This window comes from Musa acuminata, chromosome BXJ1-3 (assembly GCF_036884655.1).
Source record: "Musa acuminata AAA Group cultivar baxijiao chromosome BXJ1-3, Cavendish_Baxijiao_AAA, whole genome shotgun sequence".
Taxonomy (NCBI): Eukaryota; Viridiplantae; Streptophyta; class Magnoliopsida; order Zingiberales; family Musaceae; genus Musa; species Musa acuminata.
The window spans coordinates 33792734-33864822 of NC_088329.1; the positions used below are offsets into that span (position 1 = coordinate 33792734).

A 72089-nucleotide genomic window follows, 5' to 3' on the forward strand; every position below is an offset into this window, starting at 1 on the left:
TGCAAATTTTGACTTGTGAATCATTACAATAAGGAGTTCAAAACTTTTTATAGGAGCATCGAGAAATAACTAAAGTTAAGTGAAGTATCAATATGACGTGCTATCGAATTATCTACGTGTCACGTCCCTTAGGCAGAGCAACTGATGGCAGCTATGATGATGTCACTGCAATGGTGCGCAATGCAGCTTTGGTACACTTTGGTAGCAGAGAGCCAATGTAAGACTGTGTATCGTACAGCAGCAATGGTGATGGAGGACGGCAACGAGCGTATCATACACAGACCTCGAACGCAGACGAAGAAGCTTAAGCTAAAAGCCAGAAGTCCTTGTGCCGCTTGGTGGTGATCAAGTAGCCGCCGCCTCTGCTGCTCTTCCTCCTCACGGCGGCAGCCATGCAAGCGGCGTTCCGAACGCAGTAGTCGACGGTGTCGCCTCCGCCGGCCTTGTTGCCTGCCCACGCCGTGATCAATCGCCACGCCATGGAGCTGTGCTTCTGCCCCATGACGAGCAGGGAGGCGCCCTGCTTCCTCGCCTCTTCCAGGATCGCCGGCCCTCGTTCTTCCCCTTCCACCACCGCCATCTCAACCTGCACCTGAGAGAACATGTGGTTCCATGCATCATGCCGGAGATGATGTTATGATTCCTTCTCGTCTTCGCATCTTACCTCAGGTTTGTTCGCTCGGCAAATGCTCTTCATGGCATGCAGGAGCTCCAAGCCTTTTGGATCTCTCTCCCTCTGCAATCTCTCACCTGCCCAAGAAACAACAAGACTCAATTGCGTCCGCCTCTGGAACGCATTCGTTGCTGAAGCAAGCAAGAACCGCCATTTCCGAACCTTTACCGTGCTTACAGGAAGGCCTCACGGTCTGAACCAGGACGACGGTGTCGTCGCTACGGACCGAGTGCGACAGCGCCCATTGCAGAGCAGCCTTGGCCTCGGGGCTCCGGTCGACGACGACCATGATCCTCCGACCGCCCTCCGTCGCTTCCTTAGCTCCACCCACCATCAGCTTCTCACGGTAGAGAGGCCTCGGTTTGATCGGCGGCGGGGACGGGAGCTTGACGCGAGTGGCGACACTGCTCAAGCAGAATCCCGTTAGTCTCGTGCTGGTCCTCCCCATTGATCCGAGATGATCCTTTGCTGCAAGGCTGAGGAGGAGGATTCTCACTCTACTTTCCTCCTCATGTCCTACATATACTTCGGCATGGATGTCATCAAAGTGTTGGGTAAATGCACGCTTAAGCCTGACATGAATCATGAGCATCCTGGTTTAGAGTTCAGCAGCAGAACAGAGTAGAGACAGAGGCGTCGGATTAAGGAACGAGGATCTAAGAGGAGGAACCGACAGAGTTACTGGGAGAGGGAGAAACTTCAATGCAGGATCCTGCACGAATCCATCCCATTCAAATCTTTCACATGTCCGAAAGATGCGAGCATTCAACCTCATGATTATGGACACTGATGTACTACAACATTTTTATGTTCGATGTTGTCGTCTGGTGGCATGTGATCTGACAACATTTTGGTGTTGACAAGAGAAGGTCTACTGCTGCATTTTTTTTTTTTATAGCTGAGAAACTCGAAGAGATAAATAAAAAAAAGACTGCTTGTGAGATGAAGAACTTCCAAGAATAATTGTCCATTATATTCACATTTAACTAAGTTAAGATTTGTGAGAATGGGAATACACAGCCAAAAAATTGACATGACACAGTGAACAATATCAAGATGCTCGGTAGAAACCACAAATGTGATCTCTTATTCAGTCATAATATGGAGAATCCTCTATTTTTCCTTTATTTTCTGTTCTAGTAAATATTAATAGTTTTTAGAACTCTGTTTTGATCAAGTTCTCAGTGTGATGCAGCATATATTACTAAACTAGCTATTGATGGTATCTTATTAGTGTTAAACTGACAAATCATATATACGTTGTTGCACTGATACAGAAATATTAGAGGATGAAAGCTATACAGCTGTTTCAATTTATGTTAACTTACAATCTCTACTGATAAAGAGATTTGGTGGGTAAGAGATTCAAACTTGGACAGCATCAGACTTTGCAATGATTAGGATTAAAATGACAACTTAATTTAAACTTTATAATAACTGTTTTCCACATAAATTGATAGAGCAAAACCTAATCCAACTTGCATCAAAGTAATCTTTGCAAGTAAGGGAGATATGACAGACAACAACACAATTGCAGAGTTGCATCAAAGTTTGATGTCAAAAAGTGGAAACCCTTAAAAGCTGAAGAAAGCATGCTAAGATCATGGACTTGTTGTCACAGTGTTGAATCACATCTTGTTTTTCTGCTTAAGCTTCTGCTAATGCATCCATCACGAAATGCAGAAGCAAAAATTATATAAAAACATTAGTAGCCTTCATGCTACAATTATTCAATTGTATATGCCAATAAGCTAGTGATACAAATTGTTGTTTCAGCATAACACACTCACAGAAGGATAATTTTGTTGTCCTCTTAGTTCTTTGAGATCAGAGCAGAAGATTGGAGAAGACAGGTAATTAGGACTGATAAACCATGACAAAGAATGTATCTGCACATAAAACAGTCCATGAAGTAGCATTGAAGATATGGGTTTTCAGATCCATGCTGCATCGAAACCATTGACATTCAACGACATGGTTCCTCCACCAGATGGATCAGTAGAAGCTTGACTTAATCTGCAATGCAAGATCACAAGGGAAGCTTTGAAACCACAATCTTGTTTAATAGACTGTGCAGATTCACCAAGTTATTTCAAGAGTGAGCATTACCCAATTTGCAGTGAAGGGTGGCACACCAGAGGCTCAAAGAACTTTTCTGGCTGAGGAGGCTCATCGATACAGTTACTGGCACGAATCTGCGACGGAAGTCGGATCGAATTATCTGCATCAACTTCTTGCAACTATGATTAAGAAACCAAAAAAAAAAGAAAGGATCAGTACAGTAACCATGGTTGTCATTTCTGATAAAAGATGATTATTGTGCTAAAAATATAAAGAGGGATCCTTTGATTGAAATTTGGAGAAATGACAGAACAATAAAAAAGTAATAAGTGTCATCCATTAGAGCATGTTTTAGATGACATTAAACAGAAGTGGAGGATTGGATGATGAATATATTGTTACATCAAAGATTTCAATATTAAATATTGGCCAAAATCATTAATTTTGACTAAAAACAAAAAGGGTCCATTATCAGGAACCTTTTGCCTTACCTTCCTTCTTAAGGTTTTATTAGATTCCAGCAACATTTGTTCCTGCACAAAGATAAATTGGTTAAACCAAAAACATACATAACTGATCATGCAAATCTATATCAATCCATCCATAATACTGTCCGGAGAAAATTACCTCACGTTTAAGACCCGTTAATTGGTCGATAATTACTTGGGTCTGAAAGTATAGACAGAAGCATTAATAAGCATATGTTAATGATATCCTCTTAACTTTTAAGCTGCATAATATTTCTTTTACATTATTTGAAGACCATTTTATATCACAAGCATGAAAACTCGTGATAGAAGAAAAAAATGACATTTAAAACTCTATTACAAGTGTTAGATTCTGAACAATGACAGATGACCTTCTATTATTTCTCGGATATTGCTAACTCTTACAACATCATCATGTGGTGTACTTGTCATGATAATGAACTCATAATGCAATCTTTTTTGCAACACCCCAATACATAAGTGATTTTGGATTGATTGCTTCATATTTACTTGTTGAGTACCTTTGTTGATCTGATGAGCCTTAGAGACATCTCTATTTGATCGTCAAGTTGATCAAGCTCCTTAATGTTTAGGGTATCTAAATCTTCACCAAGGAGGTTCCTTCAGTGACATGGTTAGCATATCATTAATGAACATTTGCTCCATGTTGATATGACAATAATGAACTTATAATTCAGCAAAGCATATATATATATACATAAATCTTCATCAAGATGGAGAGTTTCGAAGACTACTTCTGAGAATGTTGCAGATACCCGACATGCGTTTTCAGCTTCAAGTATTCCTGATAACAAGTCTGCTTTAGAACAGAAAACCAATAACATTGTTAGGATTGCATGGTTAAGCGTAATTGCAGTTCTTCAAATGCATACTTTAGCTAAACTAAACAATTAGAATTAGAAATGCATATAGTGTTGATCGAGAGAACAATTTCATCTTTTTGCATCTCAGATTATATGAAGCTTTATGCAGCAAAAACCAGAATAATCATTAATATCGATCTAGTGTAATATCGATTTAGCTGAAAAATCAACTCTAAATATGACACAGATCCATTGTGCACGAGCATTAAAAAGGTGGAATAATCATTTATCGCATGAAGGCATTAATGATCTTAAAGATTAACACAACAATTAGTGGTAAAGAGCTTAATCAGCAAATACTGACTTTTGAATAGAGTTTTTGGCTTCTAAGAGAGCTTTCAAATCAGGTTAAGAATTTGGAATAATCCTATGATACCATAAGGAACCGAATAACTGATTCTTTAAAAGATATCGAAACGTTAGAATAAAATAATTTAAGATTGAAAATGCTTCATTAAATAAAAATAAATAAATTATGTGGTTATATCTAACTAGATAAGATATATTATAGATATGATTGGATTCTAATTATGATTATCAATCAATAAAAAAAAGTTAATTATAGTATAATTATTTAGGAGATAATCTTGATGGGAGATAGTCTCCTACAGATAGAGATACACGAATACACAGATAAGTAGATAGAATACATGAATACCTCTATTCTCTAATCCATCAATCAAAAAGAGAAGACGAGTCTAGTTCCCCTTGCATATCGATATCACTATTGACTTCGGATTTGAGGATGATATCTCTACAGATCATATAAAGGTTTTTTTGGATGACATCTAAAGATACCCATCGTAAATCTGATGGCATCTAAAGATAAATATCTTCATAAAAAAATTCAAAGTGATAGCTATTTTATAACATATAAAAAAATGACCATCAATAAAAATGTGATGGCTATTTTATAACATATAAAAATATTTGATATATTGTTATTTGATTTTAATGATTTTGATATTAAAATTTTTTATATAACAGAAATACACTATAGTATTTATACTTACAGATATTACATATGACCATCAACTACACATTAAAATTTTGAAGATATATCCTTCCTATCATAGAAAGTTAAAAAAGAGAAGCAAACTTTCCAGCATTCGTCATGCAGAATTGTACATCTAATTTTCTTCATTTCTATGCATGAATACCTAACCGAGTTTGTTGTGCGAGGAACGTCACTATGAGCCCCAAAGATCAGTTAGGGTATCAATAGTTTTACTTGGTTGGTTGTAGCTTCAGCTAAAGCAGTTCTTTTGGGGGTCAAGTGATACCAGTGTGATGCACAATGTGTTGGGGGGGGGGGGTATAAAATAGAATAGATTTTGAAAGAAAACTAATGATACAATTTTTCAGATAGAAAATGTACAAACTCACGATAATACTTCAATAAGATCAAAAAATAACTCACCACTAAGTTTAAAATCACAAAAAGATATAGAAAGTTCACCACCCCAAGGAAATTAAACAGGGATATAGAACTGAAAATAAAAGACTCACCACTCAATGAAGCATCTAAGAGATATAGAGTTTAAGAAAGAACTCCAAGAGAGCTTATGCTAAAATATCATCAATTTCTAAAGTTTTTTCTAAGCCCTAAACAACCATATAAGTACTAGTGCATGAAACAACTCTTCATGCATAGGGAATTTCGAAATTAAGTGTTTTATAACTGGTAACCAACTTCTTTAATGTATTCTTTAGTTATGAAGAAAAGTACCTTGAAACAACTATAACTTTATCCAAAGAATGTGCTAATGAGCTATCATATTTGAGTGGGGCTGAGTTAAAACCTATGAGTCAATATTATGCGCTGAAAATAATATCATAGTATCAACAAGGTCTATATGAGCAGATTATAGCAAATTAGGCACTCCTGTGTCAATCTCTCTTGGTTGAAAAAGATTTATCCTTAAGTCCTTGTTTGTTTCGTAAACATGATTATGAAAAGGACTTAAATCAACCACATTAAATGTTGGGGACACTCCGTAATCTTTAGGTAACTCGATCTCATAAGCATTTTTACCAATTCTCTTAAGCACCCTGAATGGACCATCTGTCTTTTGTTTTAATTTTTCAAATTTGCCCGATGGAAACCTCTCATTCCTTAGATGAATCTAGACTAAATCACCTGCATTAAACTTCACATGTTTCATGTGTTTGTTGGCAGCTTGTATGTACCTCTCAATTTGTTTCTCAATGATTGCTTTAACACCCTCATGTAGCTTCTTTATCTACTTAGCTCTTTCATCAGTATCTTCACTAAATTGCTTAGTTATAGAATGAGGGATTAAGTCCAAAGGACTAGTAGGATTAGTACCATAAACAACCTCAAAATAACTCTTACCAATACTATGATGCATGGAACGATTGTAGGCAAACTCAATTTGTGGAAGAATGAGATCCCATTGCTTAATGTTCTTGTCAACATAGCTTCTAAGTTTCCCAAGCTTCTGTTTGTTACCTCAATTTGCCCATCGGTTTATGGATGATGAGAGCTGCTGAAATTCAAAAAAGTACCCAACTTCCTCTAAAGAGTTCTCCAAAAATGACTAAGGAATTTTGAATCTCGATCAAACACCATAGTGTTTGGAATATCATACAATTTAATAATCTTCTTAAAATATAAATTAGTAATATGAGATGCATCATTCGATTTATTGTAAGGAACAAAGTGAGACATTTTTGAAAATCTGTCAACAACAACCATGGAATCCTTATGCATTTGAGCTCTTGGCAGTCCCAAAATGAAATCAAGACTCACTTCCTCCTAGAGAGCATTTGGCACTGGCAAAAGAGTGTATAAACCAGAATTTTGACTTCTTATTTTTGCCAAATAACACACTCGACATTGCTTTACATGTATCTTTATATCTCTCAACATCTTAGGCCAATAAAAAATTGATTGAATAAGAGCTAGAGTCTTGTCCTTACTGAAATGTCCTCCCAAAACACCACCATAAGCTTCAACTAGAATTACTTATCTCAAAGAATAAGATGGAATACACAATGCATTAGCTCAAAAAAGAAAATCATCAAATATAGAAAATTATTGAAAGGAACCTAATTTATAACTCTGCTATATTGAGCCAAAATCTAAATCATTCTCATAGAGATATTTGAATATCTCAAATCCAACCACTTTGACTTTTATCGCTGAAAATAAAGAATATTTTTTGCTTAATATGTCAGTAACTATATTTTGAACATAAGATTTGTGCTTGATTGTAAAGTTATAAGATTGTAAGAACTCCATCCAAGCTACATGCCTCTTGTTTAGCTTGTGTTGGTGATTAATGAACTTTAATACCTCATGATCAGAATATAGAACAAATGGCTTAGCAAGACGATACTGACTCCAATGAGATAAAACTAGTTAAATGACATAAAACTCCTTATCATAGATAGAACATTTCCTTCTCGTATCATTTAGCTTCTTACTAAAAAAGGTAATAGGCTTTCCATCTCGACTGAAAACAACACCAATTCCCATATTAAAGACATCACATTCAACCTCGAACATATTGTCAAAATTTGGTAGAAGTAAGATATGAGCTTCGGTCACATTTCTTTTTAAAAGCTCAAAAGCATCATTAGCCTCACTAATCCATTTAAATTTATTATATTTCAGACATTTGGTGATTGGAGTGACAATAGAGCTGAAACCCTTTATGAATCTTCTGTAAAAGGAAGTTAAGCAATGGAAACTCCTCACTTCATGCAATGAAGCAGGTGCTGGCCAATTGAGAATAGCTTCAACCTTGCTTTGATCCATCATGATTCTATTTTTCGAAACAACATACTCCAAAAACACCATACTATACTATGAGTAAAAATTCACACTTCTTTATATTATCATAAAGCTTTTGCTGTCTCAAAATAAAAAAGATCTCTTTAAGATAAGTTATATGTTCTTCTTCAGTCTTACTATATACCAATATATCATCAAAGTAAACTACAACAAATATTTCAGTGTATGGCTTAAGTATGTGATTCATAAATCTCAAGAAAGTACTAGGAGCATTAGATAGCCCAAATGATATAACCAACTATTCATATAAGCCTTCTCTAGTTTTAAATATTATTTTCCACTCATCTCCAAGCCTCATTCTTATTTGGTAATAGCCACTCCTCAAATCAATTTTAGAGAAAATAGAAGTACCACATAATTGATCAAGTAAATCATCTAATCTTGGAATGGGAAAATGATAGTCTACTATGATTTTGTTGATGGTGCGACTGTCCATGCACATTCTCCAAGAACCATCCTTCTTAGGCACCAACAAGACTAGAACCGTACAAGGACTTATGCTCTCCCGAATTAACCCATTTTTCACTAATTTATCAACTTGTCTTTAAAGTTCTTCATGCTCCTTAGGACTCATTTTATATACTGTCTTATTAGGTAAAATAGCCCCCGGAATAAAATTAATGTGATGTTAGATGTCTCTTAAAGATGAAAGGCCATGTGGAATCTCTTTCGGTATAACATCTTGAAATTCCTCTAGGATTGGTTTCATAATTGCCGGTGTCTCCTTATGTTGTTCATTCTCCTCTACTATCACTAGGGCCAAAACATGACCACCCTTGTCTAATTCACCTTTGCATTCACCACAGGACATAAAAGCACTAACTTCTTTCTTTGGTGCACTGATTTCGGAAGGTTATAATGAAGCTGAGATAATCTTCTTTTCATTCACCTTAAAAGAATAAGTATGTTTGCAGTCATCATACAATACCCTTCTATCATAATGCCAAGGTCTTCCCAACAGCAAATGATAAGCGTCCATTGGAGCAACATCACACTATACTTTGTCTTTATAATACTTGTCGATCGAAAATGAAACTAAACTTCTTTTAGTTACCTTGATGTCATTTTCCTTTTGCAACCAACATAATTGGTACGAATGTGGATGAGGGATTGTATCAAACTTTAGCTTCTGCACCATCTTCAAAGATACCACATTCTCAAAGCTATCGCTGTCGATGATCACCAAGCACACCTTGCCAAGAGAAGTACATTTAGTGTGAACACGTTTTTTCTCACCCAACTTTCATCCTTATCTTCTATATTGCAATACAATAGACAAACCATGATCTACATAAGTAACCTCTTCCTCATCTTCATCATATTTTAGTTCATCATCGACTTCATCTTCTCCTCCATCATTATGATCTTCAACCAAAGTTACAATCCTCCTATTTGGACAATCTGAAGCAATATGCCCAAAACCATAACATTTGAAGCATTTTCGACCACTTGGGGTAGAATAATTATGTGTTTTTTTTTTTTTCCTGCCAACAGATTCTTCACCCTTTTCATACACCTTTGATATCACATTGCTTTGGACAATAGGCTTGGAACTTCCTCCTTTTGTATAGCCTTCTTTTGAACTGTACCGAGAACTCTTTTCAAATTTCTATTGCTTTTTAACTTTTAATGCCAGCTTACTCACATCATTTAAAGACCAATATGACTGCAGTTGAACAACTTTAACAATCTCATACTTTAGACCTCTTAAGAATCTTGCAATGGTTTGTTCTTCTGGTTCCACAAGCTCTCATTTTAACATTAGATTATCGAATTTTGCTATGTACTCTTCCACACTAAGATCTTTTTGCTTAAAATTATATATTTTGAGAAAGATCTCTTATCGATAATTATCAAGTAAATATTTTCTCTTCAACTCCCTTTTTAATTTTTCCCATGTCACGATCATACTCTTCCCCTCACATTCTCTTTGTTTCTTCATATTTTCCCACCAAAAAGATACATTCTGTCTAAGTTTAAGTACCACAAGTTTTACTTTCTTTTATTCAGGTGGTTTCATGAAAATAAAAAAAATTCTTTCCACTATATTAAGCCAATCAATAAAGTTATCAATATTAATTTTACCTTCAAACTCCGAAATATTCAATATTGGGTTGTATTTGTTCTGCCACTAATCTTAGACTATGTCTTGCCCGAAATCTTCTCGACTCCCTTGAATAAGGAGGTGTATCGTCATCAAAAATAAATTCTTAGACACCATTTTCATGCTGGTTGTGTCTATTTCAAAGTTCTTCAATTATTTTATTATTTTTTTGTAGACTACGTAACAATCTTCGTAACAGTAACCTCAACGACTCAGCATCATCTTCATGGTCGCTACCTTCACCAACTATATATTTTCCATTCTGCTTTGCCTCTAGCCTTTAGATCTGATACCAAACTGATACCGATGTGATGCAAAATGGGGGGTAAAGTAGAATAGATTTTAAAAGAAAACTGATGGTATAGTTTTTCAAACAGAAAATATATGAACTCACGATAATACTTCAATAAGATCAAAACATAACTCACCACTAAGTTTAAAATCATAAAAGGATATAGAAAGTTCGTCACCCTGAAGGAAATTAAACAATGATACATAACTGAAAATAAAAGACTCACCACTCAAGGAAGCATCCAAGAGATACAGAGTTTAAGAGAGAACTCCAAGAGAGCTTCTGCTAAAATATCATTAGTTTCTAAAGTTCTTTCTAAGCCCTAAACAACCAAATAAGTATTAGTGCATGAAACAACCCTTCATGCATAGAGAATTTTGAAATTAAGTGTTTTACAACTAGTAACTAACTTCTTTAATGCATTCATTAGTCATGAAGAAAAGCACATTGAAACAACTGTAACTTCATCCAAGGAAAGTGCTAATGAGCTATCATATTTTAGTGGGACTGAGTTGAAAACTGAGTCAACATTATGGGTTGAAAACAATACCATAACATTAGGAAGGTCCTGTTGAATCTCGTATTTTGATGATAAAATCAATTGATAAATATTTATAATTTAATTTATATTTTTAGTGATGTAGGATGCTTCAATTAAGATAAGACAATTAAAGCAAGAAGAATCATGTTTGGTCGGTGGAATATGTCCAAAGATTGGACGTTGAGCCGGAAGATCGTTCGACGTATCGATAGAAGGCTTCGGGCCATAGATTCGAGCATCGGGCCAAGAAGAGTGGATATTACACCAAGGATATCGGAGTTGCAGAGTCAACTGATCAATTGGGCAATAGGTTGCAAGAGAGAACACCGCGCCAAAGAATCGGACAAAGCGTCGATGGGCCAATGACATTCCGAACAATATGATTCAAGCTTAGTAATAATTTTCTAGATCGAAGTGTGTTTATACATGTGCAGGATTAATTACGATAGCAAGGCATAAAGTAAAATGAAGTTCCGAAGTCAAGGACACGATTTCGTTGGGAGTTCGAGAGTTCGTCGGAAGTCTAGACGTTCGTTGGAAGTTCTACAGGAACCAACCGATAAGTCCAGGAGCTTACCCAAAGAAGCTTATCGAAACTTGCTAAGAAGATTATCGTGAAGTCCAGGAGCTTACCTGAAGTCCGTTGGAACATTGTCAGGAGATCGTCAAAAGTTTGTCGGAAGATCGCCGGAAGAAACCAAGACCTAGGGACTTGTTTAGCTTAAGTATGCCTTAGATTTCATCGTTAGTACGTAATTGAGATTGGATTTGGGCCAACATAATTAGGGGCCAGTTGGGCCTATGTAAGAACTATGTTGGGCCCAATGAAAAAGCCCAAACAATGACCCAAGAGGTGGTACCATCGTGGCACAATCTCCAAGACTGTGTCAAGCGGTGGTACCGTTGGTCTGGGTGGTGGTACTGCCCAAACATAACCTACAAGAGGTTGTAGGCGATGGTACCGCCCAGCACAGCCTCCTAGGTGGTGGTACCACTAGACTGGGCCGTGGTACCACCCAATGCAGTGTAAGTGTCAGACTAACACTAGCGGTAGTATCGCTCGGACCTAGGAAACCTAGGATGAGATGTTTTTAGGCTCCAAGTTTAAATCAACTTGAAGCCTATAATTACCCCTCCAATCCCTGGTTAAAAGACACAAGCACAGAGAATTTAAAAAGGAAAAAATGCTGTTGTAATATCTTGTGAGAATCCTCCTCTTCAAAGTTCTAAGTATTAGAATAGTTTGAGAGAGGAGTGAGTGCTTATAAGGGTTATCTCCTAAACCCAGTAAAAAAAGAAGAGGGGTGTAAGAAGGAGGTTGATCTTTGCCTATTAAAGGAAGATCGATAGTAGATGCCGATGGCTTCGACGAAAGAGGAATCGACGGAGTGGATGTAGGTCACGACGACCGAACCACTATAAAATTGGTGAGTTCTCTGGTTTGCATTTTTATTTATGAAATTTATCTTTACTGTAAACCTCCTTACTTGTTTTACTACACCTACTCTCTTCCATATGCTTTCAAAGTTATTACCTTTATGAAACGATTTTTCATCGGAAATGAATTTAATCGAAACGAAGTTTTTGAACCGATGTAATATTTTCGCTATACTAATTCACCCACACCCACCCCCCTCTCTTAATGCTGACTCTTTTACTAACAATTGGTATCAGAGCATCGTATTTCTCATTTGATTTAACACCTAAGAGAAATGACTCTTTTCGGCTTTTAAGAGGAACTTTCTCTCATTCGTCCTCCATTTTTCAATGGGACAGACTACATTTATTGAAAAACTCAAATGAGAGTTTTCTTGCTTTCTATTGATTTAAATTTGTGGAATATGGTTGAAAATAGATTTCAAAGGTCTTCTCTTACAATAAACCATTGGAATGATTTGGAGAAGAAGACTTTTTTCTCTAAATGCAAAGGCTATGAATGCCTTATTTTGTGCTTTAGATAAAACTAAGTTTAATCGAGTTTTTACTTACGAAATGGCATTTGATATATAGCACACTCTTAAAATCAGGCACAAGTAGTGTTAAGGATTCTAAAATTAATTTTTTGATGCATGATTTTGAACTGTTTCATATGAAACCAAGCAAAACCATTGGAGACATGTACAACCATTTTATGGATATCGTCAATGATTTAAAAGCACTTGGTAGAAGTTTTTTGGATTTTGAACTTGTAAACAAAATTTTACGTTCTTTTAATAAGAATTGGGATTCAAAACTAACTGCAATTCAAGAATCAAAAAATTTAAATACCTTTCCGATTGAAGAACTAATAGGGTCTTTAATGACCTATGAAATGATGTGCAATACACGTGAAAAACTTGAGAACCATCTTCCAAAGGACAGGAAGGATTTTAGACTAAGAACAATCGAAGACCACTTGAGCATAAGCTTAAGTGATGATGAACTTGAACTCCTCACTATGAAATTTAAAAAGTTCATTAAACAAAAATTAAAGAACAAAAAGAACGCAACTACTTGCTATGAACGCAAAAAGAAGAAGGTGACTTTGGATGAATCAAGCTCCTCCGAAGACGAAGAAAAAATCAACAAAGGCGATATAGCAAACTACGCCTTAATGGCTTTCGACGATGAGGTAATCAAAATGCCTTTAGTTTATTTTAAAATTACTTGATGTTTTTTTATGAATTATTCTTAATTTAGTTTAGAAAAATTATATAATTTTTGTAATTAAATGTTTAACGATGGAATGAAAATGTTAAATGGGATCATGCTTGCCTTTCTAGTGATTTCAAAAATAACCATGAAAATTATATGTTTTATAACAAAATGATTTTGAATGCCTTATGAAATCATGTTTGATTTGATGTAATAATGTAAGTATCATGCTTGATGATTTTATATTTAATTAAGCATGATAATTTGAAGAAATAGTGTAAGTGTTGACGATTGTATATTTAATGATGCATAATGTTGTAATGAAAATATTAAATATTGTAATACCATGATTGACGATTTTATGCATGAGATTTAATAGTTATACATGATGATTTTTGTGAATTATTGATCTTGATGATTTTTATTATGATAAATCTTACACTTTTATTTTAAACGATGATATATATATTTTGATTTGGCATAAAAAAGATAAAGGCATGCTTGTATGAAACAAACTAAAAAGAGAAAACCTTTCTCCTTGAAATTTTTTTCTATTTTATCGATTTAAAAAAAAAGAGATTAATGAATCTATTTATATCACTTTTGTGAATCTCTTGAAAATAATTTTAATTTGACGGTTTGAATTTGAATGAGTTTTATTCAAATCATAATCTTGAATTCTTCGAATTAATTGAGATATTTTTCTTAATTAAGATCTCTTCTTTTTACCCCTATAATTTTTCTTGGTATTTTATTTAAGAGGAGATCTAATATATGAATCATGTCTTTTGGTATTTAAGTGGTCTTATCTTTCATGACATGATCTCTTTGTATTTATGACTTATATGCCTTGAAATGATTAAAATATTTTGCACCATTATGTTCTTCCACTCTACTTCTTCCTTGATTATAATAAAGTGAATGTTAAATTTAGCTAAATTACAAAAAATGCATAAACTCTCCTTATACATTCTTTTTCGGATCATGATCTTGATTTCTCAAATTTTAGACTTGAATCTTCTTTTTGAATCAAGATTATTTTTCCTATCATGCTTTCTTGTCAAAAATGATATATGATTGTTTGACATTCATTTTTGTTGTTTACCTTTGTCATGCCTTGAAAATTATTGTAAAGGGAAAAAATTACAACATTATATTCTTCCATTCTTTTTGACATTGACAAAAGGGGAGAAATATTGCTAGCTCATCTTACAAAATTTAGAAACTTGCACTTTGCAAAGGAAGTAAAATTACCAACTCAAACATTGTAAAAGAAGAAAAAATTTGCTAGCTTGCAAATTGCATGGAGAAAGAAGTGCTATCTTGCTTATCTCAAGAAGCAAAACATGCTAACTTGCATATCTAGCAAAATCTACAAACTTGTATATTTCAAGAAGTAAGAGATGCTTTCCTGAACATCTCAAAATTGCTAGCTTGCATGATCTAAAATTTTGTAAAATTTTTACTAGCTTGCATAATGATAAAACTAGAGATTTATGATGCAATGTATTGAACTTGTATCTCAAACAAATGAAAGTTACACTTCTCCTTTTCGTTGATGACAAAGGGAGAGAAGTATGTTAATATTATGTATGATTTTAATCATGATATGTTTGCTTGGATTTTTGAATCCAAGAGTCTCTATCAATACAATATATTGATAAGGGGAGTTTATTTTAACTTTGTCATTAATTGGTTGTCACCATCAAAAAGGGGGAGATTGTTGTATCTCATATTTTGATGATGAAACCAATTGATAAGTGTTTATAATTTGATCTGTGTTTTAAGTGATGCAGAATACTTCAATCAGGATAAGACAATTAAAATAGGAAGAATCATGTTGGGCCAGTGGAACATGTCAAAAAATTGGACGTCAAGCCGGAGGATTGGTCGACGTATTGATAGAAGGCTTCGGGCCATAGATTCGGGCATCGGGCCAAGAAGAGCAGATATTGTGCTAAGGATATCGGAGTTGCAGAGTCAACTGACCAATTGGTCAATAGGTCGCAAGAGAGAACGATGTGCCGAAGAATCAAACGAAGCGTCGATGGGCCAATAACATACCGGACAACATGATTCAAGCTTAGTAATAATTGTCTAGATTGAATTGTATTTTTACATGTGCAAGATTAACTTTGATAGCAAGGCATAAAGCAAAATGAAGTCCCGGAGTCAAGGACGTGATTTCGTTGGGAGTTCGAGAGTTCGTTGGAAGTCCAGACGTTTATCAGAAGTTCTGCAGGAACCAACCGAGAAGTCCAGGAGCTTGCTGGAATAAGCTAATTGAAACTCACCAAGAAGATCGTTGTGAAGTCCAGGAATTTACCTGAAGTCCGTTGGAACATTGCTGGGAGATTGTCGGAAGATCGCCGGAAGAAACCAAGACCTAGGGACTTGTTTAGCTTAAGTATACCTTAGATTTCGTAGTTAGCACGTAATTAGGATTGGATTTGGGCCAACCCAATTAGGGGCCAGTTGGGCCCATATAAGAACTATGTTGGGCCAATGAAAAGGTCCAAACAGTGACCCAAGAGGTGGCACCATCGTGGCACAGTCTCCGAGCCTATGTCAGGTGGTGGTACCATTGGTCTAGGCGGTGGTACCGCCCAGACACAGCCTCCGAGAGGCTACAAGCGGTGGTACTACCCAGCACAGCCTCCCAAGCGATGGTACCACCAGACTGGGTGGTGGTACCGCCTAGTGCAGTGTCAGTGTCAGATTGACACTATTAGTGGTATCACCCAGCACAGGCGGTGGTACCGCCCAAACCCAGGAAACCCAAGATAAGATATTTTTAGATTCTAAGTTTGAATCAACTTGAAGCCTATAAATACCCCTCTCAGGTTAAAAGACACAAGCATAGAGAATTTAAAAAGGGAAAAATGCTGTTGTAATCTCTTGTGAGAATCCTCCTCTTCAAAGTTCTAAGTGTTAGAATAGTTTGAGAGAGGAGTGAGTGCTTGTAAGGGTTATCTCCTAAACCCAATAAAAAAAGAAGAGGGATGTAAAAAGGAGGTTGATCTTTGCCTATTAAAGAAAGATCGATAGTGAATGCCGGTGGCCTCGACGGAAGAGAAATCGGCGGAGTGGATGTAGGTCACGACGACTGAACCACTATAAAATTGGCGAGTTCTCTGGTTTGCATTTCTATTTGTGCAATTTATTTTTATTGTACACCTCTTTACTTGTTTTACTATGCATAGTCTCTTCCATATGCTTTCAAAGTTACTATCTTTACGAAATGGTTTTTCGTTGAAAACGGATTTAATCGAAACGAAGTTTTTGAACCGACTTAATCTTTCCGCTGCACTAATTCATCCCCCCCTCTTAGTACCGACTCTTTTCCTAACAGATCCATATGAGCAAATTATAGTAAATTAGACACCCCGTATCATCTAAGTTACTAAACTAAAGGGAAAGCAGCAGCACAGATCTCTAGGACGTAACAGGATTATATCACAACATATTTTCCCCTTTGAGTTAAACGAAGCATTTCTCAGCAATGCAAAGAGTTCAAAGAATATCGAAACTGGTTCTCGTCGAGGATAGAACAAGAGGTTTCATTACATCCCAAGAACATCTAATTTGCAGAGCGAAAATTACAGGTTCATCAAACAAAGGAAGCAAATGCTACATCAAGAAAACAATACAAAAAGTACAGAAGCATGAAGAAGAATTCCAACAGTGAAGCTACTATGATCAAATTACCGGTGTATCATTTGTTGGAACCGTGGATTCTGATGCATGGTGGCTGCACCTCCGGTACCTTTCGATTATTTTGAGCATGCTGTATCAAGTAGAAAAGAAATGCCATGTGATCACTGATCATAAGACCCCATCAAGATAATTCTACAATACATATGTTAGCTATTTTATGACAAGTAAAAATCATCAAAACAAAAGATAAATATCTTTATCAAAAAAATTATAAGCCTATATTGTTCAACTGTCAGAATCCCATTTGATTCATTAATACTTTAGTGATAGTCGGATTGGCTAATTAGTCTATCAATTTTATTTGACGAAAATCACTAATCAAAATATTTAAACTAAAATTAATAATAATATACTCATCAAACCTATATAAGTCAATCTTAATCCTAACAGACAAATCAGGGGCATTACATGATATTTTAATAACAATGAACACAAAGAAATCTAGTGGTTGTTTCCGCCAAATTATGTACACAAATCCATTCTTTTATTCATTTACTTCACATAATCACCAATGTCCTGGAAAATCTTGATGAAAATTATCAGACATTTGGGATGAAAGAACCAAGAGACAGAAAGAATATGAAAGTCCGGAGAACTGAGGAGTGTTACATAAGAAAGACTCAAGCCAGTCAGTGTCCTATGAATCGAGAAGAACACTATGGAGAAAGCTTTATGAATGATCAGTGTGCATGTACACCTCCAGTAGAAAGCTTTATGATTGTTATAGTGTGCACTAAACCTGGCATTGTCATAAGCATTGGGAATGATCAGTGAGTAGAGGGTAAAGATCATTGGAATGCTGTGAAGTTGGATCCTTTCTTACACGAGGGAAAGAAACTTAGGAGTCCTCCAACATGTGAATGTAAGTTTTGCTGGATATGTAGGTTGCAGTCGGACCACATAATTCACCGGATTGCTGAGAGACAATACAAGGAACGATGGATAACATTTCATGCTAGAATGAATCATAAAGACATGTAATAGCATGATTTGTCGCGTCGCGGAAATAGAAAACAATCCCTTTGCATAAGATCCACACTAATAGCAGTCACTTGTGGTAGAGATTTTATTGGCTTGATCTCTTAATACCTGTGTCAACAAGAGATTGGTAGATATAAAGCGTTGCCTAAGTGGAAATCACATCCCCAGAAGATCTTAAACCCACCTATAAAAATACTAATCTCGAGAGACACGGTCAATCATAGAGATAAGTGAAATGCTTGGATATATCATATATAGCTTCAAGTTGATGCAGAACAGTGGTTTCTAGGAACAGAATTACGCATTTGAGGGTCTCTCTAGCTAATGTGAAGTATCTAATTCGATATTATTCTTCTTTGTTGCTTTGTTTCTCTAGGAGTTCCTTCAATCTTTTTATGGGTAGCTTTATGTTGCTGTTTGATGCTATTTAACTCAAATAGCACCAATATAAAGATATCCCTGTATTCTTTAGATGATCCAACATCTCGTGGTAGATGAAGAATCAAATCTTCGGCAATTGAAATGAGTGTCCCAATGTATGTGTATATACATATAAATAACTTGGATTCAACCAAAGGGAGTTCGTAGGAAAGAATGCAAATTAAAGATGAGACAGATTGAGGAGATCTAACTGAAAGAATGGGATAAGCTTCCATAATTAAGGCTTTCAGTTCAGGATCTCTTGTTGGCTAGCTGCAGGGAATTCAGATAGCCGAGAAAGATCTCTTCGGCAGTAAAGATGGGATACGTGATGAGCTCCACCAAAGCCACCATGATAAAAGACAATGTTTCCTGGAGGACCATAACATGGAGTCCTCGACGTAGAAAACTCAGATGAAACAGTACTAACCCTAAGATAATACCACCATGAGAAGGTACCCTACTCGTTTCCTACCCAAATCTCCGTTTTCCTCACCACCGAGCTGTCATTTCCTACTTCGGTTCCAAAGAACATGTCCAAAGCCAAGATCATCAAAGAGAGTGACATGAAATTTGTGTAAGATCTGATGATGACGAAGGGGGGAGAGAGAGAGAGAGAGAGAGAGTTGAGGTGAAGAGGAGGGTTCCTTCGATCCCTTGGTGTGATTTGACGAGTCGGTGGAACGGCTCTCATCATGCGTCATGCGTACCTGGAGCTGCTGCAGAACTCGAAAAGCCTGCCGCGGCTGGAGAAGACGATGGCCGCCACCTCGGCGTCGCAGAGGATGGACAGCTCGTAGGCCTTCTTGAGCAGGCCGTTCCTCCGCTTCGCGAACGTCACCTGCCTGTTGATCTTGTTCTCTATTCTCTTCAGCTCCACCTTCCCTCTCCCCATTAATCACGCAGATCTCTCTCTCTGCTCTTTGTTCTAGTTCAGTGTAGCTGACACTACTGCCTTCTTGCACCGATAGAAGAAGAAGAAGAAGAAGAAGAAGAAGAAAGAGTGCTCTCTTGCTCTCCGTCGTTGCCTGCAATAATTCTGATGGTACACGGGGAGACCAAGAACATCACCGGGTCTTTAACCTTCATGATGAACACGTGTCGAGATAACAAAGGCCGTGCATGCATGAGATTGCCACTGGGTTTGCAGCGTAATTACACGCCGATAAGTGTAGAATCCTTGCCGCACTTAATGTAGCGTAAGAACAATCTTATTATGACGCAAAAGAAATGTTTCGTAAGTCAACTTTCATAAGGAAAAAACCGCGTTGATGAATTCATAGGTACATTAGGTTGATATGATTATGCGTTTTGTTCTTAGACTTGTCACTCTTGATTGATTGACAAATTGATTGGAGTAACCTTCCTGCAAACAATCTGATGCCTGCAATCGTGAAGCTAACATCATCTTAAGAATCCAGATTAACCAAGAAAACCAAGTCCGCCTGTAAGTAACTTCCGAGCCAAGCATTTCGTGTGTCATGGAATGGATTGAGACGAGATGAAATATTACCTCTGTTCAGCCTTTCCGAGGAAGGAGGCTGCAGGGACAGGGCAGCAGGAGGAACAGTCGGGGGTGGCAGCTCCTGGGACACGTTACGGCCCTCGGCTGGCCGAAGGTCAGGGACTAGCGGCTGAGGTCCAATCGGAGGCGAAGCTCGAGGCGGACCCCGTGCACTGTTCCTCGGTCCACAGTCCGCAGGCCACGTCATGGCTTCGCCAGTCGTCTTTTTCACGCATTCATCGTTTCGGGTGCGGAAGCCGACGCTTCAGTCGTCGTCCAATTCGCCGGCACTCCCCACTCTTCGCCGAGACTTCAATCGCGACTCATCACACGACTTTATGATGGCCGTAGGCAAATAATATCTTATAAACTGACTCGGTAATTCTCATTCAGACAACTTCGACGTCACAACTTAGTCCGAAGAGAGAACTGAGTCGTTCGTGCCTTAGGTCGAAACACGTGATACATGGGTCTTCGTGCCTCGCACCGTCACCTCCGGCAGTCGGGTCTCATGATTGGACAGTGGGCATCGAATTACCACACCTCACCGACACTGATATCCATCGCTCTCTTGTGTTTAAATGCTCTCTCTCTCTCTCTCTCTCTCTCTCTCTCTCTCAACTGTTTCATTGTTGTGAGATTGAGATTGGATCATCGGAGCAAACGTGAGGTTCCCTTCTCGTGTACGCCGAGGAAGTGACAGAATCTATCTACTGCTAAGCCTCAACATCAAACATTAATGTGAGTGCTACAACATCCAGATGAAATTCCAGATTTATATGACTGCCCTCATAAACCATCTGTGATTTCACCAATTAGATACATATATTCTATTTTATTTTTTTAAAACAATATTTATTATTAAAAAACCCCTAAATTATACCTCAAAATTTTTTCATCTCTTACAGTGTTTTAGCCTATTATAATATTTTTTGAATGTTATAATATTTTGATCATCATAAAAAAAAAACTATAAAATCTACTTGAAAACAGTATAAATGAGTAAAATAAAATTGATTCAAATAGATATTTATAATAATTTAAAAATAACATCATTCAAGTAAAAAAAATTAAAAATAAACTTGTTAAAAGATTTTGGTAATCACAATAAAAATACTATACAATCTACTCGAAAATATTGTAAATACTCACTTATAACCCTAACCAAACTAACTAAAAATCTAAAAGCATAATATCTTCATAGCCTACTGACAACTAAAACGACATAATACGATATCATTTATAGTATTTTTTTGACAATATTTATAGTATTTTTAGTATTTCAATAAAAATATTATAAATATTATTAAAAAATATTAGAAACGAGCTCAATGAAAATATTATAATAATTCAAAATTGGTAAAAATATATGAAAAAAAATTTGATCAAAATTTTTTGAGGAATATTTTGAATATTTTATAAATTAAGGGCACTATTAGGAAAAAAAATAAAAGATGAGATACCAATAGAAAAATATCTCAAATATATATTTTTTTATGAAAATCGTTTTGTGTGTGTATATATATATATATATATATATATATATATATATATATATATATAGAGAGAGAGAGAGAGAGAGAGAGAGAGAGAGAGAGAGAAAAATTGAAAATTTGTAGCCGAAAACACCACATGATGATGACAGTGATAGACGAGGAAAAGTTCCAAATTACAAGGTGAGAACAGACAAGATGGCCTGTAAGGAAGGCGATGGTGACGAAGAATACATGTTTTTTTGTTTCTGTTTTCATTTCTTTTGCTTTAGGTGGTCGAAACTTCAAATATCCGACTGATGATTTTTCTTTCTTTATAGGTTGCCCTCATCACCGTTCAATTGGAGTGAATTGAATCAAGTTAGTATCGAAACTAAATCGATTTGACAGTTTATTGATTTCAAATCAAACTGGAATTTCAACTGATTTGATCAAATAAAAAACAATGTTTTCAGTTTCCATTCGAATTGACTATTATATATATATATATATATATATATATATATATATATATATATATATATATATATATATGTTTAAATTAAAATATTTATTGTAAAAATAATTTTAATTAGAAAAACGAACGATTTAAACCAAAACCAGCAGACTGAGGTATGTTTGCATGGAGACATTGTCATTTGGTCATTCCACTTCAATTCCTAAGTTCTTTAGGCTGCCTCGTCTTTTGATCCTTCAACTTCCCGGTGGCATAAAAAATGTGCTGGAAGAAACCATGCATCTCAGGTGACTGTCAGTCTGACTCAGCTGCAGCAAAATGATAGCAAAATAAAGTGAGATAAGGACGGCCAATCTGCGACTTTGTTGGCCACACATCGTCAAGATTATTGCTCGCTTATGCATCATACTGAGCAAATTCTACTGCTGAGGAAGATTGATACCACCTCAGCTACTCTTATCAGTCTGTATAACACCTTCAGTCAATCCCCATATTAGCTAATCCCTTCAAAAGTTTATAGATGTTAAAGATTAAAGACTAAGTCAAAAATAAATATCAATATCAATGATGGGACAATTGAGATGACAAACGATGCCTTCACTCCATATGGCTTCACATCATGATACCGATAAGGATGACAAAAGACGACAGGGTAAAGAAAGAATAGTGGAGATAGAAGTAGTGAGACGAATGACCGAAGACGAAGATAAAGATGATAATTATTTAAAAAATTTAAATTATATTTTCGGAAAGAAATGATGCTCTACAAAAATAAATAAAAATAAAAATTAGAAAAATTTCTTAAAACTAAAATTTTTTTTCGAGAATTTATCCCGCAGATGATGAGAATAATAATTTTTTCCTTTGCCATCCACCTGCATCTCTACCCAAGGGTCCCACATGTGGGCTCCACAAATTTGCCCGATAGAATGAAACCAAAGATAAGGCCAACCAGCGGCGAAGTGGGACCCGCCACAAACATATATCGTAGCGGGTCGGGTCAAGTTATGGTCCGGATCCATCCTCAGGACTCCGCGATATGTCACGGGCTTCGAGTTTCTGGGACGAGCCCATCTAGCGTCCGAATCGGATCCTCTCCAATTACTGCGCGGATTCATCACACCATTCGGATTCTGAAGCCGATGAGCATATCAATGGACATAAAAAATCTCGTTTATCCGATTCGACAAAATCGTGTAAGAATCCAAGACATGACCTCAATTTAGTTAACATGGTTGGCATCAATCAAGTAGCCAAAAATTAGGTGGTGGCTTTCAACTTAAATGCCATGACAAATGGTTGAATAGGTTTCGGATTCGAATCCGCATGAGAATATCTTATATATCGTTTAATGTGTGGAAAGTAAATTAATTTAAATTCTTTAGCTATTGATCATAGATCATCTAACCTTGTATATGTCATCCTAATGATCTTTATGTGTCGAATAGTGAATCCTAACAAATATGAAAATAAGATTATCATTGATGCTTTTCAAAAACTACTTATACTACTCTGTATCATCGAGAAGAACTTATTGTGATATATAGATTTACAGAGTCAATTTTGTCATTTGACATCATAGTGAATTTTTCTTATTAATACAAAAAACGAAACGGAAAATATAGCAATAGATAATTTTGTGGAGGTATATATAAAAATAAAATAATTTTATATTTGGGCCCATGATTTTGATATATAAAGAAAGCCTCATTTTTTTCATTAAATATGAAAAATATGGGCAAAGACAAATCTTAAAAAAGTGAAATACTTATCTAAATACAACATAAAACAATGTAGATTTACAAGTGATAAAGATGGTTTATTTGCTAAGCTAAACTAAACTAATTAGCACTTTCAAAATATGTATCAAACCTTTTATTTTTTATAAATAAATTTGATATATCATCCTCTATCAAAATTTAATATTTTATAATTGATCATGATTACTAGACAAACACTATAAATGGAGTCTCCAAGCTCCTAATGTAGTTTTGGAAGGATTATGGTAACAAATTTTCGATACATTAAATTCTCATCCAACATATTATAAGTTTACTATAATCAAATCACCCTACTTCAAATTGTTAGATTTTATGACCCTTTATAATTGGATAAGATGTATAATATAACTAATTAGATTCCATCTTATCGTAGACCTATGCTAAAACAGACCTCTAGGGATTGACGGCACGTACAGACGCACGCACCTCTCCGGGATTACCGGGATTACAATTTTTCTACTCTAGTATAGGAAGAGAGGAGTGCAGTAGGAAGAGAGGAGTGCAGCGATGTTGGATTAAAAACGGTGCTTGCAGATCAAACAGAAATCTCTAAATAGATTACATCAAAAGGTACGTATCATTAAACGAAATCTATATATTTCATTTTAATCTTGGTATAAAGTTATTTTCATATTTTAATACAGCATAATTATATATTTTTATGTTTATAATTGGTATCAGAGTCTAGGTTTTTGAGATCAAATACATTATATTAGATCTGTTAATTTGTTTACGATTGAATTAACTTTAGCCTCCAAGAATTACCAAGCAGCAATGGTACTATCAACCTTGCTGCGAATCTACGACAAATGTTACGCTGGGCAGCATGCGCACCACAGCGCAAGCAGCCACCGCACGCGGGTAGAACCCGTCCATGCGGCGGCCGTGCGCGGGTGGGCCACACCCATGCGGCGACCTCGCACGAGCAGTGGCAGCCCCGCGACGACAGCACCGTGGTGGTAGCGACCGCGTACAGGCGGCAGCCGCGCGCAGGCAGCAGCGGTAGCGCCGCACGTGCAGGCGGCGACGACACAAGCAGATTAGGGTTTTTACATATTTACGGTTTTGCCATCGAGGCTAGGTTTTGAAAAATTACAGTTCTGCCCCTTGTAAATTTTGTAATTCCAATTTATGTTTTGTCAATATATTTACAGTTTTACCCTCGGGTTTAATTTCTGCTAAATTATAGTTCTGCCCTTCATAAATCACATATTTTCGATTTCTATCCTATCAAATATTTTCAGTTTTTATCATTATGAAATTGAGAAATTTAGTTTATATTCTCAATTTAAAATTGATAAATATGATTTATTATAATTATGATTAAATTTAATCATGATTATATTTTTTTTATTATTTGATTGGATTTAATTTTGATTAAAAAAATTATAAATTATGGTTTACTTTATAGTTTTCTCATATGAATTATTGGTTAGAATTTTATTTACTTATTTACATGTATATATTTAAAATTATGAAATAATATTTACCTTTCACATGAAGGCATGATTTATATGTTATCATGATTATCATATAAGTTTTTTTTGTTGATTAAGGTTCAATAATTATTATGGTTGTTATTCTATTATTGAACTGCTTAGCAAAAATTAAAGAAATTTGATGAATATTATTTGTAATTCATCTTCCTAAGTTTTATTTGACTTGTCGCCAAAGTGGCCTAGGATGATAGACTTTTGTGATATGAATTATAATAGAAGTTTTATCATTTATAAGATATTTTAAATTTTATTTTATATTATTATATTGGTCTTGAAGCCATCAAAGTTACCTAGACTAATGACTTATAAAATAATATTAAAAAATTAATCCTAAATGATATTAAAAAAATTATATTCATAATGGCCACATATAATTAAGAGATTTAGATAATCCCAAAGGAGAATCTAATTCAAATAATTATGTGATTGGGTAGGATGATATTGTTTTGGATATCCTTGCAGTTTAGGGTTGTATACCCAAAGGTAACAATACTATTCCACAAGGATGGTATTAGTCCTCCATAAATATTCTTGAGTGAACACTAGATATGTCAATATTTCACCTAAATGTATAATATAAATGATATCAATAGTTCATCAATTTTTGACAAACTCAAAGCATTAATGTTATTCTATATTTTTACAATTGTACTTCCGCATATATATTCTTATGCTTCTAATGTCCCTGTACTTTTTGTATCAAATTATTCAGAATGGTTAGAGCATGTGCAATTCACACTAGGTGTATTAGATCTTAATTTAGCATTACTTGTTGAAAAGCCTGTAGACTTGACTGATGAAAGTACTGTAGAACAAGTTAATGAAATGAAAGCTTAGGAAAGATCTGATATACTTAGTTTGTTCATAAGAATAACAATTACAAATAACATAAAGACTTTATTACTGATTGCAACTAACGTAAAGGAATATTTAAAGGCTATTGAAGATATATTTAAATATGCTGATAAGTCATTGGCTGACACATTAATGAAAGAACTGACAATGGCTCAATATGATGACACTCAAGGAATTCAGGATCATATTCTAAATATGGTTGATAAAACTGCAAAACTTAAAACATTAGACATGAATATTGATGAGTCTTTCCTCGTGCAGTTTATTCCTAATTCTCTTCCTTCTCAGTTTGGCCTATTTAAGATTCACTACAATACATATAAGGATAAGTGAGACTTAAATGAGTTAACTAGCATGTGTGTTTAGAAAGAATTGAGATTAAGGCATGAAAGTTCATATCATGACTACTACTCAAGGAGCTAGTAATAAGAAAAGAAAATTGAAGCATTATCCATCAAAGAAATTTACCGGGGTTAGAAATGTTAAATAGACTAATGAAAAGAAAGCCTTTACTGTAAAGTACTTCTTTTGTGGCAAGAAAGGACATATGAAAAAGGATTGCATTAAACGCAAGACTCAGTTCGGAAAGAAAGGTATTAACTCGACCTTTATATGTTTTAAATCAAACATTACAGAAGTTTCTTCTAACACTTGGTGGATTGATTCTGGTACTTCAACTCATGTTCCTAATAACATGCAGGGATTTCTTTCAATTCGGAAACCAAAAAAATATGAAAGATTCAACATTATGGGAAATCATCTTAAAGCGAAAGTGATATCAGTGGGAACTTATCGTCTACGCTTAGAGACGGGTCACCTGATGAATCTTATTGATACATGTTATGTTTCTACAATTTAGTTTCTCTTTCTAGAATTAATGAGTTAGGATATTATCTTTCTTTTGGTAATGATAAACTCAACATATTTTATGATTCAATAAAAATTAGTTCTAGAATTCTGTATGATGGTTTGTACATAATTAATTTGGATCTTGAGTTTGCATAGACATTAATGACCCTACAATCAAGTGTTGAATTGAAACGTAATTTCAATAATGAAAGATCTTCTATATTGTGGCATAGACGATTGGGGCATATCTCAAATGAAAGAATTAAAAGATTAGTGAAGGATAATATTTTGGAACATTTAGACTTTACTGATTTTGATATTTGTATAGATTGCATTAAGGGAAAGCAAACTAAATATATAAAAAAAATACCACAAGAAGTAAAGAACTCCTTGAGATTATTCATATTGATATTTGCGGACCACTCCATATTCCTTATTTTAGTGGAGAAAGGTATTTCATTATATTTTTAGATGATCTGTTCAGATATGGCTATGTTTATCTAATACATGAAAAGTCTCAAGCTGTTGATACTCTTGAAGGATACATAAATAAGGTTGAGAGATAATTAGATAGAAAAGTTAAAATTGTCAAATCTGATATGGGTGGTGAATTTTATGGCAGATATGATGGATTTGGTCAAAATATTGGTTCTTTTACTAGATTCCTAGAATAATAGGGTATTTGTGCTCAATATGCATTACTAAGTGTGCCACAGCAGAACGGTGTTGCTGAAAGACGAAATCATACTTTCATGGATATGGTTAGGAGCATGATGAGTTATTTCTTTATACCTGAGTTGATGTGGGGTGAAGCTCTTAGGATAACTATGTACATCTTGAACAGGGTTTCTAGTAAGTTAGTTTCATCGACTCCATTTGAGTTATGGACTGGTAGGAAGCTCAATCTAAAATATTTACATATTTGGGGGTATCATGCAGAGATAAGAGTATTCAATCAAATTGGATCCAAGAACTATTTCAAGATATTTTATTGGTTATTTAGAAAAATCAAAGGGATACCAAATTTATTACCCTAATCATAGTATGAGGATAGTAGAATCTGATAATGCAAAATTCCTAGAAAATGGCGAAATCAGTGGGAGTGAAAAATCTCGAAGGATTAATTTTGATATTGAGGAGATTCAGGTTAATTCTCCCATATCATCTCCTATTCGAGAGATTATTGTTTCTCAAATCAATGAGAGTATTGATGAGGGTGAATAATAAAATAACATCGAAGAACTCTCACATGATGTTAATGTCGCCATTGATGATCTTGTAGAATAATCACAATTGGCATATTTGAGAAGATCTCAAAGGAAAATGAAACATGTCATTTTTTATAATTATGTGGTATATCTACAAGAATCAAATCATGGTATAGGAATAAAAAGAGACCCCTTATCGTTTTCACAAGCCATAGAAAGTAATGATTCTGAAAAATGGTATGATGCAATGAAAGAAGAGTTAAAATCAATGGTCCAGAATGATGTCTGAGATCTCGTTGAATTGCCCAATAATTGTAAAAGAGTCGGTTGTAAATGGGTCTTTAAGACAAAACGCGACTCAACAAGTAATATCGAACGATATAAAGCCAGACTTGTGGCCAAAGGTTTTTCTCAAAAGGAAGGCATTGACTATAATGAGATTTTTTCTCCAGTTTCTAAAAAGGACTCATTAAGAATCGTCATGACATTAGTAGCTCATTATGATCTTGAGTTGCATTAGATGGATGTGAAAATAGCATTTCTGAATGGGGATCTGGACGAGGAAATCTATATGGAATAACCTGAACGATTCATTGAAAAGAGAAAAGAAAGTTGGGCTTGTAAACTTAAGAAATCCATTTATAGCCTTAAACAAGCTTCCAAATAATGGTATATAAAGTTTCATAATATCATTACTTCCTTCGGATTTAAGAAAAACACTGTTGATCAATGTATATACCTGAAGGTAAGTGGGAGCAAGTTTATTATATTGGTCTTATATGTGGATGATATTTTACTTGCCAGTAGTGATCTTGGTTTATTGCACGAAACCAAGATATTTCTCAATAAGAACTTTAAGATGGTTGATATAAATGAGGCAGCCTATGTTATTGACATTGAGATATTCAGGGATAGATCTCAAGGATTATTATGATTGTCTTAGAAAGGATATATTGATCGTATCTTGGAGAGATTTAATATGCAGCTTTGCTCAACCAATGATGTACCTATTACTAGAGGTGAAAAATTCAGTTAAAACCAGTGCTCAAGAAATTACTTAGAAAAGAATCAAATAAAGAATATTTCTTATGGGTGTGCAGTTGGAAGTGTATTATATGCTCAAACCTGTACAAGACTAGATATCAATTTTGCAGTTACAATGCTGGGAAGATACCAAAGCAACCCAGGAATGGAACATTGGAAAGCTGTAAAGAAAGTAATGAGATATCTGCAAGGGACGAAAGATTATATACTCACATACAGGAGATTAGATAAGCTTGAAATGATAGGATATTCAGATGCTGATTTTGCAAATTGCCTCGACAGTAGGAAGTCCACTTTAGGATTTGTATTTATGTTAGCTGGTTGGGCAATTTCTTAAAAAAGTGCAAAGAAATCGCTTATTGTATCATCCACAATAGAAGCTGAATTTGTGACATGCTTTGAGGCCACAAATCAAGCTTTATGGCTGCGAAATTTTATCTCAGGACTTGGTGTAATCGACTCAATTGCCAAGTTACTGAAGATATTTTGTGATAACACTACAACAGTTTTCTTCTCTAAGAATGGCAAGTACTCTAGTGGTTCTAAGCACATTGAGATAAAGTACTTGGTGGTTAGAGAAATAGTCCAGAAACAACAAGTGTTAATTGAGAACTTAAGCACCACTATGATGATTGCAGATCAATTGACAAAGGCCTTACAATGTAAAATATTCAAATAATATGTTCTTAGAATATGACTTGTGAGCAAGTCATAAAGGATATGGTGATGCATGTTTATGTAGATGCTATTATTGATATTTTCTTGTTTAATTAAAGTTATTTGTTTCGGTTATCCTATTTACATTTATGTTTATGCATATTATGGTTGAATGTAATAACAGAATTGTCTTGACAAGATAAATTACAGGGGTCATTATGGACTATATTAGGAAAGACTAACAATGTTATGGTACATAGAAGAGAGTATGACATTGATGAAATACAACCGTTATGACTCGCATTGATAGTTGGACTTAATATAGTATTATTGTGTTTATTAGACTTACTAGCTTATTTTAAAACATGGCTATGTATAAAATATTTTTTAAAATTCTTTGGAATCCAATTAGGTAAAATTATTTTTCAAACAAATTTTATTTTATTTATTTTGATTTTGAATATCTCTTTTATATCTTATCAATTAATGAGTCAAGTGGGAGAATGCTAGATTTTATGGCCCTTTATAATTGGATAAGATGTATAATATAACTAATTGGATTCCGTTGAAATATTTTAGCCAATAGAATAGAAGTCCACTTACGGAACAATTCATTAAGAGATAACCTTAATGGGAGAAAATCTCCTAATATCTTATCGTAGACCCTCTACTCTCGCCTATAAAAAAACAGGACCTTTAGGGACTGATGGCACGTACCTCTTCGTCTCCGTTGAGGGATTACAGTTTTCTCCTTAACTCTCTCCCCAAAAACATCAATCTAATTGGTACTGTGAAAGGATAGGAAGAGAGGAGAAAGGATCTACTCCTTGTAGATTCTACAACGATCTTGGATTAAAGACGGTGCTTGCAGATTAAATAAAAATATCTGAATAGATGGCATCAAAAGGTACGCATCGTTAAACGAGATCCATGTATTTGATTTTAATCCTGGCATAAAGGTTATTTCCGTATTTTAATACAATATAATTACATATTTTTCTGTAATTATGTTGTATTAAAATACGAAAATAACCTTTATGCCAGGATTGAAATCAAATACATAGATCTCGTTTAACGATGCGTACCTTTTGATGCCATTTGTTCAGAGATTTCTATTTGATTTGCAAGCACTGTCTTTAATCCAAGATCGCTGCAAGCATCGTCTTTAACCCAAGATTGTTGTGGAATCTACAAGGAGTAGATTATTTCTCCTCTCTTCCTATCCTTTCATAGGACCAACTAGATTGATGGTTTTGTGGAGAGAGTTGAGGAGAAAACTGTAATCCCTCAACGGAGACGGAGAGGTATGTTTGTACGTGTGTACGTGCCCTTAGTCCGTCCTGTCTTTTTATAGGCGAGAGCAAAGGATCTACGATAAGATATTAGGAGATTTCCTCCCATCAAGGTTATCTCCTAAGGAATCATTCCGTAAGTGGACTTCTATTCTATTGGCTAAAATATTTCAACGGAATATAATTAGTTATATTATACATCTTATCGAATTATAAAGGACCATAAAATCTAACACAAATGTGATAAAATTTAAAATAAATAGATTAGATCGATTCAGTTTTGTTAATATGATAATCAAGATTGATATTAACAAAAGAAAATATATCTAAAGGGGTGTAGGCCTCGTTCTCTCAGGTGGAGGTGGAAGATCACTCCTTTAGCTGTCCGTCGGGTACTTACGTATAGGTCGAAATCAGGAGAGAGATTTTCAACTTGACACCTCTGATGTTTAGTGGTGTAAGGTGATGGTGTTAGGCGACTGGCTGGCCTCATGCTTATGGTGTTGAGTTAGCTCGACGTGACACATCGACTTAGGGATGCCGCGTCGAGTTTGCTATTACAACTGATATGTCACGTGAGGTGAATGTCAAAATATGCTATATCATTCTCTCCACCCACCCCCCCAAAGGAGTAATGCCATAGGAGAATCGTGGGGCACGACTTGGGGTTTTTGCGAGTCGGATCCTTGGTCCCATCGGTTGGGTGGAGTACCTCATTGCAAGTTTGGTCCCATGCTGGCTAGGAAGTTCTCGACAAGGATTGGTTGAGACATTCTCAGATAGGCTAAGCGAGGTTTGCTCGACAACGATGGCCGAGATAGGGTCGATGAAGGTTGGTTGGAGCTTGGTTTTCAACGATCAACCGTTTATGAGGTAGATGGTGTCCCTCTGTTGGGGTGTTTGCTCGTTTCAATTTAGGGCGATGGATCATTTGATGTAGGAGGCTTGGTTCGATTGCTTTTGCTGGTGGGTTGGGTTCGATAGGGTTGAAAAGGATAAATGAACCTACTATGAGGTTTGCTCAAACGCATTGAATTAGTTGGCAAATGGACGCCTGAAGGTGGGAAGCTTCACCTACGAGTGGGAAGTTCAAATTGTGGCGATTGCTGACGTGCCTTCAATGTGCTGCTATGTCATCCACTTTGAAGTTACATCTGCGAGTGGAACGCTTTAATTTCAACAGCTACTAATGTGATTTGTCTTCATTTAATGTGGATCTCGTTGGGATCATGATGAGATGTCGCGTTGTCCCTCCTTCTTCTTGGTCTTTCCCTTTGCGATGTCTCCTGCTTTCTCTATCTTGAGTCAAGTGAGGCCTGAGGATGCAGCTTCTTCCTCGAGCGCTACAAGGAATGAGGGAGAGTCTTCCCCCTCCAGATCCTCATCCCCTTTCGATGAGAAAGCCGTGCAGGCCCTAGAGGCCATGATGAGAAACCATGACAAGGACTCAGTTATAGTTGAGTCTTTTTTTAGTCAAAGATTAGGTTTAGGTATCACGTAACAGTATGAGCTACATGCTCCTCAAGTCGACCAACGGCCTTTTGACCCACTCCCAAATGGGTTTGGTTTGTCAGTTGATGCCCTCAAGGCAGGGCTAACGTTTTTCTTCACCCGATGGTTGTGTTGTACCTCCTTTTCGATGGTTCTGTCGGTTGACCTCGGGGCTTCTCCATGCGGTGTCTTTTGTGGTCCTCATGCTTCTCGATCACCAACGCCTCAGTCATCGTATATTGGTTGGCTCACTAGAGTATTTCTAGGACAATCGCTGGCGGCCTCTCGATTAATGACCAAAAGAACCTGGATGGACATAATCTCATTAAGAATACTTGCATAATTAGAAAAGGATGAGCATCGGGGATCGCCTTGATTTCACCAATGAAGCGGGTGACAAAGTGGGAAAGGGGCTCATCATCCTTCTAGCTCAAGCCGAGAAGCACGACTATAGATGGCTTAGTGCTAGTCATAGTTGCCCTGCAAGTCAATCATGTAAGTGATGACACGTGTGACATAATACACAATCTTTTTGCTTATTATTATTATGGTATTTTCTCACTTTATATTGCTTGTTGCATGAATATATTATGATGTCCATGGATCTGTACAATGAGAATCGGATTGTGTTGAGATCACGATAATGAGACTGATTCACCTTTAAACATAGACCCTAAATAATCCTTATTATAGGTTACTCGAGAGGGACATCGAGATAACCGGATAGACTCTTGTGCTGTATACCTATCCATATAATGGAGGCAACTAGTCTTATAGCTACTTGTGTGAGGACACTAGGGCTACAGTGCAAGTGCTCATTGGAGAATGAGTTCATTGATTGATCCGCTCACGGAATGCTAGATAGTTAACGATACCTCATTGTCAAACAGTAATTCTATTGTCCCAGTGATATACTTGGTCTTTAGACTTAAGACACTAAGGATGTCCTGTATAAGTACTCCACTCTTTGATACTGGACTTATAGGCCTAGAAGTTTCAAATCTAGCACAACCGATCATCGAGAGTGATAACCAATCTTACAAGGACTATTGAGTGTCGATAGAGGATCATTCACTCTTAGTATCCTAAGAGAAAAATCTCATGTGTTCTTGCTTAGACAAATCCCTAGCTAGAGTCATTCGGATTGAGAGAGAAAGAGTTCTCCGGGAGAATCCGATTAGAGCGAGACTTGAGTAGAAACTATATGGGTCTGACAGTACCATACATGGTATAAGGTCTTCGGGGTATTATATGGATGAGAGACTATAGATACATAGTAATTGAGGATAGATAGATCCAATGGATTGGATTCCCCTGTATTGTCTAAGGACTGCGACGTAGTGGCCAAGTATATTCGCAGTTGATGAGTTGAGTGAATTATTATGAAGATAATAATTAATTGAGCCAAAAAGAGTTCTAACAAGTATGATTCATTGTCAGCTTGATATTGAGCCTAGAGGGTCACACACATATGGTAGGTATTGTTAGTTTGGTAAGTTCCATAGTTCCACATCGGGAAAATCAGACTTGCTATCTCCTATTGGAACTATAAATAAGGGCTTGAGCTTTGAAGTCAGATGCACCACAAGAAAAACCTAAGTGTTTGCTTTGGGTTTAAGTCCATACTCAATTAAATAGTTTGGGCTTATAGTTTGGGTTTTTTCTTGTTTAGTATTTTCGGGTGTTTTATGGCCTAGGAACATCTTTCTAAGGCATTTGTAATAGTCCCTTTTTATAGTAGTGATTTGCTCCTCCTTAGTCCGTGGATGTAGGTCAAGTCAATTGACCGAACCACGTAAATCTGGTGTTCTTGTCGCTTTATTCTTTTCACTTTATTATCTTTATTGGGTTGCCAAAATTACCCTTTAGTAAATATCCTGAGGCTAGCTCTAACAAACTGGTATCAGAGCCTAGTTTCGGGATCTTTTGGCAACAATGACCATAACAAATATCATTGTCGAGAAATTCGATAGAAATATCAACTTCGGCATGTGGCAACTTAAGATGGAGGTCATTCTGGTTCAAGACGGAGTTGATTTGGCACTATAGGGGGCTGAGAACATTTCAGATGATACATCAAAGGAAGATCTTGCGACAATGGATAAGAAGACCCGATCAAGCATCGTTCTAAATCTCTCTGACGAGGTTTTACGGGAGGTAGCTACGGAGATTACGGCTAAGAGCATATGGGACAAGCTTAAAACCTTGTACATGAAGAGGACAGTGGAGAATCGTCTCTACTTGAAGCAGAGTTTGTATATGCTTCGGATGACTGAAGGTACATCTATACTCTCACATTTTGATAAATTTGATTCCTTGATTATGGATTTGGAGAATATAGATACAAAAATTGATGACAAGGATAAGGCCCTATTACTCTTGTGTTCTCTTCCCAATCTTTTAAGCATTTCCGTGATACTTTGATTTATGGAAAAGAAATAATTTCGTATCAAGAAATTAAATCTGCACTGAAATCTAAGGAGCAGATAGATAGGAATATCACTAGGGAAAGTAGAGGGAATCAGGCTGAAGGTCTGGTTGTTAGGGGGAGAATGGATAAAAGAGAATTTGACAGTAGTAGATCTAAATCTAGATCTAAATCCAGACATAGAAATTTGGAATGCAGATATTGTCATAAAATGGGGCACATTAAGACTGATTGCTTTAAATTGAAAAATAAATTAAAGCAAAAGGGAAAACTTGTTGAGAAAACTACTGAGTCCACTGAAGCTAGTGTAGCATCTGATGAGAATGTTGAAAATATTTTCTTTGCTACTGATGACAGGACGATATCTAAAAATGAATGGATTTTAGATTCGGGTTGTTCTTATCACATGTGTCCCAATAGGGATTTGTTTTCCACATATGAATCTTGTAATGGTGGAATTGTTTTGATGGGCAATAATGTTGCATGTGATGTTGTTGGTAGAGGCACAATCCGGATTAAAATGCATGATGGTATTGTGAGGACGCTCACTAATGTTAGACATGTTCCTGATTTAAAAAAGAATCTCATCTCTTTAGGCACCCTAGAGGCCCTTGGGTGTAAATACATAGTTGAAGGTGGAGTTATGAAAGTTTCTAGAAGTGCTCTTGTTGTTATGAAAGCTTGCAAGTCTGGTAGCTTATATATTTTGTAGGGAACTACTGTCATAGGCTCAGTTGCAGTCTCGTCATCATCATTGTTTGATTCTGACATCACCAAATTATGGCATATGCATTTAGGTCATATGAGTGAAAAAGATTTGAGCATATTGAGCAAAAGGGGTCTACTTTGTGGACAGAGTACTGGGCCACTGGATTTTTGTGAACACTACATTTTTGGAAAGTAGAAAAGAGTCAGCTTCAATTCTCCAACAGTTCACAAAACAAAAGGTACTTTTGACTATATTCATTCAGACCTTTGGGGTCCAGCTCATGTTCAATCTAAGGGTGATGCGAAGTATATGTTGACTTTCATTGATGATTATTCCAGGAAAGTTTGGGTTTATTTTCTGAAGCATAAAAATGATGTTTTTCTAACCTTTAAACAATGGAAGGCTTTGATTGAGAAACAAACAGGTAAACAGATTAAGCGGCTTCGAACAGATAATGACATGGAATTTTGTGAAGGTGACTTTAATGAATTTTGCAAAAATGAAGGAATCGTTCGGCATCGCACTATTAGGATGATGCCTCAGCAAAATGGTGTGGCCGAATGTATGAACAGAAAGTCTTGGAGAGGTTTGGCATGAAAAATGCTAAGCCAGTTAGTACTCATCTTGCTAGCCATTTTTGGCTATCTACTGCCTAGTCACCACAGTCAGTTGAAGAGGAAGAATATATGGTGAAAGTTCTATATTCTAGTGCCATCGGCAGTATTATGTATGCAATAGTTTGTACTCGTCCAGTTATTTCACAAACAGTCAGTGTGGTTAGTAGATATATGTCTCGCCCGGGTAAAACACATTGGCAGGCTGTGAACTGGATTCGCAGATACTTGCAAGGGACTTTAGATGCTTGTTTGGAGTTTGGGAAAAATCATGACACTTTGGTTGGTTTCGTCGACTCTGATTATGCTGCAGATCTTGATAAACGAAGATCTTTAACAAGCTATGTTTTTTACGTTGATGGTTGTGCAGTTAGTTGGAAAGCTTCATTACAACCTGTCGTAGCTTTATCTACTACAGAGGCAGAATATATGGCAGTGACAAAGGCGATCAAAGAAGTTTTATGGTTAAGAGGTTTGTTCAGCGAATTATGTCTATATCAAGGTGCTACTACAATTTACTGTGATAGTCAAAGTGTTATTCATTTGACTAAAGACCAGATGTATCATGAGAGGACGAAACACATTGATGTGAAGTTTCATTTTATTCGGGATATCATTACTGAGGGAAAGGTCCTTGTTCAGAAAATTCATACGAAGAACAATCTAGCTGATATGCTTACGAAGCCTCTTCCGGTTTACAAGTTCAAGTAGTGCTTGGACTTGGTTGGTGTTCATTGTTGGTAATTGCCCGTTGGGGCTTTTATGAAAAAGGTGGAACAAGTTTTGTTGGGACATGCCAAGGTGGAGATTTGTTAGTTTGGCAAGTCCCATAGCCCCACATCGAGAAAATCAGACTTGCTATCTCCTATTGGAACTATAAATAAGGGTTTGAGTTTTGAAGTCAGATGCACCACAAGTGGCATCACAAGAAAAACCTAAGTGTTTGCTTTGGGTTTAAGTCCACACTCAGTTAAATAGTTTGGGCTTATAGTTTGGGTTTTTTCTTGTTTAGTATTTTCGGGTGTTTTATGTTTAGGAACATCTTCCTAAGGCATTTGTAATAGTCCCTTTTCATAGTAGTGATTTGCTCCTCTTTCGTCCGTGGATGTAGGTCAAGTTAATTGATCGAACCACGTAAATCTGGTGTTCTTGTCGCTTTTATTCTTTTCGCTTTATTGTCTTTGTTGGGTTGCCAAAATTATCCTTTGGTAAATATGCTGAGGCTAGCTCTAACAGGTATTATGGCGAGTAGAGGTTCGAATATAAGATATCCGTCGGAGCCCCTATCTTATTGAATATCCAATAAGACCATGAATTATTGGATCCTATAAATGAGATTAAAAAAAAGCCAATGAGAGATTATTGGATAGAGATCTATTAATTTAGGAGATTTGGGTAGTTGGATAGAGATCCAATACCCAATAGGGTAGGATCCATTAGGGTTAAGTTGACAGGGGACTCTATAAATAGGAGGGAACCAAACACTTATAGGCTAGAGGTTTCTTGGTTGTCACCTCCTATTCTTCTCTCCCTTTTTCCTCCTTAGATAGCATATGTGGAGATTTGGGTAACAATTCGAGGAGTGTCATCGTAGTCCTATTGTGTGAATCACTGCTAAAGAGGAGGACACTTGACCTCCTTCATCCTCTCCTACAAATCTGTAGATTCACGTATATACAATCTCCCTAGATAACATAACTTCTCACACGTGGTTTTCAATTGTGTGAATTTTGCGCACCAATCTTCGCACGATGATGAACATCTTTTTAGGAAATGTAGGGTTTTTTATTTTCTATTCTTCTATTATGTATGTGAGATCGCCCCTAGATTTCACTATAGTGGTATCAAAGCCAAGTTGTTCATGCGAAAGATTGGTGTTAAACAACATGTGTTATGTTTTAGGAAGACTTTTGACGTCAAAATTATTGATGCAAAAGGTGAGAAAGGGAAGTAACTATTACTGCCCTTGCTGCCCTCATAGGTTGGCCAATGGCTGCTTGCAGCCTTGGCCAAGGCCTGGCCACTTGCGGCCGGTAGGCAATTGCACGAGTGTCACCTACGAGTGCTATGCCCACTAGTAGAGGCACCCGTGAGGCTAGCACAGCCTGCGAGCATTGTGCCCGTGGGCAGAATTGCCCATAGGGGGGCGCCCGTGCAGGTAACACCACCTACAGGCTGTTGTAGCATTGCCTATAGGCATTGCACCCGTGGGCTGAACTTCCTGTAGGCGCAGCGATGCTCGTAGGGGCGACGCTCACTCGCGGACAAAGTGGGCGGCCCTTCGTTACGGCAGCACCGCCCGCAAGCAAGGGTGCGCCCGCCTGTAGAGGCTCGCCGTCGGCACAGTGGTAGTGGTCATAATAAGTAGGAGGGGATTAGGGCATTTTGGGGGCATTTTGCCCCTTAGAATTTAAGAAATTTCATATTTTATTTTTTTAATTACCAAAATACCCCTCATAATTCAAAATATTTCCTACATGTCCCTCTTTTCAGAAAATATTAGTTAATTAAAAGGTTTAATTAATTATTATTATTATCTAGTAGTCCTATATTATGATATGTACATGTGATGTATCATGTGGACGGATGATCATGGACTGTATGATATGTGTGTATATGTGATTATTATTATTATTATTCGGGCATACGAGCCTCCAATTTGTTTCTCGTTCATTGTCGGGCTTGCGTGTTTGTGATTAAGTTATAATTACATGAAGAGGCATAATAGGAGTGTGGAAGTGATAGTGGGACCCATGAGGCCAAGATGGACGATCGCGACACATGGAGATACGTCGAGATGTCGACAGAACCGACGAGGATGAGATGGATGATCATAAGGCATGAAGATGCACCACTACACATATAGATCTTGATGTGAGTAATTAGGCCCATTGGCTTAGGCTTGATCACATTAGGCTATGGTCCATGATCATCTGGTGTGATTGCTCATGTAATGTGTGATTGCTTATATACCTACTAGATATGTATATATATTTACATGCGATGTAGATATATATTAAATATGTATATGTATGACATGTCATATTACGAAACCAAATAAAAATCTCCTCTCTCAATAATATTTAGTCGATAAACGTGAGGCAATTAGACACGTGACCTTCCATTGTTATAGGTAGGGACAAATTCTCAATGTTGGTTGAGTTGGTCGAGTCCCTCAAGGCTCACTTATATCGCTATTCGCTATCTTGCCTATGACATAAAGATGTCACTAGTAACCTGAGGACATGGTATGCTTGATTGAGTCCATCGAGAGTATATCATCGAATCAGACTTGTAACAATGGTGTTGACTTAATCGAACATCATGGTTGGTTGAGTCCCTCGAGATTATGGTGGTTCGAAGGTCGAACAGGATAAGAATCATAATGAGTTGTGATCGGCAAGAGTTGCCTACCTTTACGGGTTTAGTGTAATTGGTCGAGTCCCTTGAGATTACGTTAAGATGCGGATTGGATCTCGATCCCCACTAGAGATCTACCAGGGGTCTTCGATTCACATACCGGAAGGAGTTATGTGTTTCATGAGAAAATAGTGGGAGTAGATTAAGATAGAAGTCAATATTTTATTTGTTTATTTTTCTGTAAAATTTACATGTTATTTATTTCTGTTGCATCTTTATTTTTAGAAAATGTCACTTTCAAATCCCTTACGTGACTGACATACTTGATGTCAGCCGCCTCACTAGTCCGAATTATACAGATTGACTCTACAACTTGAGAATTATTCTCATGACAGAGAAAATCATGTATGTCCTTGATACAGTGATGCCTACGCTCGAGGAAGGGGCAAGTGAGGATGAGTTTGCTTGCTACATGAAGTATATATATGACTCCACTCTTGCTCAATATTACATGTTAGGCTCCATAACTCCCGAGTTACAAAGACAATATAAAAAGATGGATGACAGATTCTTTCTCCTACATGTTTGTAAATTTTTTGAGGAATAGGGAAGGACTCAATAATATATGATATTCAAGAGCCTCTTTTATGCTAGAATGGCTGAGGGAGCATCGGTTCAGAACCATGCCCGGGAAGTGATAAGAAGTCATTAATTCTGAGATGGATTCTATGTATTCCAATAATATTTGGAACCTAGTTGAAGCACCCGAGGGTATTATGTTCATTGGTTGCAAGTGAATCTTCAAGAAGAAGATTGGAGTAGATAGAAAGGTAGAGACATATAAAGTAAGGCCAGTGGCTGAGGGGTATCATCAAAAGTAGACTATGTCGAAACCTTCTCACCCGTAGCCATGCTGAAATTCATCTGAATTTTGTTAGCTATCACAACACATTATGATTATGATATATGACAAATGAATATGAAAATCACATTCCTTAATGGAAACCTCGAGGAGGAGGTATATATAATACAGCCTTAGGGATTTATGTCCAAGGACTATCTAGATAAGGTGTGTAGATTACTTAAGCCTATTTATGAACTGAAGCAAGCTTCCCGAAGTTGGAACATAAGATTTGATAAGGCGATTAGATCTTATAACTTTGTTAAGAACAAGATGAGCCTTACATGTACAGAAAAGTAAGTGGGAGCGCTATCACCTTTTTAGTATTATATATGGATGACATCCTGATCATTGAGAATGATGTAGGAATGTCCATAGTAAAGGCTTAGTTATCTAGACACTTCTCCATGAAGGACTTAGGGAAATCATCATATATATTGAGGATTTGGATCTATAGAGATAAATCTAAGAGGATGCTTAGTTTCTCCCAATCCAGGTATATAGATATCATTATCAAAATGTTTGACAGGAAAAATTTCAAGAGAGGTCTCATACCGATGAGACATGAGATATTGCTTTCTAGGAGTATGTCCCCAAAGACTCTTAAAGAAATGGCGAACATGGATAGAATACCCTATGTCTCAGTGATAGAATCTATCATGTATGTCATGTTATGTACCAAGCCTGATATAGTGTATGCTCTGAGTATCACGAGTAGGTATCAGGCGAATTCAGACTTGGAGCACTAGAAAGCAATAAAGTGTATCTTTAAGTACTTAAGAAAGACTAAGGATCTTTTACTAGTATATGAAGGTAGTAGCCTCAGGGTTGAAGGCTACATTGACTCGAGTTTCTAGTCCGATGTCGATGATAGTAAGTTTAATTCGGGGTATGTGGTTATCTTGAATGGAGGAGTAGTGTGCTAAAAGAGTTCCAAGCAATGCACTACTGTTGACTCGACCACAAAGGCAAAGTACATTATTACAGTAGAGGCGGTAAATGAGGGAGTTTGGATGAAGAAGTTCATCATAGATTTGGGAGTTATGCTAGGCAGCAAGAAGCCGATTCCGTTATCTTACGATAACAATGAGGTGATTGCTCAAATGAGAGAACCCGGGTCTCATTAAAAGTGTTCTGAGGAGGTTCTAGCTTATTAGAGAGAACCTGGCCTGAGGAAATATAGTAGTGGAAAGAGTTCCATCCAAAGATAACATCACATATCCACTAACAAAGCCATTGTCTCAAATTATCTTTAAGCATCATAGGGGTCTGATGAGGATCAGACCTAGAGATGATTGACTTTAAGTGGGAGATTACTAGTCATAGGTGCCCTACAAGCCAATCGTATGAGTGATAATACATGTGACATAATACACAGTCATTTTACTTATTATTATTATAATATTTTCTCACTTTATATTGCTTGTTGTATGAATATATTGTGATGTCCATGGATCTGTGCAATGAGAATCAGATTGTAATGAGATTACGATAACGAGATCGATTCACCTTTAAACATGTTAGGACCGGAGCGGCACTAAGAGGGGGGAGGGGGTGAATTAGTGCAACAGTAAAGTATGATAAACTTTCGACGATTTAAACACTTACGGAAACTTCGTACGATAAAAGCAATGTTTCGTTTGAAACAGTTTCGATTGCGTTTTAACTTGAAGGCATATGTAAGAAGGAGACAAAGAAGTAGAGCATCAAAGTGAAGATGGTTTACAGTAATATAAATGACAATAAGATAAATGCAAACCAGAGAAGACGGTAGTTTATAGTGGTTCGGTCAATCGTGACCTACATCCACTCCTCTGATTCCTCTTCCGTCGAGGCCACCGGCATCCACTAATGATCTTCCTTTACTAGGCGAAGATCAACCTCCTTCTTACACCCCTCTTACAACCTCTTACAAGTGGTTCACCCTTTTACAAAGATTTCAATGAAAAGAAAGGAGGTGAACACTCAAGCTATTGAAAACAAGACTTTTCCTAAAGCTTTTCTCAACTTCTAGCTTCTCAAAAGGTTGTGTTCTCTGCTGAGAATTGAGGGGTATTTATAGGCCCCAAGAGGATTCAAATTTGGGCTCCAAAATTTAAATTCTCTTGGGTTTCCGAGGCTGGCGGTGCCACCGCCTGTCAGTGTCTGACACTGACAGTGGACTGGCGGTGCCACCACCCAGTCAAGCGGTGCCACCGCCCAGTCTAGGTGATGCCACCGCCTAGGCCAATTCAGTTCACTGGTTGGGCTCCAAACTTGGCCCAAACCAGTCCGAACTCGGGCCCAATTGGCCCCTACTTGGGTTATAGGATTAACACCTAATCCTAACCCTAATTAATGTGCTAACTACGAATTTAAAGACATTTTCTAAGCTATTACAAAGTTCGTAAGTCAAGACTTCTTCCGACGAACTTCCGACGGTCTTCCGATAAACTCTCGGAAACCATTCTGCGGACTCCCGGCAAGCTCCTAGACTTCACGATTTGATCTTGGCGAGTTCCAATGAGCTTCTTCGGCAAGCTCCGATCTTTCTCGGTGAGCTCCGCGAACTTCCAACGAACCTTCTGGTGAGCTTCCGAAAAACCCTTCGGCAAGCTCCCTACTCATTCTTGGCTAGTTCCGGCAGCATTCCCGACGAACCTTCGGACTTCCGTCGAACTCTCGAACTCGCAACAACTCCTTCGCGCTTGACTCCGATACTTTATTTCGCTTTATGTCTTCATCGTTATCGTAGTTAATCCTGCACACACAAGCCAAAACTCTACTCCGATCTAGACAATTATTACAAAGCGAATTGACATTCTGTTGCCCGGCACGTCATTGGTTGGCGCTTCGTCCGATTCTTTGGCGCATCATCCTCTCTTGCGGCTTATTGCCCAATCGGCGGTTGACCTCCGCAACCCCGATATCCTTGGCGCAATTCCGCTCTTGGCCCGATGCCCGACGCCCGATGCCCGACGTTCGAAGCCTTCTGCCATCCAATATCATAACGTGATCTCCTCCGGCGCAACGTCAATTCTTCCTGCGTTAACTTGTCTAATCATGATCGAGTAGACCTGCATCACTCAAAATGCAGTTTAAATTATAAACACATGTCAAGTGGTTTCATCATCAAAATACGAGATTCAACGAAACATAGACCCTAAATAATCATAATCATAGGTTACTCGAGAGGGATATCGAGATAATCAGACAGACTATTGTGATGTATATTCGTCTATATGATAAAGGCAGTTGGTCTCATAGCTGCTTGTATGAGGATACTAGGGCTACAGTACATGTGCTCATTAGAGAATGAGTTCACTAATTGATCCACTCATGAAATGCTATATAGTTAATGATATCTTATTGTCAAACATCGATTTCATTATTCTAATGGTGTACCTGGTCCTTAGACTTGAGATACCAAGGATGTCCTGTATGAACACTCCACTCTTTGATATTGGACTTTGTTTGGAAGTTCTAGATCTAGTACAATCGGTCAATGGGAGTGACAGCCAACCTTACAAGGACTATTGAGTGTCAATAGAGGATCATCCACTCTCGGTGTCATGAGAGGAATATCCCATATGTTTTTGCTTAGATAAATCCTTAGCCAAGGTCATTCAGATTGAGAGAGAAAGAGTTCTTCGAGAGAATCCAACTAGAGTAAAACTCGAGTGGAAACTATATGGGCTTGACAATACCGTGCCTAGTACTTGGTCTCTAAGGTATTAGATGGATGAGGGACTATAGATACATGGTAACTAAAGACAAACATGTCCAATGGATTGGATTCCCCTGTATTGTCTAGGGATTGCGACATAGTGGCCTAGTACGTCTATAGTCGATGAGTAGAGTGAATTATTATATAGATAATAATTCATTAAGCCAAAAGGAGTTCGGACAGGTATAACTCATAGCCAATTTGATATTAGGCCTAGAGGATCACATATATATGGTTGACGTTACGACGAGTAGAGGTTCATATATGAGATATCCGTCGGAGCCCCTATCTTATTGGATATCTAATAAGCCCCTTAATTATTAGATCCTATGAATGAGATTCAATAAGAGTCAATAAGAGATTATTGGATAGAGATCCACTAATCTAAGAGGCTTGGGTAGTTTGATGGAGATCTAATACTCAATAAGGTAGGATCCAATAGGGTTAAGTTGATAGGAGTACATCTATAAATAGGAGAAAACCAAACACCCTTAGACTAGAGGTTTCTTGGTTGCCACCTCCTATTCTCCTCTCCTCTTCTCCTCCTTAGATAGCAAGTGTGGAGATTTGGGCAATGGTTCGAGGAGCATCGTCGTAACCCTGCTATATGGATCACCGCTAGAGATGAGGATGCTTGACCTCCTTTATCGTCTCCTACAGATATGTAAGGATTCAGGGATATATGATCTCCCTAAGTAACATAAATATCTCACGTGTGGTTTTTAGTTTTACATATTTTATGCATAATTTTTTTGTATGATAATGAACACCTTTTTGGAAAATTTGGGGTTTTTATTTTCTGTTCTTCTTTTGTGCATGTGATGTCACCTCTAGATTTCACTACACTTAGGTCAGGTGCTGGCCAAGAAGTTGAGCTCAAACTTTCTTGTGAGTTGAATAAAGGATGAGACTAAAGAATGCCTCAACCTATTGTACCACATCCGAGCTGAACCTCGGAGGGTGGTGGGGAAGGCTCAGCACATTAAAGCATTGAATGTGCTGTATAAAGCCATTTAGGATCAGAGGGTGGTGACATGCTCCACCGGGTCGGAGCTACCATCGTAGGCCTCTAATGTCGAGAGGTGAAAATTGAGGGGAATCAGCTTATCCTGGATCTCTAGGACAAAGGAGATCCCCTGAAGGTGTCTCCCCAATGTTCTTCCTTCAACTTGCAAAACTCTCTTTGGACCTCATTTAGGCATCGGCTAACTAGGCGTAGCTAAGCCCTGAAAGAGTCCACCGAGTCAGATAGCAGAGTGTTTGGCTCTGGACAACTTATGGCGACCCGTGGGGCGTCTGGGGTACCGTGCTTCGACGTCAATCTCAGCCCTCCTAACTGTTCTTCATTTGGTGGGCAAGTGTTCGTCGCTCAAGGTTGTCGATCAACCATTGGAGGGTCCTAAGGTGTAAGGGAGAGAGTTAGTGGGGCCATAGGCAAAGGCAGTTTTGGTGGCACTATCAATTGAGCAAGATGGGGGATGAGGGGAATGATGGTTTGCATCATCCTAGTCAAAGCTTGGACTTGATGGGTGAGGCCCCTTAGTAGAGATGATAAGATGTCCCATGCTCCCTGTAAGGGGAGAAAGCTCGGAGTTGTGAAGCAACCTCCGATAGTTGCTCGAGGTCTAGGATACAACATTTCCATCCGCGTGCAGAGGGAGGGGGAGCTATCCCTTGAGGCCGAAAGTGGAGGGGATTGCATGCGTCTCTTCTCCGGGATGTTCGCCAAGGTTGGTTGATGGTTGGCGTTCTTATGACATGGGCCCTCCTTCTGACACCAAAAATATTTTGTACCTTTATACTGTGGCCAAGGTGTTAGCATGGCTGGGCCCGTCCCGAGTGCGCAAGATCACCAGTATGATCTTTGAGCTGGAGTATGTTAACCTGAGGTCTGGTTGAGGGGGCGTAGGCCTCGTTCTCCCAAGTGGAGGCTAAAGATCACTCTTTTAGCTTTCCCTCGGGTACCTACACATAAGTCGAAATCGGGAGGGGGATTCCCAACTCGATCCCTCTGATGCTTAAGTTAGCAAGAGTTGGAGATAGGAAAGTTGGAGTATGTGTGTGTATGAGGTCTGACCCCAGCATTATTCCTGGGGGTGGCTTTTATATCTATTCCTATATGCAGTCGTATGTAGCAGCTTTAATACTTCTCGATCATCATCGTACATGGGTGTTTAATGCCTGCTGACGTCACAGGTGGTGGGCCCATGCGTTGGGTGTAGACGTCTGATATTATGCTCGATCCAATCTTGTTCAACGCTGCTTCCTACCTCCTGTGTGACCTGATACATGGTCATGTCGCCTCGCACAGCCTCGAGCAGAGTGAGTACAGGGGGATGGTGTCAGATGACTAGTTGGCCTCAGGCTCATGGTATCGAGTTGGCTCGGTGTGACATGTCATCTTAGGAACACCATGCTGATGTGTCACGTGAGATGAATATCAAAATATGTTATATTAATATGCATGTATGGCGCATGATAAAATAAATAATACGAAAGAATATCAAAGATAGGGAAAAGCAAAACATATATTAAGGTCCATCCTAAGCATTAGTGTGGTCCATTGGACCACTGGGTACCATGTAAAGGCAACGTGCCACTTCCCATGCATCTTTTGCAAACCCACCACAATCTGTACTATTTCCTTTGGTCTTAAGAAGTTATGATGATCACTGTGATATCTATCCCTTCTGTCTTGGTGAAGAACACAAGGGTGCAGGTCGAAGACAAGTTATCACAACGGATCGCAGTGGATTGTTCGCAGTTGATACATAATGACATCTGAACATTGATGAGGGGAAGACAAAGGTATTAATGGATGTGACACATATACCTAAGATATGTGATGGAAGTGATCAGGATTTCTAGATAAAGATGGAGCTGCGATGGTCACCGAGACATGATGTAAATCTCCTTATCTGTTGTTCTGTGTAGTAGATAAAAGAAGAGTTGCTTTCAACAAATACTATTCCTATCGCTGTTGGAAGCCTAAGCTGAGAGTATTCAGCATATTCGAGTCTTATGAACATGTAATTTCTCATTAACTAAGTTCAGTTCCACATGTGATAGCATAAATGATTAATGTTCTCATTATCATTATTAAGCATCAGAACATAAGCAACAGTATCATATCTCATCTGTCAGATAAGACTTTAAATGGCTTGGTAACTGCAGATAGTTTTATGAGATCATTTAGTACTTTTAGAAGCATCAAGTATGCATGACTGATGCAGCTATTTGCAATATGTGATAGAAATCTTACTGTTAGAATGCTATGATGGAATGTGTGCCATGCTTTGTATATATAACTGCAAGTATGCAGCAATGGAGTACAATTGCAGCTGGAAATTTCACACACACACACTCTCTCTCTCTCTCTCTCTCACACACACACATAACAAATCCTATATATAAATCTTCTTCTTCTACTTTCAAACACACAAAAACTTTATATGCCACATCCAATACTTAAAAGGCCAGCATTTCCAGTACATGGAGAAAAAGAACATCACTGAGTTGTGAGTACACGCTGCTTATTCTTATGCTAGTGATCATGAGGGTGGTGCTTGAAGACACTACTGTTTTGTTGGAGAACCACCAAGTTAGGGATACCTGCATGCAGAGAAGTTCTTAGGGGGACACTTCCTGATGCTGGGCTTGCCATCTGAACGTGGCCATACTGCTTTGATTCCATGTTCTGCGCCATGTGTGATGCAAGTATCGCAATCGGGCGGTAACCATGAGGTGCTTCGGATTGAGCAAGAGAAGAGTAAGCATTTGGTGGCTCCAAATGATAGAAAGGACTGTAAGTGACTGCACTGTTCTCCAACACAACGCCACGGGTTTCCTTCAATGCTTCCTTTTCTTTGCTCCCCATAAGAACATCTAAACTGTTACTGACATATCTTGGCACAACGTTGCTGTTAAAGATATCAGCAGTTGCCAAACTAGATGATGATGCTAATCGATGAGCTTTATCTCTGGGAAGAAACTCACCATCATCAGGAACGGTGTGGCCAAAGAAAGCTGGAGTTGCCACAGACTGAGGGAACTGAGTGAGATCTCCTTGCAGCATTTCCAGTGGGGGAAGCTTATCGATCTCATGCTGAGCAGCATTGATCAGCCAATCCACGACTTTGCTGGGTTGATTCAGACCAAGCTTATCCTGAAGGTCATACAGTTGGATTGCTGTGGGCACTGATAGCCTGATGCGTCGATCCCTTAAACCTCTTATAGTTGTCACCTTGCTGTGTCTATCTTTTCCTCCAAAGGATCTTGACACTCGCACGATTCTTGGATTTCTGAGTGCCGACCATGCTCTCGAACTTGTTTGACCCTTATCATCAACACCTTGCTCGATGAAACCTTCTCCTTCTCTTGAGTTTTGGATCATCTTAAGTCACTGTTTTCATCATCAGTTACTAGATAATTCATATATACTTCTTTCATCTAAATTGAAGAGAGAGAGAGAGAGAGAGAGAGAGAGAGAGAGAAAGAGAGAGAAATCTACTAGTGTTACTTGTTGAAATACATATGACAACTTATCTAGCTTGGATCTTTAAAAATCAAGTTATGTTAACTGGATCTTTAGAAATTAAAGATCAATATCATATGATTTATGCAGCATATCAAGCATGCATCTACACAAAAGGAGAGATACAAAAAAGATGCTGCTTATACACAGCATAAGCATAATAAATTTCTTTTTCTCACAATATATGAAGAGAGAGAGAGAGAGAGAGAGAGAGAGAGAGAGAGAGAAAGAGAGAGAGAGAGAGAGAGAGAGAGAGAGAGAGAGAGAGAGAGGAAAGCTGAATTTTGATTTATTTCTGAAAATTCTCAAGAAGAACAATTAAGAATTGAACTCTTAGATTTTAGATACATAGATCTAAGACACCATATTACCTAAGCAAAATGAAAAGGATTATTTATGATTCCATCTTTCTCTAAAAAGAGAGAAGAAGGCATACAAAGATCTCAATAAACTATTTCATATGCAAGAACTACCTCTTCTTAGTTCAATATAGTAACGAAGAAGAGTGAGAACAACTTAAGAACTCAAATTCTTCCAAAACTCAAAAATCAAGCTATCGGGGAAGAATCCGGGAGTCGGCAAACCCTCACCTCCAATTTGCTCCAGGTTTGCTCAGCCTTCATATTAGGTTGGATTTCATCTCGAAATTTGCAGGCAACTCCATCAGGTTATGCACTTTGATCTTGTTCAGATGCTGAGTTTGCAGGAACCCTAAAAAGAGAAAATAAAAAGGTGCAGCCCATTTGCAAACATGTGGTGGATATTTATGCCTATCAAGTTGATAGATAAGTCACTACTTTTATCCTTGTAGCTCAAGCATATCTAGCAACTACTGTTTCATCAACAGGGGTAATTTGGTCTGCTACATGTATTTTTCATCATGTACAAACAATCTGTTTCAGAAGAGTCTCTATTCTTCAATCTGTACAGAGACAAAAAGCATGATGAAAATGTTCAAATAGAGACATTTTCGTCGTGAATAGCTTGATAAGTAACATACATACATACATACATACATACATACATATGAATTATGCATGTTACAGTAACAAAGTCAACTTACTCCCATAATATCATGTTTTTATTGGCATATTTTTCTCTTTGGTGCATTTTACATGACAGATGGAAGTCAAACAAACTACGGTAGCAAGAGTTGATTTCTTAAGGTATGACAGCAACCAAAATCAAGTTAAACATGGATCATCCTTGTATAGTTTTTGCAGAGTCAAGCTGATGGAAGTGTGTATTTTGACCTTGTAGGTATATATATCTTCCATGAAAGCATGTATAATTGAAACCCTAACAAGGTACCAAGTAGCCCAGGGACCATCATAACCTCTTTAAGACATCCACTCATTCTTGGAGGACCACTGAGTTTGCCAGCCTTCTTTGGCTAGACAAGTCTGCGCAAAGCAAATTGCAAACAGATCGAGGCATGTCTGCAGTGGTCTTGATCCTCATCATAGCTCCTAGCTGCACCACATTTGACATCACATTTAAGTCTTCTTTGTTGCAGAAGAGCCAGTGATGCCTTTAATCTCATCACAGTTGAGTGATCCTTGTTGCAGGAAAAGAAGGCCATGAGCTAAATACAATCAGTGCCTTGAAGCTGAAATAAGATGGTTTCTTAGAGAAAAAGTTAGCTCACTAAGCAATAGTTTCAGGGAATATTTCAAGAGGTATGAGTTCTAATGAGATGTGTGTGGTAAGAGCAAGAGACTCCTTGATTCTTCAGTAGCTTCTGCATCACGTAGAAACACAGAGAAGAGTTGATTTCATGCTTATCTATTGTGAGCTAACAAATGCAGCTACAGCTGCTCTTACAGGAGGCCTCATTGTGATCCGAAAGGGAATACAGAGGATGAACTTTCTGAACATGGAGCAATGCCGAAAAGAAGAATCCCTTCCTTCTTTGGATAACACGACTGAGACATAAAACCCACATCCATGTATAAAGAGACCAAGCAAATCTGTCGGAGAAATGAAAGCACAGGAGAAACACGAAGTAAGCTTAAGAAAGAACAAAGGAGGAGGCTCTTAATTAGTGAGTGATGGGGAACGGCTATTGCTCACCTTCTCCTCAGGGAAAAAGGGAGAGACGACGGAGGTTGAAGTGGATGGGATGGAATGCTCTTGCAAGGAAGAATATAACTTCGTTGGTGGCCTCTGTCAACCTTCGTTGGACAGGAAAGCAGAGGGAAGTCCATCGCGACCATGATAACCGAACCCAGAAAGATTCAGCAGCCATTTGCCTTGCTCTTTGCAGTCTTGTCGCATGCACAGGCACATGCACCTCTCTGATGGCCTGAAAAGAGAGGGGTGTCCTCGTGAACTAACCCAGATATCACATGCCTACCATTTTAGGGTTTTGCAGTGAGCCTATGGTTTGAGAGCCATGGAGATCTCCATGTATGTGAGTGCATTAAGGCTCCACACACAGAGAGAGAGAGAGAGAGAGAGAGAGAGAGAGAGAGAGAGAGAGAGAGAAGGTGGGTAAACAGGCTTTAGGGCAGGAGGGATGGTCCTGAAAGCAGATCAATGAAGAGTCTGCATGCAAGCTGGAAAAGGGTGCGCTGATAAATTCTGTACAAGCTTAGTAGAATTCCTGCAATGTCTCCTGAAACTATGGCAGATACCAGTAAATCCAACAAGGACAGTCAAGTGTGCTCCCCCCACCCAACACCACCTCCCTCATCCCCCAACAGCACCACCACCACCACCATCAACAAATACATACCACTGAGAGAAGAAGAAAAGATGATTTGATAGAGAAATAAGGAGAACAGAAATCAGAATTCAAATATTAATTTTGTGATTATATCTTATATAAACTTATATAATATAGTTAACAAGTAGAGATAGGACTACTATTGCTCGGGTGATAGGGATAAATATGAAATGATAATTTTATATTTCTTATACATTTTAATATTTAATTAATCTATGATTTGAGGATCATTCATATATTTAAGTGCATAATTTAGATGTATGATTCGAGTGTATAATTAAAAAAATATTTTTTAAAAAATTTATATAAATACACACTACCTTAATAAATAATATCATCTCTTTTACAAAAAATTCTTTAATTCTTCATCGTATCAGAGTCTTCTTGCTTTAAGCAAGGCTCTCTCTTCCTCGTTACCCCGTTGATCTGTTGACTATTGTTATTCCTCTTTCTTGCCCTCTATGTTGCTATTTTATAACTCTCGATTTTTTGCTCCCCGATTTCATATTTTAGTATTGTACTGAAGATGAAGACATGGGACTCCTCCCTATCAATCTCCTGGTATGATATACTCTACAATATATCTACTCCACTTTATCAATCTAATTATCCTCCTCTAATGATTAACTTGCTTCTCCAATGATCCTCCATTATTGTTTAGTTCTACTTGACAAGCGTTCCCTCTATTCCTACGTTGATGCCTACTACCCAACATCTTCACTAGCGTCCTCGTCCCCTTCTTGTCAATCGCTGAATTTTGCAACTTCATCTACCTCTCCACTAACTCACTCTACAATGCCCAATGAAGCAATGCCCTCGGCACTATAAATGATATTTTTGTCTTCTCCTCGAAGTACATCAATCTGATTAGTATGTGTCACTAACTCTTCACCAATTCTTATACCTTTAATATAACCTAATAATACCATCGAGTCTAGGAATCATCTGACAACATGCTCCAAAAATAATATCTTTAAACCATATCAAATCTTTGATCTTCGTGCTATCACAAGCTTTTCAACTGAGCCCATAACTATCACCTAAGACCAAAAAATCTCAGAGTGGCATAAAGCCATATGTGAAGAATATGATGTTCTACTTCATAATGTCCCATGAACCTTTGTACCATCTCACCTCATGCAAAATGTCATCAGGTGTAAGTGAATCATTCAAATTAAGTGAAACCAAAATAGATCCATTACAAGATACAAAGCATGTCTAGTGGCTAAAGGATTTCACCAATGATTAGATGTTGATTTCATATAGACTCTCAATAAATTATCATATCGATGATAATTCGACTCATCCTAAGTTTCGTTATCACTCAAAGCTGAAACGTATGCTAACAAGATGTTAACAATAATTTCTTACCGTCCTTAATTGAAGATGTCTTTATACAACAACCTCTTATTTTCATTCACTCTTAATATCCAAACAATGTTTGTAAACTACAAAAAATATTTATGGATTTTACCAAGCTCCAAGTGCTTAGCATTGAATTTGGCTCATTTTTTATGTTAATTGACTTCGTTAACTCCAAGTCTAATACCTCTTTATTCCTACGATAGTAAAAGAGATGTATTAATTGTCTATGTAGATGATATTATCTTCAAGCAATAATTTCATGAAGATTAAATAATTCTTTAAGCACTTAGCTGATCAATTCTTCATTAAAAATCTAGGAACCTTAAGCTATTTTCTAGGAGTAGAAACAATGCTCATATCTTATACACGTTTTCTATCTTAAAAGAGGTATATAAATATAAATACTATAAAAGAAATCTTCACCTTACTCTCCACCACTAAGTCACTCAAATTATTTCATAATAATTTTACTATTATGGATCTCACACAATACCAATAAGTACTTAGTTACTTGTAGTACTTATCTCTCATACGTTTAGATATTTCATTTGTAATCAATAAATTATCATAATGCATGCATCAATCCTCCATTGTGCATTGATCTACACTAAAACATGTCTTACAATATTTTATAAGGACTCTCAATTATAGACTTTTTATTCATAAACACTAATAACTTCATCTCTATGCTTTTATTGATGTTGCTAGGGTAAGCAGCACTGATGATTGAACATCTATGTTAGCCTATATTATTTTTCTTGGAGCAAATCTGATTAGTTGGAGTACTAAGAAATATCACATAGTCACAAGATGTACTACTAAAGTTGAATAATAAGCCATCACTACTATTATTATAGAATGCAATTGGGTTACCAATTTACTACATGAATTTGGAATCACCTCCCAATCTACTCTTATAATATACAAAGATTATATTGGTGCCACATATCTATGCGCCAACCCAGTATTCCATTCACATATGAAATACAATTATTGACTTCTTCTTTATTAGAGATTAAGTTGTCATACGTTAATTACATGTTTCTCACTTCATATTTGTTTATCAACTAATAGACTTCCTCGTATATTTGTTTGCTTGTAGGATATTTCAATTGTATCGATCCAAGATTAACATCCTTGACAGAAGCTTTATCTTATGGGGACATAATAGAAGACCATGATAGGTAAATATGAAACGATAAATATGAAATGATAATTTTATATTCCTTTTGTATTCTGATCCTCAATCAACCTATGATTTGAAGATCAACCATAGATTTGAGTAAAAGATTTAAATATATAATTTGAGTATATGTTCAAAAAAAATCTCTCATTTAAAGTTTAAAATCTGTATAAATACATATTATCTAAATCAATGATACCATTTTTTTTCATAACAAACTCTTCGGGATCGAGTGCTTTAAGAGTCGTGTGAACTTTGATTTGGTTACTCAGTGATCTGTGTCTGGATCGATCAAATTAGAGCCGATGGTACACATTCTGAAATCCATTGGCCTGCGAAGTCCTGCTCTGTTTTGCTTTCCCGCGTTGGCTTCGATTCTTAGGGCTCCCGTCACAGCGGAGCTGGAGTTCTTCTATCATCGCCACATCTCCATGAAAGTAATCTGTTTCTTACCCTCGTTGATCTACGCATTCACCCACTTACGTCTTTTCTTCGTTGGAAAAGATTCAATATTGACGGATTTCCTCCTCGTTTCATGGTTTCCTCTATTATTTTCTAGTTTGGGTTTCATTAGGATTGGTCGTTCCTTACAATAATGTGTTTCAATTCTTCTGATAGCGACATTTGAGAACAACGAGCATTCTTTGAGTGAATTCTTAGTGGGTTTTCGGTCCGTCTGCTTGCTTGTTTGATTAATCTTCCCACGATAAATACTATGGGAAGAATGATTTGAGCCATGGAAGTTAGGGTTTAAAGGCTTGGGGTTTTCGTGCTCATCATACATGCCTAGTCGGAACTTTAGGGTTTTAGGAATTTGCGATCATGGAATTGGATGGTCTTGGTTCAGGTCATATGGGGTTGTCTATGCTTACGATTTGATATCTATAAACGCGATAATTTGCGTCCGACTTTTCTATTCTTGCATCAATTCGTTGCGATCAATGTTCTTGTCATTGCTTGTGATGTGGAAACCTCTTTTGGAAAATGCTTTTTTTCTGTTAAGTGATTGCTAAAACTCGGGATTAGTGATAACCTAACTAAAATTTTATGGGCATCTGGGTCAAACTAAATATTTTCATTGCATATTTTGAATTGAATTCGACACTGGACATTTCCTCTGTCCAAACAAAAACTATCGAGTTGGAAAATGCCACACAATTGCAACCTTGATTATAAATTTCATTTTCTTTTTGAGTCCCAGTAGGTCTTGCCATCTTCTGACCTCTAATTTCTAGCTTCAATCTCATTATTATGTAATGGATTCTCAACTGCAATCTTTTTTGTCATTGTGTCTTGATGCTAAGGTTCTCATTTTGAGACATGGATTTATGTGATTAATATGGTATATTTTGGCCCAAGACACGTTAGAATCCGATGCCATTAGCCACAGTCAGAATCCGTACTAAGGTACTACTCGGCACGTCATGTCCCGGGAATCCCGAGGCAGAACCGCTTTCGAGACACGCTAAGTCAGAATCCTTACCAAGGCACTGCTCGGCACGTCACGGCTCGGGAATCCCGAGGTCGAGCCGCTCCCGAGACACGCCAAGTCAGAATCCGTACCAATGCATTGTTTGGCACGTCCACCACGCCAACTCGCGTACGATCGACCCACGTACAATAATATAAAGACCTATGGCCAGCATCTGACCGAGGGGGTGACAAAAATCAATTGATCACTTGACTAACTTGCTCGTCGGAGGGGCCTCGTCGGGTGATCCCGACGAGGGCCATTTTTGCAGGAAAACACAGCCACCTCACGAAGGTGAGCTGCCAACCCCCGAGAATCTCCATCCAGTGCACGAAGGAGAGCAGCTAATCGGTCCGGGTCCCGACTAACGCCAACTAGTACTCCTTCCCGCGGGCGCGGCCACCTCACGAAGACGAGCTGCCAACCACCTAGGAGAAGGAGAGACACAGCTCGACATACACGGCGCCCGGATCGGCACACTAAGGAACGTTGATCAACACTCCATCGCGAGGGCCCGGTTGACCTCAGCGTCTAGCTCAGCCGACAGAAACTCATCAGCTACGGCACATTTGTTCACCAACATTTTGGCACTAAAAGGAGGGCCATGTCGCAGGAGCATCCCACGGGAGCTCTCCCTGAGGAAGAACCACCGGTCGATCACCCTGTTGTCGGGCCCGGAGATCAGCCCCTCCCCGTCCTTCGAGATGGGGGGACCCGGGCCTCGACGCCAGATCACTGCTGTCGCCCATTCAATGACCCGGGGTTACCACCTCCCGGACTTACCGTGGGATCCTCGCCCGTGTCGCCCGAGGCATTCCTCAACCTAACCAAGCAAGTACAAGCGATGGCAGGGATGATGCAGATACTCGTCCCGCTCATTCCCTAAATCGTGCAGCTAGCAGCTCCCTCGATTGACCCGACCCGGCAAAGGTCGAGCAAAGAGTAGGTCGGGACGACAGAAGCCCGAGACCGAATGACGGACCTGAGAGGTCTACCCGAGCAGAGCATACCCGTACCCTACAGAGTCACACTACCCCACTTCGAGCCTAACATTGTATCATTCGACTTAGCGGATGACTCGCTTAGGGCCCAATTGTCCCCGGTCAACCAACGTTTGGATGCGTTCCAGCGTGAGTTTCGAAAATCGCGGGGCGAGTCCAGTGAAGGCGGCTCGGGCGGGTCCCCTTTCACTCAGCAAGTACAGGATAGGCCGGTACCTCTCAACTTCAGGCTACAGACATTGGAGACATACGATGGCGGCTCCGATCCCACGGAGCACGTCCCCACATTTTGGGCTTAGATGGCCCTCAATGGCACATTCGATGCATTAATGTACCGGGCATTTCCGACCACTCTAAGGGGACCGGCACGAGCATGGTTCAGCCGGCTACGCCAATCCTCGGTCTCGTCCTTCGACCAACTCGCTGGGGAGTTTGAGAAGAACTTCCTTGCTAGCGCGCGACCTAGGCCTTCCATGGCCACCCTGCTCGCGCTATCCCAGCACGAAGACGAGTCGCTTTCTCAGTTCATGGCATGCTTTGCCACTGAGATCCGGGGATTCCCGGATGCTCACTCTTCTCTTATCATGTAGGCGTTTCTGATGGGTTTGAAGCCTTCAAGGTTCTTCTGGTCACTGATCAAGAGGCCACCAGTAGTCATCCCCGAGATGCTCCAGCGCGCGCCAACCAGTACATCGCCGCTGAAGCTCTGGTGGCGGGAAAGCGCATGAACAGCAAGAGGCCAAGGGCGGAGCAATCCCGGGGAACAACTTCAGTAGCCCAGGTGCAATCCCGCCAAAGGCCCGACTGATAAGAGCTACTACTCCTGAGGCCTCCGCCTCTCCCTCTGAGCACGTTCCATTGGGACTACAGCCATGGCACGGAAGATTATTGTGACCTCCAGAATCGAAGCGAGGACTTCATCCGAAAAGGTCACCTCGGGCGCTATCTCGAGAAACCCCGAGAAGCAACTCCACGTCCCAAGGGACCCATCGAAAGACACCGGCCCAACTCTTGCCCGAGCCTCTCCAGATCGGTTCCCGACCTGCAGCCCGCAGGCTCAGCTCTGGCCCGAGCCTCTCCAGATCGGTTCCCGAGACACGTCATAATCCGACGCCATCAGCCACAGTCAGAATCCGTACTAAGGCATTGCTTGGCACGTCATGTCCCGGGAATCCCGAGGCAGAATCGCTCTCGAGACATGCCAAGTCAGAATTCATACCAAGGCACTGCTCGGCACGTCACGGCTCGGGAATCTCGAGGCCGAGCCGCTCCCGAGACACGCCAAGTCAGAATCTGTACCAAGGCACTGTTTGGCACGTCCACCACTCCAACCCGCGTACGACCGACCCACGTACAATAATATAAAGACCTATGGCCAGCATCTGGCCAGGGGTGACAAAAATCAATTGATCACTTGACTGACTTGCTTGTCGGAGGGGCCTCGTCGGGTGATTCCGACGAGAGCCATTTTTGTAAGAAAACGTAACCATCTCATGAAGACGAGCTGCCAACCCCCGAGAATCGCCATCTAGTGCACGAAGGAGAGTAGCCAATCAGTCTGGGTCCCGACTAACGCCAACCAGCACTCCTTCCCGCGGGCGCGGCCACCTCACAAAGACAAGCTGCCAACCACCCCGGAGAAGGAGAGACGCAGCTCGGCATACACGGTGCCCGGATCGGCACACTAAGGAACGTTGATCAACACCTCGTCGCGAGGGCCCGATCGATCTCGGCGTTTAGCTCAACCGATAAAAACTCTCGACATCGGCCCGTGGACCTAACCGTGCTGACTCACCCGCCACGACACATTTGTTCACCAACGGTGATGAAAAAGGTTTTTAAATTAAAGCCATAAGGATGCATGCCTCTCTCTGGTTATGCTTGAGAATCAATATTTTCAGTTTAAGCTTATTTTATTTTGCTTACATAGCTTTTGTTCTTCTTGTCCAATGTCCACTGAGTAAGACTTCCAAGAGACATGTTCAACATAGTGCTGCATGTGGTATGGTCTTTGATGCGCCTTAGTGTTTTTTTCTCACCAAGGAACAATTCATTTTCATCACTCTGTTTCTTTCATTTCCCAAGTAATCCATTATTTGCCTTGTTTGCGGGGTCCAATGCCAATGCATCACCAATACGAATGTGTACTACCTTCAAAGGCTTTTCTTTTTGTTGTTGTTCAATTTTTGTTTGTTTATTCCTACTGTGTGGCATGGTACTGCCAACTGCAGCTCCTTTTCAAGCAAGTCGACTAGTGATTTAGTCTTTTTCCTTTTCAAGCAAGTCTTGTCATATTATTCAATGAGATTTTCATATAACAAATCAAAAAATTCAGTGGAATGCATGTTCTTTCACAAAAACTTTGTTTACTGCTTTTAGGTGGTGGGAACTTTATTAATAAGATTTTTCAAATTTCTACTAATGTTTGCAAATATCTTATTATTTGGAAATTGGTTTCCAAATTCCAGTGCTTAATTCTAGTTTATGAACAGCTTTGGATTACTTGACAAGCATTTGACTTCCATGATATGCAATGGTGAAGACCATATTCAATAGTCAATATTCAATATTCATTCTCATGACCTTACTATCAAACGTTGAACTCTGTACGAGATTTATATTACTGTAGAGAAAATATGGCATTTCTGGAGCAATAAGCATTTCTATGTTTTTATGACGAGGTGTTTAACTTTTTGATTCAGTGCTCTGTATGACTTTCTATTGTTTGTGTCAAATAGTCTGAAATCAAAATTTTCTTTGACGTAAATCAAACAGATTTAAGATCACCAGAATTACCATTCCATTAACAAAATGTTACGTTTTACTATTTGGAGTACCTTTCAGAGTATTTTATTCTTTTGATTGCTGAAAATGCATGCATCTTATTCCCATACGAGAGAGTAGTTGCTGGTATAATCGAGGAGGATATGATGGGATATAAAAAGGAATAACTTTTGTATATGAATAAATATTAGAAGATCATAATACACAGCGGAATTAAATAGAAACACAATCAAACAGAATACCAAAATATACGTGGAAAATCCCTTCAATGTGAAGAGTAAAAAATCACGGGACAAACTAGAGATAATCTACTATGAGAATAATAAATATATAAATCTCAATCTCTTGCCCTAAACCCTAGCAACAACCACAAGAGAATAATTGGGATACAAGGATTACGTCACTGCCCACAATATCTAAAACCTTCCCAAGTAATCACAGCAACAGTCTACTGTAGATTTGATCTAACCTGATATGAGAACACTGCTAGATGATTGAGAACAGTCTCTCTACGTTGTCCTTGTCTTCTTCCCTTTCTTTCTCTTCCTTTTCTGCCTTATTCTCCTTCTTCTCTTTGGAATCCCGTGGCTTTCAAGATCTGCCTTGTTGTTACCTTTTTATAGTCTTTTTCTGCTTCTAAAACGCAACCACCACACCCCCGTTAATCTTAATTAGGGTTAGGTTAAGAGGGGGTGTGGGCTGTGGGTTGCCCTAGCCCACATGGGCTGAATATGGGCTATCAGCCCAACAACCTCCCCCTTCAGCCCATAAGGGAGGCTGTCCCATGACTCCTCAATGTGAAGTCATGCCGACCAGTTGTCGGTATATCTCCTGTCTTTCTTTTGGTAAGGTCTTTGTCAACATGTCTGCTCCGTTGTCATCTGTATGAATTTTCTAAAGCTACAACTGCTTCTCTTCAAATACATTTCGAATCCAGTGGTATCTGACATCTATATGCTTTGATTTGGAATGAAACATTGGGTTCTTACACAAATGGATGACACTCTGGCTATCACAATGCACCACATAATTTTCCTGTTTCAACCCAAATTCTTGTAATAATTCTTTTATCCATAACATTTCTTTGCATACCTCTATAGCAGCAATATATTCTGCTTCTGTGGTAGAGAGAGCAATACACCTTTGCAACCTAGATTGCCATGACACAGCTCCCCCTACAAAAGTAAGTACATAACCTGAAGTAGACTTTCTCGTATCTATATCTCTTGCCATATATGCATTTGTGTAACCTGTCAACACATGTGGTCCACCTCCAAAGCTTAAACAAACTTTAGAGCTTCCTCTGAGATATCTAAAAATCCACTTCACTACTGCCCAGTGCTCTTTGCTTGGATTTGCAAGAAATCTGCTAGTAACACCCACTGCATATGCGATGTCCGGTCTCGTACATACCATTGCATACATTAAACTTCCAACTATTGAAGCATAAGGAACCTTTTGCATTTTCTCCTTCTCCTCATCACTTGACGGACTCTGTTCTGAGCACAACTTGAAGTGACCTGCAATAGGAGAACCAATTGGTTTTGCATTGCTCATACTAAATCTTTCCAATACCTTCTCGATGTATTTCTCCTTTGACAACCAAATCTTCTTGTTTTTCCTGTCACGGGAAATCTGCATGCCTAGTATTTGCTTTGCTGGCCCCATGTCCTTCATTGCAAAAGACTCACTCAGTTCCTTTTTCAACCTGTCAATTTTAGACATATCTTTCCCAAGAATAAGCATGTCATCAACAAAAGTAAGAGAATAATAAAATCCTCACCAAATCATTTGATGTACACACAATGATCTGAAGCCGTTCTTTTGTATCTATTTTCTATCATAAATGAATCAAACTTTCTGTACCACTGTCTTGGAGCTTGCTTTAGCCCATACAAGCTCTTCTTTAACTTGCAGACAAAATTATCTTTACCTTTTGACTTTGAAGCCTTCTGGTTGCTCCATATAAATTTCCTCCTCCAAATCACCATGAAAGAAAGCTGTCTTCACATCTAACTGCTCAACCTCCAAGTCCTGGCTAGCAGCAATACCAAGAGCAACACGAATAGAAGACATTTTAACAACAGGAGAGAAAATCTCTTCAAAGTCAATACCTTTCTTTTGACCAAAGCCTTTCACAACCAATCTAGCTTTGTACTTTGGTTGAGAACAATATTCTTGAGTCTTCAACCTAAAAACCCACTTGTTCTTCAAGGCCTTCATTCCATTTGGTAGCATCACCAAATTATAAGTGTGGTTCTTCTGAAGAGCATCCATCTCTTCCTGCATAGCAACTAACCATTTCTCTTTTTGCTCACTTTCAACTGCTTCCTGGTAACTCTCTGGTTCACCTGCATCAGTAAGCATCACATACTCATTTGTAGAGTATCTTCTGGAAGGTTGACGTTGTCTAGAAGATCTTCTCAACTGAGGTTCTGTTGGAACTTGCTCTCCTACTTCTTCTTGCTCAACATGTCCTGTAGGTAGATCAACATCAGGCTCTACACTATCTTCCTGCACATCTCCCCTATCACCATGATATACTGGAGGAATAACTGGGTCACAATCTGCTAATCCTTCTGCAGAAGTCTTGGCCTGTGTCTTCTTCTTCAAATCTTCAAAGGTTTGATCCTCAAAGAAGACTACATCTCTGCTTCTGAATACCTTCTGCTTTTCTGGATCCCAAAGCCTGTAACCAAAATGATCATGTGAGTAACCAAGAAAAATACATTCTTTAGACTTACCATCCAGCTTGGACCTCTCATTGTCTGGAATATGTGCAAATACGCGACAACCAAATACTCTCAAATGCCTGTAGGAAACATCTTTCTCTGACCATACATGCTCTGCAACATCACCATCTAGGGCTGTACATGGTGATAAGTTGATCACATCAACTGCAGTCCTCAAAGCCTCATCCCAAAACCTTTTGGGTAGCTTGGCCTATAAAAGCATACATCTGATTTTTTCCATGATGGTGCGGTTCATCCTCTCTGCAATTGCATTATGCTGAGGTGTACCAGGAACTGTCATCTCATGTTGGATCTCATGTGACCTGCAATAGTCATTAAACAATCATGTATACTCACCACCATTATCTGATCTTATGCATTTCAATTTCCTTTCTGTCTCCCTTTCAACCCTGGCATGAAACTCTTTGAAGACATTAATAACCTGATCTTTGGTCTTCAAAGCATAGGCCCAAACTTTTCTGGAAAAATCATCTATAAAAGTGACAAAATAAAGTGCACCACTTATACCAAGAACATCAACAGATCCACCAAGAGTTTTTGTCCTCAAAGGACCACATACATTTGTATAAACACGGTCTAAGGCATGCATTTTTCTAGACAAAGCAGCACTAGCAAATGAAACTCTATGTTGTTTACCAGCCAAATAATCAATACAAGGGTTCAGATGTATACCTCTGAGATCTGGCAATACCTCTCTCTTGGAAAGAGCTTGCAGCCCCTTCTCGCTCATGTGTCTCAATCGCCTATGCCACAACTCCATACTGAAGTCTTTCTCTGTAGCATTTAACTGCTCACCATAAGCTTTAGCTTGGAACATGTACAAAGTATGACATTTTTTTCCACTAGCTATAACAAGAGAACCCTTACTGAGCTTTCATTGCCCTCTTGAAATCTGCTTTCATAGTCTTTATCATCTAGTCTTCCAACTGAAATTAAATTCAGCCTCAAGTCAATCACATGCCTCATATCCTTAAGCACCAACTTGCAGCCAAGGTTGGTCTTTAAATGGATATCACCCATGCCAATGATGTCTGCTGTGCCATAGTTGCCCATCTTGACAACACCAAAGTTTCCAGACCTGTATGTAGCAAAAAACTCTCTCCGTGGTGTAGCATGATAAGAAGCACCTGTGTCAATCACCCACTCAAGATCCTGACACACACAAGAAAAAATATCATCAGAAGGAGACAAAATCAAATAATCACCACCTTGCACTGTAGCTGTAGTATTATCCTTTGACTATGTAGACTCCACTTCTTTTCCCTTTTTCTTGTTCTTCTTAGGTTGCTTACATTGGTTCTTGTAATGTCCTTTCTCACCACAATTATAGCAAACAATATCTTTTCTTGATCTTGACTTGCTCCTACCCATACGTGAACTGCTTCTAGACTTTGACCTTCCTCTGTTCTCTGAGATAAGTGCTTGTGAATCATTCTGAGATGTTGCTGAACTCTTTCTTCTCAACTCCTCATTCAACAAACTGCTTGTTACTTGACTCATAGTGACAATATCATCTAACGTAGAATTACTAAGGAAAACCACTAGTGTCTCCCAACTTTCTAGTAATGAACTGAGAAATAACAATGCCTGCAACTCATTATCAAGAGACATTTTCATAGAGGATAACTGGTTAGTAATACTCTGCATTTCATTCAAATGCTCAACAATAGAAGCACCCTCTCTATATTTTAGGTTCATAAGTTTTTTGATCAAAAAAGCTTTGTTGCCGGCTGTTTTTCTTTCATAGAGACTTTCTAATTTTTCCAAAGAGAATATGCAGAAATTTCAGTAGAAACATGGTGAAAGACACTATCATCAAGCCACTGTCTAATAAACCCAATTGTTTTGATCTAACCTCTTCCACTCATCATCTGTCATAGTTGTAGGTTTTACACTATCCCCCTGCAAAGGTCCATACAAATCTTTGCAATGCAAGAGATCTTCCATTCTTGGTTTCCATATCATCCAATTATTTCCATTCAAACTAATCATGCGAGAAATATTACTGGCCTCCATGTTCAAATACAAAATTAAATCACCAAAACCCCGCTCTGATACCAGTTGATGGAGATATAAAGAGGAATAACCTTTGTATATGAACAAATACTAGAAGACCATAATACGCAGCGAAATTAAATAGAAACACAATCAAACAGAACACCAAGATATACGTGGAAAACCCCTTCAATGTGAAGGGTAAAAAACCACGGGGCAAACTAGAGATAATCCACTATGAGAATAATGAATATACAAATCTCAATCTCTTGCCCTAAACCCTAGCAACAACCACAAGAGAATAACTGGGATACAAGGATCACGTCACTGCCCATAATATCTAAAACCTCCCCCAAGTAATCACAGCAAGAGTCTACTGTAGATTTGATCTAACCTGAGATGAGAACACTGCTAGATGATTGAGAACAGTCTCTCTGCGTTGTCCTTGTCTTCTTCCCTTTCTTTCTCTTCCTTTTCTGCCTTGTTCTTCCCTTTCTTTCTCTTCCTTTTCTGTCTTGTTCTCCTTCTTCTCTTTGGAATCCCGTGGCTTTCAAGATCTGCCTCGTTGTTGTCTTTTTATAGCCTTTTTCTACTTTTAAAACACAGCCACCATAACTCCCTAATCTTAATTAGGGTTAGGTTAAGAGGGGGTGTGAGGTGTGGGCTGTGGACTGCCCTAGCTCACATGGGCTGAATATGGGCTATCAGCCTAACAGGATACGTGGGCGTGACATGGAGATGTGGCTCTTGGCGCTTATGAAAGCGCATTCTAAGGTTGGTTCTCATACAAATAAAAGTTTAAACATATCATCAATAATTCCATTTCGCAGTTATTGATGAGATATCGATTGATTTTTTCTTTTTTACCTTCAGTTCTTGTTATCAGAATAGCTTAAAAGAACAGTGTGAGATCACATCATCCCAAAAAAAATAAGATTGAGCACTTGTCAAATCTTTATGTCGACGTCTTCCATGGATTTCATCTTTTTTGTTGGACAAAACCAGTCTTCGACACATGCAAATGCACGTGAGGGACTCTCGACAAAAGACCATGTGCTGCGATGCGACGGTGCAAAACAATGCCGTTTGCCACCGAATTGCCGGTAGTGGGAGAAAGGCCAAATGAATTATATAATATAACACATGCTCTGTGTTCATATTCGTATCCAAATTTTTTATCAAATAATTTCTGGATAAGGATGTGGATCGGGTTCCATGCTAGATAGAATTAGATGTTTCTACATTAAATCAAGAAAAAAGTTTAACTATATCTAGTATATTGTGTTTTCATATTGATAAAAGAATCAATAATATATCTAAAATAGTCTTCTGATTATTTATCTGTGCATCATTCTTTCCTCACTTCCAACATTTTATTTAAGGTCCTCCCTCATCTCCACCAAATTTAATTACTATATCTAGTAGGTGCTGGTGCCTTGCCTACGTGGCACCTTTGTTTATAAAAAGCTGCATTGAATTTTTTTTTATACACAACACGACTAAATCGGACAATGTCCCGATTATTTAGGCCCTATTATTTGTATAAAGATATTAGATTAAGAATATTTATTTTTTATTGTTTTCATTAGTCATCTTTGGTCTCTCAATCTCTTTTTGCATCGGTACTATTAATTTATTCACATTGTCTAATTACAACATTCTAGAATGATATCAACTTTAAAAATATATAAATAAAAAATAATTCTGTAAACAAAACTTAAAAAGTAATCGATCATATAGCCTAAAATTTATTTTCAGGAAAAAATTGTCCCTAGGGTGAGAACGGATATGCCGTAGCCATGTAGACCGGATCTGCTGCTGGTAACGGGTACCAAATTCTTTTTCCATAACGGATCCGCTTTCCACCGTAAGGTCGCTGTCTGACTGTGACAGCTGGATTGGCCAAGACAGCGACCTTACCTTGGCCGGTCGGATGGCAGTTCGACACGTTTCGATGTCACGTGCTTTTGATCCGCAACACGTGTGCTTCGGACAGCAGGAAGGCCACGCCATCGGCTCACGCGCGAGCCGAGGGGCGCGGCGCCGCTCGATTCGCGATGACGCGGCCCTCGGCTCCCCATCGTCTCTCTCCTCCTACGTTGCGGTCGCGTATCCTCGACAGGGCTCCCCCCACCCCACGAGTAGGGGCATTCTGGTCATTGCCCAATCTCCAGGCCACGGAACGCCGACAGGTAACAGGAGAAAGCTCTCCGTCCCCTTCTCCGTTCCTCTTCTTCTTCGCTGTTTAATTTAAATGGAATCTCGGCCTTGATGCTTTCATAGACTTCCTCTTTTTTGCGCGTTCTATTTTATTTTTATGATGATTTTTAGCTCTTCGGAAGCTCAAAGATTGCTTCTTTTTTTTTTTGTTCCTTTTTATCTGATATCTCATTGTCCCTCATGTCTCCTCTGCTCTTTTTTCGCGATTTATCTGTGTACTTTTTTCTTTAGAATTTGAATGCTATAGGAATCCACGTTTCGGGTTTCGAGTAGGTCGAAAAAAAGATCAAACCTTTGAGAGAAAAGGTAGCTTTTTGGTCGAAATTTGTGATACTTATCTGTTCTTTTGATCTACGGTTCGTTTGTTGATCCTCAAATGGAAGAAGAGGCAGCGGAGCGGGAGAGGGAGCTACCCTCGTCGGTTATCGACAGATTTCCGAGAGACTTGCTCCGCAGATTGGACGGAAACAGCTGCTTTGGCGAGCAGCTTGAGGTGCCAGGACGGGAGTCCGGCGAGGTCGAGCTCAACCTCGGCCTCTCCCTAGGCGGATGCTTCGGAACGGACTCGAAGGCCAAGAAGCTGGTTCGGTCGTCGTCCATCGCCGCCTTCTCCTCACCGCAGAGGGAGCACGAGTTCCCTGTAATGACCACGGCCCTCGTGAGGACGAACTCGTTGCCGGCTGAGACGGAGGAGGAGAGGAGGAAGCGGAAGGAGCTGCAGAGCCTGAAGAGGTTCGAGGCGAAGAGGAAGAGGTTGGAGAAGAGAAATTGCATCAAACCAGATGCTTCGAGATCAGATGAGGATGCGGATGGAAGGAAAAGCTTGATAACGCCAAATATGATCAATGGCCGCCTCAAGCCTCTGAAGGGGAAAGAATTCCGAGGAGTGTTCGGTGCTGCTACTCCTTCCGAGCTACTTGCATGGGCGGCAGGGTCTAAAAGCACGGCTGCATCACCGCCGGTAGATGTGACAGGGTGTTTGCCACCAATCCCACATGGCTCTGTTCGGGCCAGCGGCAGTTCCTACGGCGTGTTTGAATTCAAGAGGAAGACGCCAGCCCAAGGTACTGCATTCTTGTTGAGAATTTTGGTTAGATCATGAATGATATCTATTGAAAAAAATGCAAAAACTAAAAGTTTGAGTTCTTTTTTTTTTTTGGGGTTATGCTTATCAGTAGGTAGAATTGTATAAGCTAGTGATATTTTCTTTCTTGAGGTAGAAATGATTGGAGTTGGAGTATATCATGTATCCTCGACAGGCGAAGAACACTTTTCTGGTTTGATTTCCTGTAATGTTGCAAGAATGGTGCTGCTTAATTCGTGTGTTGTCAATGTTTCTTTTCCATCGATGTTGGGTAGTAAACATTTTCCAACGATGCGGGTCGCTGAGGCGGTGCCACAATAATTTATTTGTTGTAATTGTTACTGTAGATGTTATCCGTCTCGCTTTTTATAAGTTCAAAAGCATATTATAGTTCAAAGATACTTCAAATAGTGAGTAGCAAGGATAAGTTTTGCTTTTTGTCATAGACTCGCATGTCATTGTTTGAGGATATCTCAAATCATGAGAAGCAATGATGAGTTTCATCTTTGCATTGTAGATTCACCTCCGGTACTTCATTGTTAGCGACAATAGAATCATCAGCTGTATCACTTGTAGTATGATATTTGCGCTTTGTTAGGATGTTTCTTATAGTATTTTCCTTCCTTTTTCTGAAAAAATGTGGCTATATTATCATCTCTAACTATGCTTGTAGTCATTGAAGTTATTCAACTATTGTTACTGCTTAATCGTACCAGAAGAGTGAATATCAGTGTCTCTTAAAAAGACAGATAGAATTGGATTTGAAAGAATTAACACTGTTCTTTCAACTGTTTAGGTGTTTGTTCTTTATTTAATTACTTCTTCGAATAGTTTTGGAAGCAAAACAAGTCTTCACTTCATGTCAATGTTCCAGTTGTAGTTGCCAATATTCTAAACTTTCTTAGAAGTTAAGGAAGGTAAAAAGAAGAAGCTTATGACTCCTTTTTTTTTCTTTTTGGTTGCAGGGTTCGATCTGTCTCTTTTTATTCGTGACATAGATGATATGAAGAACGCCTCTTCAGCTCACACAGATTCTATTCATAATGCCACAAGTTCGACTTCTACTTTGGAAGTCAGGAAACCTATTACTGTTGTTGGAGAGGAAGACTCATTGAAGAACCTTGCAACTGATGGTGTGAATCGAGGGAGGAACATGGTGGGTGAGATGCCATGTGTTTCCACCAGGGGTGATGGTCCAAATGGGAGAAAGATCGAGGGATTCCTCTACAAATACAGGAAGGGAGAAGAGGTAAGGATAGTGTGTGTCTGCCATGGCACCTTCCTCACCCCGGCCGAGTTTGTCAAGCATGCTGGAGGTGGTGATGTTTCCCACCCTCTGAGGCACATCGTCGTCAATCCCTCTCCGTCCGCAACCTCATCTTAATATCTTTTCTTCACTTTTCTTCCATGGAAGAGTGCATTTCTCTTCGTCTCCTACTAGAGTTTGGGCCAGTTTTCTACTAAAGATGAATGAGAAATTGCACATGCACTTCATAGTTGTGATTCTCTTTTTTTCTCATCCTACCTTGCTTCTTAAGGTGATGAAGGTGTTTGCTACTGGGAGATTATGGATAATTACTTGGCCTTTGCGGCTCATCTATGAGTTCTACTCTCTCTTGGCTCGTTCTATTTTGCTCACCGGAGCTTGTCGTAATCATTTGGTTAGCATTAACTGAGATTTTGGAGCTGGGATGATCCAAGTAATACAAGTAATGCAGATTGCAAAGAGTACCACAAAGGAGTTCCTTAGCTGCGTCTCTAAATGCACAAAATTGATAGCTGGAGAAGAAGTTGCTGCAAATTGAATGTTGGTTTCTTCTTTCCTGCCTGACTGCCTCTGGCTTGTTTGATGCAATTTGGAGTATAATACTAAATCTTGATCCAACATTGATAATGGATTGGTATGGTAGTGACATATCGGATAACACATCGAATATTGATGGTATTGAATTTTATGGTTTGATATTGGCAATTGATCCGATGGTGATGTATCAGACTCATTTTCCATGGTAGAGGCGATAATGCTTAACACGAGCTAAATCTTCTTATGTGGTTGGGTTGACATTTCATTCACCAAGAATGGAGTGCTTGAAAGAGACTCTAAAAGCATTAATCTCATCGTATCATCGAGATTCCCAGAAAGAGTTCTAGTGGACGCAAGCTAAAGAGGCAGACGGTGAAAGTTCGCATCTACCAAATCCTTACTCTGAGATTTCTGTTTCCCAGAACAATAAGAATTCTGAATCACCACAGAAGAATCGATCAACATGCGACATAAATGAGTATCAACCATAATAACAGATGACTTTTCCTCCATGGAGATCGATGCAGCCTCAGTGGCCATGTTCAAGAAGCCAGGGTTGTTCTTGAGCAACTGTCAACGGCACAACCGAGAACATCACGGTAATCCCGGGAGATGATGAAGTGATCGTAGACCCTTCCATCGCTGCTCCTTTTGTACTCGAGTAGCAGCATCGAATGGTTGAAGGCTGTGAGCTTTACGAACCCGTAGTCATGGTCTTGATAGTAACTCCATCTCGCTCGGACCGTGGTGAAGTCAGCAAGGCTGGCACCTCCACCTCCGACAACTACATGTGTGGTTGCTTCGAAGGGGCCACTGTAATAGTTAGATCCGTTCCGTATGCAGGTGTTCTGCAACAGACAAGAACATGCTCTTGGTGTTCATCTGATAGAACTCGTAACCTATATTTGATGTCGAAGGACTGGTTGTAAGATGTGTACCTGATAGACTGGGCATGTTCTTTCATAGTTGTGTACATGTCCAAAAAAGGCAATGTCAACCTTGTACTTCTGCCAGAGTTCTTGAAGGCTTTCTCTTCCCATAGGCTCCTCAGATGTTCCTTCATCACCATAGAAATCGGCAGAAGAGTAACCAAGAACCCGGTGAGCAAGGAAGATCAACCATGGTTGTTTCTGTCTATCAACTGTTGACAAGCAATGTTCGATGAAGCTGTATTGCTCGGTTCCTGGTCTCCAGTCATGCTCAGTGTCAGCTATACAAAAGTGGAACATGCCATAATCGGTCGAATACCTGAAAACACAGTTAAAAGGCTTTTAGATTGCATCCTAGGAGACTCAGCGAGATAAAAACACGAGTTCAATATCAGCTATACAGAAGTGGAACATGCCATAATCGATCGAATGCCTGAAAACACAGTAAAAGACTTTTAGATTGCATCATAGGAGACTAAGGGAGATAAAAACACGAGTTCAATAATCTGCCTTGCTCAAATCAGCAAAAATAGTAGAAAAAACTAAATCCCCAACATAAGTAATTCATTTTATGCTTACTGATGCATACTGTTAGCTGGAGAACTTATGAGATGGCATATCTAAGTTAAGAACAATTAAGCTTTAGAATAGGATGGAAAATTAGAAAGGAATAGTGCATGCCACTGAGTAAGAAATCCAACATCAAGACCTTTCGACAAAAACTCGATTTTGTTATTTGATGTAGAACACCACACTTAAGTAAAGTGGATGGCAATTAATTCATACACAAATTCAAACCGTATGATGCAAACAATCGCTGTCATAAGGGAACAAAAATTAGTATATGTCTGCAGAGTGATACCAAAGCTTTGCTCTGTTTTCGGCAGGAACATAAAACATAGTTTCAGACAGTACACCACATTCTCCACCTGAATCTGTATTCTGATAGAATGATCCTGTCCCGGGCCAGTCCCGTTCATGGTTACCTCTGCAAGATGAGGATGAAACATTGTCATTTCCAGTTTTCATGGTGATACAAGTAACTTATAGAACTAACCTTCCAATCATATAAGGCAAAGCTGAAGCAATAGGTTCAATCTGTGAGGTAAATTGGTCCCACTGTGAGATATAACCATTTGCATAGCAGATATCACCAATGTGGAGAACTATGTCAATATTCTTTAGGTCCTTGATAAGCTGATAAGTAGTGTTAAGAGAGCCAGGCTGGAAGTTGTTGTACTCATTTGAACCATCAGCCTCAGCCTGGTAAAGAAAGCCAAAACAGAAAACCATCTTATGCCCAGGAAGTAGAGAGAAAAATTGCAAAGTTATAGCATGTGCTCCTATTCAAGCATCTTCTGCCACAGCTCAGATGAAAACTATGTTCTCTTATCGTGTAAGACGATTAATTGCATGAGAAAAGAGCCTTGAAAGGTCTTATTTGTAATAATATTTTTCAGTAACTTTTGCAAGCAGTGATGCATGGATATCTCAGTGCCAGTTTGGTATCATAATCATACTAGGAGAATTATTGTAATGAATTCTATATGGTATGTGCTAATAATGGGAAAACATGAACCATTACTAATTTCATAATCAGTTGGTATTTAGGATCTATGTTAGTTTGGCAAGTCTCATAGTCCCACATCGGGAAAAACAGGCTTGTTATCTTCTATTAGAACTATAAATAAGGGTCTGGGCTTTGAAGTCAAATATACCACAAATGGCACCACAAGAAAAACCTAAGTGTTTGCTTTGGGTTTAAGTCCACACTC

General features: G+C 38.5%; 5 protein-coding genes across 8 annotated transcripts in view; 1 reads left to right on the top strand and 4 right to left on the bottom strand.

Annotated features, from left to right (window-relative positions):
* Positions 1-202: 202 nt before the first annotated feature.
* Positions 203-1134, bottom strand: LOC135637302 (uncharacterized). The gene is made up of 3 exons (XM_065149962.1): positions 842-1134; positions 665-750; positions 203-592 (listed from the first exon to the last, which is right to left on the bottom strand). The coding sequence occupies exons 1-3, from the start codon at positions 1119-1121 to the stop codon at positions 305-307; spliced, it is 654 nt and encodes a 217-aa protein (XP_065006034.1). The 5' UTR covers positions 1122-1134; the 3' UTR covers positions 203-304.
* Positions 1135-2327: 1193 nt separating this feature from the next.
* Positions 2328-19649, bottom strand: LOC103978412 (agamous-like MADS-box protein MADS2). Of its 2 annotated transcripts, none has more exons than XM_065149972.1 (8): positions 19326-19649; positions 17206-17284; positions 3978-4042; positions 3744-3843; positions 3362-3403; positions 3226-3267; positions 2783-2913; positions 2328-2689 (listed from the first exon to the last, which is right to left on the bottom strand). In XM_065149972.1, the coding sequence occupies exons 1-8, from the start codon at positions 19508-19510 to the stop codon at positions 2608-2610; spliced, it is 726 nt and encodes a 241-aa protein (XP_065006044.1). In that variant the 5' UTR covers positions 19511-19649; the 3' UTR covers positions 2328-2607. The 2 variants fall into 2 exon arrangements, with proteins under 2 accessions (XP_065006044.1, XP_018678923.2); XM_018823378.2 differs by having other exon boundaries at positions 2330-2689; positions 3978-4039.
* A 28089-nt stretch (positions 19650-47738) lies between these two features.
* Positions 47739-49765, bottom strand: LOC103978437 (transcription factor TCP5-like). 2 transcript variants are annotated; one of them, XM_018823411.2, is made up of 3 exons: positions 49588-49765; positions 48460-48865; positions 47739-48327 (listed from the first exon to the last, which is right to left on the bottom strand). In XM_018823411.2, the coding sequence occupies exons 2-3, from the start codon at positions 48854-48856 to the stop codon at positions 48008-48010; spliced, it is 717 nt and encodes a 238-aa protein (XP_018678956.2). In that variant the 5' UTR covers positions 48857-48865; positions 49588-49765; the 3' UTR covers positions 47739-48007. The 2 variants fall into 2 exon arrangements, with proteins under 2 accessions (XP_018678956.2, XP_009392506.2); XM_009394231.3 differs by having other exon boundaries at positions 47739-48865; positions 49588-49764.
* A 16435-nt stretch (positions 49766-66200) lies between these two features.
* On the top strand, positions 66201-69177 carry LOC135625256 (ninja-family protein 2-like). The gene is made up of 3 exons (XM_065129789.1): positions 66201-66469; positions 66881-67561; positions 68547-69177. Exons 1-3 carry the CDS (start codon positions 66211-66213, stop codon positions 68963-68965), a joined length of 1359 nt encoding a protein of 452 aa, XP_064985861.1. The 5' UTR covers positions 66201-66210; the 3' UTR covers positions 68966-69177.
* Positions 69178-69666: 489 nt separating this feature from the next.
* Positions 69667-72089, bottom strand: part of LOC103978414 (probable inactive purple acid phosphatase 1) — a 10244-nt gene continuing 7821 nt past the window's right edge. The window contains exons 10-13 of one of the 2 annotated variants that reach the window (XM_009394195.3): positions 71372-71577; positions 71177-71302; positions 70324-70633; positions 69667-70233 (exon numbers count right to left, since the gene is read on the bottom strand). In XM_009394195.3, the coding sequence (XP_009392470.2) occupies positions 69928-70233; positions 70324-70633; positions 71177-71302; positions 71372-71577 (948 nt within the window). In that variant the 3' untranslated portion in view covers positions 69667-69927. The remainder of the gene's footprint in view (positions 70234-70323; positions 70634-71176; positions 71303-71371; positions 71578-72089) is intronic. The other variant, XM_065129777.1, reaches the window with a different exon arrangement.

Bases quoted from the DNA above. Each gene is read 5' to 3' on its own strand.
- LOC135637302 (XM_065149962.1), bottom strand. From the start codon at position 1,121: ATGGGGAGGACCAGCACGAGACTAACGGGATTCTGCTTGAGCAGTGTC. The intron at 751-841 runs GTAAAGGTTCGG...TTTCTTGGGCAG, and splicing joins GAGGCCTTCCTGTAAGCACG to GTGAGAGATTGCAGAGGGAG. The intron at 593-664 runs GTAAGATGCGAA...ATGTTCTCTCAG, and splicing joins GCCGAGCGAACAAACCTGAG to GTGCAGGTTGAGATGGCGGT.
- LOC103978412 (XM_065149972.1), bottom strand. From the start codon at position 19,510: ATGGGGAGAGGGAAGGTGGAGCTGAAGAGAATAGAGAACAAGATCAAC. The intron at 17,285-19,325 runs GTACGCATGACG...TACTTGATACAG, and splicing joins GAGTTCTGCAGCAGCTCCAG to CATGCTCAAAATAATCGAAA. The intron at 3,844-3,977 runs GTAGTCTTCGAA...ATGTCACTGAAG, and splicing joins TATCTGCAACATTCTCAGAA to GAACCTCCTTGGTGAAGATT.
- LOC103978437 (XM_009394231.3), bottom strand. From the start codon at position 48,856: ATGATCCAAAACTCAAGAGAAGGAGAAGGTTTCATCGAGCAAGGTGTT.
- LOC135625256 (XM_065129789.1), top strand. From the start codon at position 66,211: ATGGCAGTTCGACACGTTTCGATGTCACGTGCTTTTGATCCGCAACAC. The intron at 66,470-66,880 runs GTAACAGGAGAA...CTCAAATGGAAG, and splicing joins AGGCCACGGAACGCCGACAG to AAGAGGCAGCGGAGCGGGAG. The intron at 67,562-68,546 runs GTACTGCATTCT...TTTTGGTTGCAG, and splicing joins GAGGAAGACGCCAGCCCAAG to GGTTCGATCTGTCTCTTTTT.